Genomic DNA, 58726 nt, shown 5'->3' on the forward strand with positions numbered 1-58726 from the left:
CTTTCTTTTGAAAAATGAAGACAACCTTAACATACATTAAGATATGAACAAATTAAAATATGGTTTCAAAAGCTAGTAATTGGAACATTATTTCTTGTTCGTTTTTGTTTACAATATCAATTTTAGAAATAAATGACCTAAATGATAATTTAAAAAAGTACGTGATTACTCAAGATGAAACAAATTTGAAATCTCTCAACAATCTTCTCAAGTTAGGAAGTTAAGGCATAGTTAAATAGAGTAGAGTACAACAAAGGGAAAACAAGCAAACATAAACCCCCAAATTCAAAAAGGCTTGCTTGGGGGCTTAATTTTCATTGAAAAGGAATCAAGAGGGTTTGCTAAAAAGGATGAAGTGTGTTCTCAGATGCTAAGGGTCTGGGAATTATATTTAGGAAGTGTGAACTTTTTTATTATGGTGCGTAGTGAGAAGAAATTGAGAAAAAATAGTTAAATTGAGAAATTAAACTATGAAAATATCACGAATAAATTTATTTTTCTTTTCGTTTGCTCAAAAGAAATAAATAGTGAGAGAGATGAGAAGAAGAAATTGTGAACAAATGGCAAACAATGGTGGAGGGGAACAAGGTCCTTGACGGTGGACAATAGACAAAAGGTTATGCAAAGGAGGGGTAGGGAAGAGGTATAGAGGAGGTAGCGGAATGGAAGGGAAGAGGTGGACGGGTAAAGGGGGTCGACATGGTTTTAGGAATTTGGGACTTTAAGGAAAGGTGGATGTGGTGAAGAGATGGTGGGAAGAGGTATGTGTAGTTAAGAGTGGACGGGGTAGCTCAACCTGGTAGTGAAGTGGGGGATTAAACGTTTGGCGATAAAGAATTGTTACACATTGTAGATTGTTGTAAAACCTTTACCAAAACAAGTAGCCCAAAATACTATGTAATTCATAGGATATTCGAATTTCTCTCCTATTCATAAGGTAATTGTAAAGAGACAAACGGTTGCTAAACTGTTGAAGAATGATGTACCACCTGGGAACCAATTAATAATAAGGGGTTATTGGATGATTGGCAGGGGATAGGACCTGAAGGTGTGCAATTTGTAGTAGTAAAGGATTTCTGAAAATTTGGAGTTTTCCAGTTTGGACTTTTATAGTGTGGACAATTTTAAATTAAATTGCCATCGCAATAAACGTTGTCAGTTCATGGTGCATGTAAAGGCAAAGTTTTACATTGGGGAGGCTTTCCAACTTGGACAAGTAAACTCCTTTTCAATTTGGCAAAGATGAAAGAGTAGGCTTATGAAGTCAATATCGTACTTTCTCATAACAAAAAGGAAAGATTTCCATAAAGTCAAAAAAGCAAAAAGTAGTTTACATACGGTGCTTGAGCGGATTACGCTTTGCCCGCGCCACTCAACTGGCAAATAAACATTCCAATTAAAGGGCACCTGAGTAAATACCTAAAGGGAATGTAAGTTTTTATCACCTTTGCACTTGAAGCAGACCAGGCACCACCCATCGTGGAATGGTACCTGCCTGCCCCAAAAGTTTAGGCCATATGGAATGGAGGCATTTGCCACTCTATTTGGATTTGGTTTGAGAAAATGGCACAAGAAAGATGAAAGAAGTAATGGGTTCTGCTCCTGGAATTTTTTTTCTTCCAAAAACATCCAGCAACATTGCAAAAACCTATGCTGCTCTACCTGTTTGCTTTTTGGAATCTTGAGTTTGCTAGGTTGAAGGTGCAAACTGGTAGTTTAAGGTATAACACACAAAAAATAAATTTGGATTAAAGGAAATCTTTGTGTTTAGTTGATGTCTGCATGTTGTAAAAAAAATACTCAAACACGGAAAAATTTGCAGCCACACCCATTTAAAAAAATTGCCCTTTCTTTTGCCGAGGACAACTTTAACTCATTTCATCCGGAAAGGAAACATGCTAGGTTTTGAGGTGTTGGGGGTTGGACACCTTTATGCAATAGTAAATAATTATACTGGTTTTGTAACTATGTAGGTTTTTGAGGTGTTGCAAGTGTTTTGGCCTTTTTTCAAAGTAATAGTTTGTCATTAAACACTTTGCCATTATTTGACATCATGGTACTAGACAAGTGTATTTGGAAAAGTGTTTGTATTACTGCTGTATTTATTTTATTTATCCGATTAGGAAAACATTACAAAGAAAGTAGACCTTATCATTAAGTGGGTAGAGTTGATGCAATCAATGGTGGTAGCTTTACGAGTAAAAAGGGAAAAGCACTATAAATTGGGTTAGGTGGTAATGGTTTTGTATGGATCTTACACAATTATTTGTGGAAATAAACTATACTGCTTGCTTGTGAAGACAAAAGGAACACATTTAAAAAACATTGTCATGTCCTTTAAACATTGATCGAGCACAAAAACAATACATTGGGAGGAGTTGATCATAACAATCAAGGTTGTAATAACTATTGTCCTGTCTAAGAAATTACAATATATATCAGTATGCTGCAAATATTCAGCAGAGCTGCTTGCAGCAAATAAATAATAATATCCTGATATATACCTTAAGTCTTTCCTCAGGTTGGGACACAGTTAGTATGATAACTTGGCAATTAAACAAGTTGCAAGTAACTGGCCATCTATTTTTCAGTCCTTCTCAAATCATTGAGTAATGCCACACTATTAGATGAAGGAACAAAAGATAAGAGTAAAATTTAACTGTGTGACAATATAAAAAACAGCAAACCACACCTATTGGAGATGTTAGGAATGGAAATGTTTTATGCCACATGGAAAGTTAAAAAAAAGGTTGTTTTCTACTTAGAACATATAGTGGAATTTACACTTACCTGTTTATTAAACTTACATTTAAACACTATCTTATTTTATTATAAACATTTAAAACAAGCTCTAATATAGCAAATGTGATCAACATTTACTAACACATACTCATTATATATAAGTTATACAACAATGCATAGCATAATTATTTACATATTGACACTAAAGGTGTCACAACTCCCCAACACACTCAAAAACTCACTTTTTTACCCTTGAAATTACAAAGCAAGAATAGCAAGACCACTTATAAATCCTCGTTGACCGACCCCCAACCCTGACTGATTTAGCGTTAAAGCTAACAACTGACTGACGTTCAAAACACGTTTCTTTTCATGAGGTGCACTAAATCAATTTCGTCATACTATGATATAATGCGCATGCGGCAATTCGTTAATAGTAGGCGCCTTAGTACAAACTCCTTAAACAATCTAATTTTAAATAAAAAAAAAACTTTGTATCTTTAGAAGTAGTGTCCTGAAAGGTCAAGACCTCAATAACCCTGGTATTTATTTTCATTAATTCTGCTATCCTTGAGTACCTTGATACTGTTTTTCTCTCATAATATATGGTTGCAATGTCAAATTTATATTTAAGCGTCAGTCGTGGTACAGTAATTATATTCTATTTTCGTATCATTTTTTCTGGTAGGTAAGGGAACATGCTCTTCTTTGCTCTGGTAGGATAAATATGTACTTGAACTTTTCACATTTATAGATAATTTCAATGACATCATATATAGATGGAACATGCTAGATTTTGTGTTGTGGATTGTGGGTCCAAGTGAAGAGAGGGATTTAGCCGCAATGAGACATTAATCAATTGCTTTGTAATGGTACAGGAATTCTATTTTAGTTAGTTACCAGGGAATATTTTACCACTGTAACTTTTATAAGTTTTTGTGATGGTTTGTGTTATTTTTAACCAAAAGTTCAGCATCATATTGTTAATATTGTACAGATGCACATATGTATGCAGAAGTTGTATTGAAGACAATTTATTGGATGATGTAATAATTATCAATCCTGAATTTGCCACCAAGGAAGCTGAAAATAAACACATTTCCTATCAAGAGGTTTGTTAATCATGTTATAACATGATTACAAATCAGTTTATCACTTAACTTTTTACAGAAGGGTGACGTTTTTGTGTCGAAAATAGAAAGAATAAAGAAAAATGTTACCTAGTGGGAGGATATATATTTGGTGTACCACCTTCAAAAGACATCTTTGTGGCTTCTGTGCGGAGACACAATCAAAAACTCACTTATTTTCCCTTGAAACTATTTGCAAAGATAGTAGAAATACTTCCAATCTATCGTTGAGTGATTTCATTTGGCTGTTGTAACAATAGAAGGCAAACACTGCGAGATATACAAACCATGTTCTTTCCCTTAATGTGTTCACTAGATTGTATCAGGACAAAACTGTTGTACGATCGAAAGTCTGTTATTTTTATGCAAATGACAAATTTGCTGTTTATTTGAAAGTTGAAGGCTCAAGTTCTTTAACTCATTAACTTTAGGAGTAATGCTTCTTTTTAATTGTCTGTGGCCCCAAGTTTATAGGATCATTTCTCAAGACACATTCTGTTGTGTAGAACATATTGTTTCCTTTGATCTTTCATATTATATAATTTACACATACATTAGCTAATATTAGCCAACATCTTGAAACAATTTACTTGTAAGCTGTGAAAGCTTTTAAGTACAAGTAGACCTGACTTTTACTTAACTTCTCATTTTGATATAACGTTAAAAAGGAATAAAATTGCTATAAATTGAGTTTAATCCATTATATTCATATCATATCCTTGTAAGTTTGAAAACATCGTGAGAATATTGTTAGAATGATGATTGCATGACTTACACTGTAATAACAGCAATGTATGTATGGTTATGATCACGACTATTGTATTGATCTATATTAAAAATAATTGCCAAAAAATTACAATTCTATAGTCCTTGTATATTTTGCTATAGTGCTATTTTTATTGTCCTTCTATAAAGAAACAAACAGGACTTGACAACTGTTAGCAAAGATATGTTTTAGAGTTTCATGACTAAAGGATTAAAAAGATGGGCACATCTAAAATGAATCATGATTATAAAAGTCAGTACACTAAAGATGTTATAAAAATCAGCCAATAATATAAAAACCAAATACAATAGGTATTGTCAAAATAACAATGAACAAACAACTTAAATGTAAAATGGAGAGCAAAGGATAGAATTGTCCAAGTTGGAGATTTCAGGAACTAGTTAGAAGGACCCCAATTAATTGTTTGGTTCTTATAGAATTAGCTGACTTTTTGTAACATCTTGGTGTACTGACTTTTAACTTTTTAATAGAAGAAACTTATATAATACTTAATCCAAAAGAGCTGTAGAAAGCTGTTAGCTCTGTGGAAACTCTCCTGTTGTGTATAGCCCAGTGAATGATATCTATGTTCTTATTTATCTAAAAAAAAACTATGACTCTGTAAAATATAGCACACCTTGGGAAGTATTCATTATATCTTTCACAGAATAAGAGAGTAGACAAGAATCAGACAACTAAATCTATTTCATTAATCTATCTGGATCTCACATTTCATGAAATGTCCACAATGTTATAGCTGATATCACCACCTGTCAAAACAACAACATTAATTGTACCCTAACTAAAGCTGTACCAAATAGAGGTATATTTAATTAAGTACATGTAGACTCAAACTTCTGTTGCTTAAATTTCAGAATATAGTCAATATATCTGAAGCAAATAACTGCATGGAGTGATAGATAGAGTGATGCTCTGTATGAAGGAGAAAATGGAGAGATGTTGAAGAATGTCATTACACAAGATATGTTTAATACTACCTGGTTGCAATGTGTTTAGCCAATGGCCTGTTTATAACTAGAATGAATCAGATCTACGGGTATCTAATCTGTGCTTTATGGGGAGGAAGAGAGAGAGGCAGAACAAGTGAAAAGAGAGGTTGGTTACATTCAATATAGAGATTTTTTATCTAGCACACATTTAAGTAAACAAAATTTTGATCAGAGTTATTATTAAAAAACAGTAACAATGAGAGCTATATAGAAACAAAATTGATTAATATAAATAAAAAGTATAATAGAAAAGAAAGAGCTTCTACACTTTTGTTTGAGATCTTTGTATTGTACTAACATTAGCTATTCCTAAAATGAAATGACTATATTTTCTTGATTTCTGTGATCAGTACATCCATCATTCTTGTAGTTTTTGTATCATCAACTTCCCACACTAAACAATGATTCAGTGGAGGCAGAAGCGCATGAGCAATCGCTTCGCGACGCTCTTGCGCTCCTGGTGGAGGTAATGCTTTTATACTTAATATGTTCTATCTATTCATGAAAATGTTGATGGTGGAATTGCTTTCAGTACCAGCAATATCAAAATGACAGCCTTCACAATACAGAAGAAAGGCAAGAAAACATGAAGAATTGTAAAAGAAAATAATATTACTGATGATCTGTTATATTGTCTTGAACTTTGAAAATTGTGTACTTGTTCAAACAATTGCATCCGTCAAATGAATGAAATGACTACACCTCTCCAGAGTGATTTTTTAAGAAAATGTTAATGACAACAAATTATTTCAATTACTTTGCAGCTAAAAGACTGTACTTCCTTAGATCCCATGGTCACTTAAAGACTTCCTATCATATTTCTATATGATAGTTTGAAGTTGAGATGGTATGTGTCATTTTGAAGTAGCTTTGAACTAATAGACTATTTTATCATAGCAACTGTTGTAGGGTATTAAAGTTACTTAATCAATATATGGATAGATGGATGAATGGAGATGGATGAATAAATGGTTGGATAAATTGACAATTGTCTCACAGTGACACTTTGACAAAATTAGATATTAACAATAACTGTATTGAATAAAACAACAATGCATGTAATATATCAAATATGAATAGAATTTCAGTTACGAACAAAACTCAATTTCTAATGTGAAGGTTAGATAATATATTTAGTGTAAAGTCCTAGTGGAAGGAGGATAAGGGAATAACACAAAAACCTTATTACTGTTAACATATTTGTATACACTTAGGTTTCTTTAGAAAATGTACGAATATCATTCACCAATTTGACGATTGTAAACCAAGTTGGACCTTCTACTTCCTCTAATAACACCTCCCATGTGGCTTCATTTTGATTTCTCATCTAGCCATTTATTAACACACAGTTTGAAGGGTTTCATCTCTGGTAGTTATTAGTTTATCTTTAAGCTCTCTAATTCTCCAGTGTTGACTTCAAGTGAGTCCCCAATAAGGTACCAATTGGCTTTAATAGGCATTAATAAAGCTAAAAACATTCTTTTTTATTTTTTTTTTTTTTTTTTTTTTGTTTTTTTTGTTTTTTCTTTTTAGGAACTTTAGAAAGAATCTGGTCAATATCTACAATAGTATATACACAGCTTAAAATCAAGTTTTAACAGTATTATAGTAATAATGACAAACAACAAGCAAGCCATTACTTTTAATAGTCTTACTAATACCATTCTACTGATGTTCAATATGTGATGAATCAGTAGTGTCATTTTGATTTTTCTATATTACACTGAAGAAATGAGGAAGAATAATAGTACAATGATGAATAAATTACTTGAAGAATGAGTACTGAAGCTAGCAGTAGTTTCTCCTGTTTTTATCAGATGCTATCAGATAATATGTAATAAAGCAAATATCATTATACAAATTAAGGCACTAACCTTGAGGATGTCTTCTCATACAAGTGATTAGAGGCAAGTTTAATGTCATCATCAGTTAATGGAGGATCAGCAAGGTAGGCAAGATCCTGTACATGATGTACACAATAAGATGATGTTCAAAATTAAACTACCATGTAACATGTTACACGTAACTAAGAGTTAATATGTATAGTACATTTACTTTACCAAAGGATTAGTCCAGCAAAGAACACTGAAACGGCTACAGTGCTCCTTATAGACTCATAAGTAACATTCAACAGATAACAAAAAAGTGTCACCACCAGACATCTTGAATGTGTCGAAGATAATCATCTTGAACTGGTAACCTCAGCATTACTTGTATTGAACAGAGCTTTGTTACCAAAGGAGCAATGTGAAAAAAAAAGGATCTTCATTTCCACAATTTTTTGGAATCAATTGTAACATCATCTGTGCCTGTAACTTAGGCTTAGTAAGAACAGCGAGAGCAACACTTCCATTGAATAAAGTGTGCGTTTACAGACCTCAAGAGTACGAGCAGTAGATACCTGATCTTGTGCAATCATATATTCATCACTTGTACATGAAAACAAACTGCTCCTTAAGACTAGGATCTTTCTAAGACTGAGTTAAAAACGCGGCAACTTTCCTCCATTTCCTTGTTGATGTAAGTACTGTAACACAACGATTGTATTCAGATACTCCCCCCCACACAACAACTTCAAATTTGCTCTTAAAATATATACCATATCCATAATGTACAACGACGAGTTAACTTTTTGTACAGTAGGGCTAGTTTCATTAATTACACCAGGTTTTTCTTTTTGGAGGAGGCAGTAAATATAAGGCTAGGCAAAGAAGAAGAACGTGAAGAAAACGTGTGAAAGGAACTGTTGAAAGATTGGGATCAGGACACCACAACACCATCCTAACCCCTTCTCTATTTTGATATCAGTGGGAGTTAGCACTGATGAGTGCTGGCAAAAACTAATAGTTGTCATCTAATGCAGAGGTATTGATGCCGACATGTTAGTTCAAGAGCACCAAGTGTATCTGATTCATGACATGACAAAACTGCAGAATTTTAAGAACCAACAACATAACATATAGTTTGGATCAGGAATTGCTTTCTGAGAGATGATAAAGGTATATGCCAGTATTACTAGCCCATATCTTGATACCATGCTTAATTACTGCTGGGGCAAAGAGGACACCATTGATTTCTGAAAGTGAGAAGCTTTTTTATAACTATCCAACTTTGACCTTTTCCATTCTGAGGAATAAGATAAGACCCTTATCACTTAAAATAGTCAGAAATTTCAAGTAACCCCTACATTCAGATGGAAGAGAGGATCATTAACGCTCATTTAATAAAGTACAGAGCTCTTCTAAACTAATGGCTACTCTTTGAAACAAGCTGCAGGAAAAATATTGGACTGGCAATAAAAACTAATTTTGTCAATCGATCAAGAACAGCTTTACAGCTCTGTTAACAAAATAATGATGAACTCCGTGACTCCTTTCCCCTCAGGACGATGCATTCCATTGGTACAAACCCACGGAATTGTTGTGGTATAATAGCCTTCTTGGCAACCATCACACAACTAATTCAGGATATTGGATCCAGCTAGTAGTCAGCCTTATCTATCCGACTTCCAATGACAATAATTTGTGATCCCGTTTTGAACTCTTCATTCCTTTTGTTTGATGTTTTTCAATGAAGTTAAACCAGTAGCTATAACTCCTCTTCTCATAGTGTTTCTGTCATAATTATCTTTGGAAAGAACCAAAAACACAGCAGGTTAGTTAAGGCATTTAGAAAATTTCTAGGACAGCAGCATGACTACTGTAATATTCTTTATGACCAGCAGAGGTCATAGAGGACAACATTTCCCAATTTCATAATTTTTTCGTTGACTTGTAAAGGTATGTGCATTAATACCAGCTGTTTAGTGGTTCTGCTGTGACACATTCCAATGTATCAAACTTGTGATCCGTGGTTTCTTATGCTCGTTCCATGATGACACAGTAAGAGAACTTTTCCCTGCAGTAGTGTTGCCACACATAAACTTTACCATAGGATTCCACAGGGAAGTCAGCTTGACTTTGCTGAAAGGGCTCAAATATTTTTTAAATCTCAAATCGCTTCTTGTGATGTTCAGGAATGAGTTCCATAGGATACTTGTTCTCTGTTATTCTTGGACAGTTGGATTGACTCGCCCAGATGATAAGAGAAACTGTATGGCGTCAACTGAACCATTAGAACCAAGCATCATGAAGTGGTGGGTTTTTTTTTGGGTTTCCACTCTACGAGAGGAGGAAGAGTATACGTTAAAGTTCCAAATAATCAAAATTCCTTATATTTATATTGATAAATAGCAACAAATGAAACAATGTTGATACAGTTTCATTTGAAACATATGACCTAGTTGTATTATGTAGAAAATGTTAAACCATTTATATAAGTCATTTTTTAATATTATTAAATTGTTGACCAGTTAATAAATAATGAAAATGATCATCTTTTAAAGCAATTAAAGTACTGCAATTGTTTTAGACAACATTCTGAACATATGGCTTGATTCTGGTTTGTAAAGAATCAATATATAAAGATCAAGAATGACATCTCTAAGAGTTGCAAAACAGTGCATAATAAACAAGTACACACTAGCTTTAGATCTGAGCATGACTTTGGCTGCTATAGCATTTCTATATTGTGGTAATGGCTACCTAATAGAGTATATTAAATGTTTAAACGGTAAGTCCATTGCTATGTGGTATTTCCAATTATTAATAGAGAAGAAGGAAAAACTAATATTATAGCTTGTAAACATGGAAATTGACCAGAGTAACCTATATTTAAGAGGTATCTATACATAATTAATAGGTAACAAGTTGTGGCATAGTACTATATCATACTTTATTAAATTCCACTCATATCAATAATTAGGTGGTTGCCATTCCGTTTAATATCTACTACATCTCCATTGGGCAAGCCTTTAGAAAATTCTAAACCTTTTTTGTTATGAGAGTGCCATAATATTTTTCTCAACTAACATAATACTTTTGAATAAAGCAACGCCATGATTTAACAGCGAGAGTAGACATCATGGTTGTATTATAACACCTGACTTGAATAAGTTGATGGTGTGGATGTGCCTGCAAACATGCCAGCATTTCCTAGCATATTATCATATTTTACTATTCAATTGCAATTGTAGTGATGTGTAAGTTTAACTGTTTGAGAGGTTTCAACATAAGTAATAGTTACTTATATATTAAAAGTCATCAGTAGTTGTCATGTACATTAGCAGACTTACTATAAGTGAGGAGGTCATTTCATCACAAACACACTAGCTATTACAACCAATATGATGGAAGTGGACAATTTGTATATATTATATATATATATATATATATATGTGCACAGTATTGTATATATGTATATCATGTATAACTACATGGTCCAAAACTATCTTAGAACCCATGTGGACATCCTGCCTGCTCACATCAGAACACATCTTGTACAAAGGATGTTTTTTAACATTTAATCATTACTCACCAGTTCGTAACATCAATCTGAGCAGTATGATCCATAATTGCACTAATAAGGTCAACATTGTTTATTGTAGGCTGCACAGTGTAAAGCAGTATCATAATCCTAAAAATACAAAGACAGTGTAACAAGTCATTTCTATTATGTAGCAATAATGCTACTACAATAGATTAATAGACATCATTTTACATATTAGCAACATATAATATTTATATAGTGTAATTTAATATGCAGCTAAAGTGTATATGTCAACACAATATGGTGTTTAATTGATAGACTTTCAATATTTTAATAATTAAGTGATATATTGAAAAACAAACAACTATGTATAGATTCCCATTCAAGTAATACGTCTATCACCTATTGCGTTATATTATACAAAAGTGCTGGAGGTTAAATAAGCTAGCCTTCCTACATTAACAATTGATTGGGTAAGTAGGCTTCTTTCAAACTACTATGCCAAAGAGATGCATTGTCCGTGACATACATGTCCAGAGAACCATATCTTATACTGTAGCTGTCTTGGGACAACTTATGTCATGACAGTGCTAGGATTCATAATAAATATTACTCCATGATAAGTGGTCCTCTATAGTTTATTTTACATAGGTACGTCAATTGTCATATGAAAATTAATATCCAGAAGGTTTATGTTATAAGTCCAGTAAGACATGTACCCTTATTACCATTATATAGAGACTTATGAGAATTGTGGTGCTCTTCAATAAAAAGAAAACTAAGTATGGATTACAGTAGGTAGAATGTTCTTATATTAGCAAGCCTGAAGTAACATTCACATTAGAAGAACAACTACAATCTTTCTCCATTAATTATCTATAGAGATTCATGAAGCTCACTTTCCTATTGTCTACTGTAGTAAAGACAAGAAAATCATTGTCAATATCACTTATCAATTTTTCTTGGGACCAAAATGATATAAAAATAGTATTGGGCCCAATCACTCAATTCTAATTTTCATCAAGTCAATGTTATATCATACATGAGACCTGAATCTAGAGCTAGTATTACATAGAAATGATAAGAAACAGGACTTCGATTCTATCATCCTACATTTCTTGTACCAACCAGAGTTCATACAAAGATACAAGATATTATATTAATTTGACTATGGTAAGATTGGGAACAAGTCTACCTCTTACATTCCCCATAATCCAATATGCAAGTGGCCTAGTTTACTGTTATATCATCAACAGGCTGATACATCTAGTTTGTTTCTAGATTATCCTACATCTATTGCTTTATTGATAAGGATGATATTTGACAATCAGCTAAGAAGAAGCAGCTCACTTGACTATAGATAGTGTAAACATAGTAACTACTACTGCACGTGGTTTTATTATACCTAGTATTACAACTTATATTAACTCACATTATCCTTAACATCAACAGAACAGCCACATTCCATCAGTAGAAAGTGCAACTCTTTTAGGTTATTCTTAGCACCACATAGAGTGGAGTCGCTCATCCTAATAAATATCTGTATAGACTGTACTTGTTATTTATATACATCTATTTAGAAAATTTGTAATTGTTTGATTTTTAAGATCAAACCTAACAAGAATTGTGACAATATGGTTTTTGAATACACTCTCCCAAAGTTAAACCTATTAACTTTTGAATGGATGTATTCAATAGCATCTGAAACTACAATATTATTGTCAGTCTTTGACCAAAAAAATGATTTAGACATCATTTCCAGCTCTGTCGTCCCAATAAACTTAATGCAGGATTTACAAGACTTTAATTGACTGCAGTAGTCTGGGGGACAAGTCTACTCTCCTGTATTCCACATATTCAATGTACCAGTAGGCCTAGTTTGCTTATAGTCACCCTATGTCCATCTGTTTGTTGTAAGAGCTCTTTGTAGTTTGGACTTAATAATTATCTTGTAGATATAGAAACTAATACATTTTTATAATGATAGCTCTATATAGTTTGTCATATGCATTTAAATTAGGTAATGGTCAAGTGCTTATTTAAACATTTTAAGAATGCAGGCCTGTGACAAAAATTGTCAACAATCAATGGTACTTACTGTACAATTTGTCAGTGAACTAGAGAGCATAAGGTTTGTGTATCAATGACTCCAAAAGTATCTTACTATTGACTACTCATATCTATCAGTTAATTCATATGCCAGTAAATTGTGTCTAAGTTATCCCATACTCTCAGGATGTGTAGATGCAATTTCTACTAGAATATTAATACACTCTAGATATTAAAGGAAAGACAATACTGTCAGTATAGTCAGTATAAATTACATAATTTAGTTGCTATTGGATCCATTAAATTTTATATCAAAACTTAAGGTAGATGTGAATTATTTAGGCATCGGTTAATAATATAATGTTTGTCTTTACCCTCCAAGAGCTCTCAGTGTTTGTATATTATTAATAAATACTGGTTGCATATATGTTTTCTAGAACCTATTTAACAATATTACTTAGTTACTCTGTAAGTCAAATTGCACTGACTCTAGATGTCAATACAAGATATATTTTGTAATTTTTATTCAATCTAGGAACAATTATAATGAAAACATTTGGTAATATTGTAGTAGGAGGAACCAATTAACTTAAGGGCCAGAAGATGCCTGAATTGCAGCCTATACTTACATGACTAAGTGCAGTTAGCCATCAATGAAGACAAAGTGACTCAATATTGTGATTGTTGTCATGAGCATTAATCATAACAATGTCTGAGCTCCTTAGTTTTACAACTGTTTCAAAACAAGTGTAATATAAACAACAAAAATGACTAACTAAAATATACTACTAATGTGCTAACTATTGATTCTGTTGTCTTGCTGCATTTCTTTCTAAAGTCTAAAGTTGTCATGACAGTACCAATGTGTCCTTATAAAATTTGATACAGCAACTACTCTCTATTACTAGTTAATGAACTATGAACACTCTAAATTCAATTTTCATAATACAAACATGCACTGAACGTTAGTTGTAATTAATCAAAATCAAGTAAACTAATTACAAAAAACTAAAAGGAAACTAATATTATAGCATATTATATATGTGAAAATAACCAGAGGGGTATCTATATTGGAGAGGTGTCTATATTAGAAGTTATTGGGTAACAAGTTTGTATATATACATCAATTTATTAAATACTACTCATCAATAGTTAAAGTATTGTCATTCTGCTTACTATCTACTACATATTCAATGGCAACATTTTAGAAAAAATATTAAAAATGTCCTAACTGTGGAAAAGATTATTATATTTATGTCTTCAACTAAAAGTATACTTTTGACTAAGGATCTGCCATGATTAAATAGTGAGATTAAGTATCATGGGTGTACTAATAAGTACCTGACTGGAATAAATGGATGGTGTGGGTGTGCCAGCAAACATGCTAGCATTTCCTAACAGTTTTTTTTTTTACTATTCAATAGCAAGTGCTAGTGCTGTCTTAGTTAAACTGTTGAGAAGTTTCAAAATAAAGGAATGTCTAGTTTGAGTTAACACGTGCTTGTCATAAATGTTGTGATTGAAATAACTCTGGGGCATTTAGTTAAGGGAACTACAGTATACATATATATATATGCACTCTCAGAAGACTGGAAGTTGAGGAAGTTTTAGTGCTGCTTAAAGACAATTTTTAACTTCTCATCAGACGTTAAAAACAATATGATGGAAGTGGACACCACACACACACGTATATGTATAATATATATATATATATATATATGCATAATATAGTAGAGTAACTGCATGTATAACAAAAGGGCTAGTTTGCTTCTAGACCCTTGTACACCCATTGGCTTGTTGATAAGGAGGAGGTATTTGCATTGTTTGAGGAGAGGCAAGCTCATTAGACTACAAATATATAAACATATGGATTACTACTGTTGGTGGTCTATTATATTATATTATACAAGGTGCAGGAGATTAAATAAGCTAGCCTTCCTACATTGACAAATTGACTGACTAAAGTAGTTTTGTTTCCCAAATACATGCTAACAAGAGATGCATTACAGTAGCCCACACATGGTCCAGGGGAACCTATCTTATGCTGTTAATTGTCCTAGGGGATGAGTTATAGCATGACAACATCAGGGTCCATAGTTAATAATACTCTATTTGTAGGTGTCTCTAAGTTATTTTGGATAATGGTACCTTCATGTCATATGAATCAAAAACTATCCAGCAAATCTATGTTAAAAGTCAAGTAAGCATATTGCATTGTACCTTAGTGACACTGTTAGAGACATATCAAACATTGTGCTCTCTTCAATAAATAAGATACCTAAGTGTGCAATACAGTATACTGTAATCCACACTATACACATTTATACTACACACTACATACTACGTAGTATAGGATGTTTTTAATATTAGTAAGCCTGAAACTAACATACATATTAAGAAGAACAACAGTTATATTTCTCCATCGAGTATATAATATATCTATATTCATAAGTTAACTTTCTACTGACACTGTAGTACAGACAAGCAAATCATTATCAATATCAATCTCTTAAATAATTTTCTTGGGACAGGAAATGATAGTATGTATTCCAGTATTGGACCATTATCAGTACCAATTGCATAATGTGAATGTCCTTATCATCACATGACATCTGAAAATAGAGTTATTATTGCTAGACAGGACAAGAAACAGGATGTGAACATCATCATTCCTATATTTGCTGTCCCAAGAAAGTTAATACAAAGATACAAGAATTTAAGTGACTGCAGTAGTCTTGGGACAAGTATACTCTTCTGTATTCCATATATTTCATTATGTAAGCAAACCTAATTTTCGTTCTAGATTATCAGTGGGCCAGTAGCCTTCTAAAACCTCATATGCCCATCAGATTGTTAATATGGAGGAGATATATGCTCATAGGCTGAGGAGAGGCTAGCTTGCTATATTACAGATATGTAAACATATAAACTACTACCTGAAGTGATTTGTTAACTAGTACTACAACATATATCAACTCACGTTGTCCTTAGCATCAACTAAACAGCCACTCTCAATCAGAAGAAGTGCAATGTCTGTATGGTTATTCTCAGCAGCCACATGGAGTGCAGTCTGTCCAGACTAACAGAGATATAACATAAAGAGAATAAACAGATTTACATGTACACTGTACTTGTATTTATGTACATTTATTTAGAAATTTGACATTATTTTTTTTAAGATCAAATATTAACAAAAAGTTTCCAATACTCTACCCAAATTACTCCACTAAATACTAAAATGGATGAATTCAATATGACATCTGAAACTAGAGTTACTATTGGTAGATATGACAAGAAAAAGGACTTCGACATCATCATCATTCCTACATTTGTTGTCCTAAGAATGTTAAAGCAAAGAGACAAGACTTTAATTGACTAGGGACAAACTAATCTCTTAAATTCCATTATTTCAATTTCAAGTATGTCTAGTTTGTTTCTAGACCATTAAACTTGAGTATGCCTAGTTGCTTCTAGACCCTCCTACACACATAAGCTTTAAGATAAGGAGTAGATATTTACCCATTGGCTGAGCAGAGGCTAGCTCACCAGACTACAGATATGTAAACATATAAACTACTCTACAATAGACAGTTTTGTTAACTAGAACTACAATATATTAACTCACCTTGTCCTTAGAACCAACTAAACAGCCACTCTCAATCAGAAGAAGTACAATATTTTTATGGTTATTCTTAGCAGCTACATATAGTGCAGTCCTTCCAGCCTAATTAAAATATGATATAAAAAGAATAAAAGAGATCACATGCACACTGTACTGTATTTATGTACATGTATTTAGGAATTCGTAATTGTTTGTTTATTAAGATCTAAAGGTGTTTATTTACAAAAATGGTGTTAAGCAGATGTATCAAACCCTAACACAAGACAGGGTTAATCACTTCATATCTATCTTCTACATAGTAAGAAGTATGAAAATATCACCTTATATGATACTTGCTTTGGAAATGTACTGCAGACTAGTACACTTCATGTTAACTTTGACCATGTAAATGACTATATCATAATGTTAATACAAATATCCCATTTTATGATAATAGTTTTATTTAGGTAGCAGATAGATCAGGTAATTAATAATTGATAAGTAAGATTAGGACATAGTACTTGCTAGAGTACAGATATGTAACAAATAAACTACTACCTGAAGTGATTTTGTTAACTAGTAAGTACTACAACATATATGAACTCACATTGTCCTTAGTATCAACTAAACAGCCACTCTCAATCAGAAGAAGTGTGATATCTGTATGGTTATTCTCAGCAGCCACATGAAGTGCAATCTGTCCATACTAATAAGATATGATACAAAGAGAATAAACAATGTACATGTACACTATATTGTATCTATGTACATGTAATTAGAAATTTGAAATTATTTCTTTTCTAAGATTAAATCTTAACAATAATGTGTACAATAATGTTTTCAAATATACTTTACAAAAATTAAACAACTAATAATTGATAGATGCATTCAATTCTCCCTCTGAAACCAGGTTACCATTGCTAGACATGACAAGAAACAGAAACTTGGACTACATCATGTTACATCTATTGTGCTAACAAAGTTAATGTAAAGATATAACACTTTAATCAACTGAAGCAGTCAGGGTACAAGTCTACTTTCCTACATTCCATATATTCAAATATGCAGGTAGGCTTAGTTTTGCTTCTAGAGCCATCAACATGCCAAAAGGCTTGTTTGCCTCTAGACCCCCTATACTCATCAATTTTGTTGACTAAGAGGAGATATGTGCTCATTGGTTGAGGAGAGGCTGGCTCACTAGATATGTAAACATATAAACTATTACCATAACGTGGTTTGTTAACTAATACTACAACCTATATGAACTCACTTTATTCTTAATATCAATAAAACAGCCACACTCAATCAGAAGAAGTGCAATATCTGTATGGTTGTTCTCAGCAGCCACATAAAGTGCAGTCTTTCCATCCTAATAAAGATATGACATAATATAAATAGAATAAACACATGTACATGTACACTATATTGTGTCTTTGTACATGTAATTAGCAATTTTGAAATTGTTTATTTTTAAAGATCAAATCTTAACAATAATGTGTACAATATGGTTTTAGAATATGCTTTACCAAAATTAAACCACTAATGATTGAACGGATGCATTCAATCATTAGTACATAAAATATATATTTACAGGAAATGACATATTTAAAGACTCCTGATATTTACAGTATTGGTAGAGAGGCTACTGTGTTATTGTTAAAGAAATAACTACAGGTCCATATAAAACTATGATATAGTACATAAATAAAGACAAAAGGTCATTCACTTTGTATTTATCATTGAAATATACATGCAAATATGTTACCAAATAAAGGTACAACTATATTATATGCAGTTTGTCAGGAGAAGATAAAACCATTTAACAATCAGTTCATCAAAGTTGTTGTTGGTTACAGTGTTAATTTTGACTTTTTAGATTTATTAAAAAATTGGTTCTCCTGGTTTTAAAAATATTTTTGAAGATTTCTATGTTAAGCAAAGTATCAGAAACCTGCCAAAATATCATAACATAATGTAAGATTCACAATGTAATAAGAATCATTTTTATCGCATATTTTGCAATTTGAAAAAGTTTAATTTTTGCAAATGCCAAAAAACCTTATGTATGGATTTTCTGATTTTTAAGCTTTTATTGAACTCTCATAATGTTTTGATTTGTCTAATTTAATCGTTACACGTTTCTCTGGAAAAAGCATATGTAATTTTTAGAAGATCATCCTATTTTACAATCTGAAGTTTTGCACATGCGAATTATTCATTTAAAATGAAGTTATTTCTAAAAAACTATCTCACAGCAACAGCTTCACTAATCCGCCAATTTCTTTAGTTTTTGTGATGGGTACTCAATCATAAAAAGAGAGAGATCTCTGTTTCCATCCATGAACCTCAATATTTCCTTCATCATAATAATACAAAAGTACCATCATCGTGACTAAAATGATCAATTAAAGCATCATCAAGTTCTTTGTAAATGAATAATAACACTTTTAATGAGAAAACATATTGTCACTCCTGAAACCCCTTAATACAACTTGTCATTTAAAATTGTCTGTGCCATACATGTTCATTCTATTATAGCTATTTTGCTACTAGAAAACTTCTAGAAGGGTTACAATATATCAGCCAATACTACTGTAAATATTAATAAATGCAGTATCCTAATTTATAAAATGAATAATTGTTTTGATAAATATAATAAAATATCTATGTAAGATTGTCCATAATGTTGTTTCATAATAATACAACTAGTCATGGTAAATTTATCTAATTTTGAGCAAACACTAAGTCTTCTATAGGAGATGTGCATATAATATATATATATATATATATATATATTGATAACAACTGAAACATTTGTCAAAGGAAACAGCAAATAGCAAATTTAATACAAAGCTAGACTGATATACATTAATGTGTACAAACAAACAAACAATACAATAATACAATAAGTATACTTAATGTAAAAGTGACTTTTAAAACGTATATCAATTGTAAATTTTTTGAAGTTGTTAGATGTAATTTGGCATACTAGGCTGCTAGGTAACAATTCCATAATTAATAATGGGATAGGGGATTGAACTGTTATAATATGTTGGACATTTAGTGTCTTAAAGTATGTATGACCTTCTATCTGTCAGGGAAGATAAGTAGAACAAACTCAAGTTCATGAATATGTTTGGTATTGCATGATGGCCATACCTAGTATATTATAGGTACTTTAACTTAGTGTATACCTCATTAGCAATGTTAATATTGGCTTGTTTGGTGAGAGATTCTCTCACAACTTCCAAATCACCTTCTTTAGCAGATTTGAGTAGAAGAGTGTCCTGTAGAAGAGATCACAGTACATGATTTATGTCCAGATAACATAACATAGTACTGATACAATATATTCACTGAGCATTATATGTAACTGATTAATGAGTTATAATGAGCTATAATGTATACCTAACAATAGTGTTTGTTACTAATAGAATTTTTAATTCTCTGATTGATGATTTTGGATATTGTTAGCTTTGTCTACTATCTTTAAAGTTAGTATAATCAACAATTATTTTTGATTAAATATCACATTTTACTTACAACTTTCACTGTTTCCAAATTATTGGTAGCTTCTGATTCACTTAACAATTTGACAATGTCATCATTACTTTTCCAGTAGGCAGCATGTAGGGGAGTTCTGCCATACTAAATATTAAGCCATACAATGTATTAATCAAAACACAATTTAATGTTAAAAAAATATCAAGCCAGAATAGAAGTAATAACAAGTCATAGTAATCATGAAAAGGCACTTAAAAGTTACATTGATATAACATCATTGCAACAATAGCTGAAGCAATGAAAATACATAGAAATTATCTTGAATTACATTGTACGAACATCAATAATATTCAATACATGTACATGTGAATATTTATATAACTTAAGTTGAATACATAATATGTCGCTGACCTTGTCTGGAACATCCACTTGAACACCATGATCTAGAAATACTTGTACTACTTTATCATGACCATAGTAAAATGCTATGTATAATGATGTCTTGCCATCCTAAACAACATATAATATTATTGTCACATGTTAGTACAAATTATGTAGAAAAACATTACTAAGTGATAATACTAAAGATATTTCACTCTCTGTTAAAGGAAAGTTCTACATGAAGTCATCAACATGATAGATGTAATAAAGGGTGTAGAGTGTGTAGTTATGCACAATAATACACTACTATATACTCTATCAGTATAATATTATAGTACTTAGATTGATCTCTTTCTATGCTAAGAGACACTTAGGTAGAATTTAGTCCTTAGCATCCAACGTTTCTAATAAATGAATACTCTCAAATTATCATTGACAAATGAAAAGTAACCAAAACAATTTGAAACACTGAATAATGTAGTTATGATAACGATTAAAGGAAAGACACAAGACTGAAGATAACAATTATGTATACACAAATCCATAAAGAAGTCCCAACATAGATAGCTGACCAGTGTACATCCTCTTAATTTAGTGTTTAAGTAGAAACAAAAGAAATAAAATTATTGGAAATTCTTAGTTATGAACAATATAGATTGAAGGACCCAGCTATTTATGAAGAGAATTTTGTATGAATTTGTGTGTATATATTCATCCACAACTGTTTAGTTTCCTTCAATTTGGTATAATAATTAATATAAGCAGATAACAATATTTATCTGAAATGTGGACATAGGATGTAAGGTGGGATCTACTGTAAATGTGGATGGTCTCATAGCAATAATCTTTATCTTAGCTTTCTAGTCAAGGACAGACATAAAGTCAAAGCTATACAGATAATTAGAGACACTCCATATACATGTATGTAAGTGAGACAATAGGTTTTCTTAAAACACATTTAAAATTGAATCATTTATAACAATGTAGACTAATTTCTCAGAGATAGGTGACATATATAGAATGGTTTAAAAGGCATCAATAACTGTAAATTGTAAAGTAGAGTGAATTGAATTGAAAAATTGTAGTGCATTGTTGACATTTGCTTTTCCCGGCAGGTGGTAAATGTAGTACGACATGAAACAGCTTACCATGTTTGGCAGATCACTCCTAGCATTAGCCTTCAGTAGTTCTTTCACGATTTCACTGTAGCCTCCCTTTGATGCAGCATAGAGGGGAGTCTCGCCTTCCTATGTATATAAAGAGATAAATGTCCTGTGAGTAACATCACATTAAATAGTAAGTATAAATCATGTATATGGTACATTTAAACAGTAACAACATACACATGTAGTATGAAACAAAACTAAATTACAATAACAAAATACATGTGTGTGTGTTTAATATCAAAGAAAAACTGTAAATGTACATGTGCAGGTTGTAGTAAATATGTTGTTTATAGTAAAAGTAACATGTACTTCTTACATTTAAGTAGATAATGATCAAAACATGTACTACATGTAGACATGATAAAATGCTAGGTTTTTTAACTCTCAAAGCTATACATAACAAGAAGCATTGTTTTAAAGCAAATATCCTTCTGAAAGAGTAGCTCCGATTATTTCAGGTAAACCAAGAGATTTAATTTTCAAGGCTGGCTACCACAAGAAAATTGTCATTTTTGCTCAATACATTGAGTGTAATGTTACAGAGCACACCCAGTGTCCCAGTCATAGCATTTTCTTTCTGTCGGCCATTTAAGAATGATAATGCCTCTCTGAATTAAAAAGTGTTTATTTAAAAAAGTATTTAATTATAATAGATGTATTACACTCTAACAAAAACAGACTAATCATTGCATAGTTGTCTTTTATAGAGTAAAATATCTGAATCCTATTACATTCCTACAATGTAGTCATTATGAGACTTAATAATTACTGGCTGTTATGAATCACTAATTGTAAGAAATATTCTCAAGAGATTAAATTAAATGATATACATTGTCCTATCATAAACTTACATTATTAACAATATCAATATTAGCTCCAGCTTTAATTAGAAGATCAGCAGTGTTATGATCACCTCTTAAACATACGTTGTATAATGATGTGTTTACCTTTCTGTATATAATAAGAATAATAGAATAATAGAATGGTTTAGTTTTTGGGTTTAGTGGTCTTAGTTTTTAGGGTTTAGGCTTTAATGTTTAGGGTTTAGGATGCTTCTTGGTAATAACTCTACTATGATGTAACATAGACATAGTATAAGTCACGCTAAGAACCAACCAAATTTGCTGTTTTGTTTTTAAACACAACTTATTGTATCTAATAAAGCTGATGAATTCTCAATATTTTGTCAATTCATTTCTGTGCACTTTAGGAAGAAAACATGAAAAAATTCTATAATACCTACATAATGTCTAATAGCTATTTCTGTATAATAACTTTTCATTGAAGTAATATTTGTTTTATTAATCTGAGATGTGTAACAAAAGCAGTATTTATATACCAGACTATAGGTTCATCTATTTTTGTTATGTAAAAATATTAATAATATTTGGTACATGTACATGTTAATAATAATATAATTTAACATAAATAAATGATATGCCCACTAACTTTATCTGGAACATCCACTTCAATACCATGGCATTGAATACTTCTCTACTACTTTATCATAACCTTCGCGACGTGCTATGTGCAATGGAATCTTGCCATCCTAAACAACATACAAATTATTGTCACATGATACCATGAACCAAATTGCAAAAGTATTACTATATACTAGAGAACATTCATATTTTTTTTAGAATTATATCATCATAGGTTATGTCTACCTAATAGAACGTTACATGTAACTGTGTTTAATAATAAACAACACTTCTAAACCTTAAATGTCAAACACTAAGTGATAGATTTACTGCATATATAAATTATATTCAAAATACAACCACATCAACAGGTACATTATGGTATGGGACACAATGACTAGTCATTGTATGACACACTTCAACACATTCTAAAGCACTGCAATACAGAGCCTTCCTACTAGAAATAACATTTACTATAGCAAATTCAGTTTATCTCAAAAATCCTGGTCAAAACAAACTACTCCGTTTTTTTTTTTTTTTTTTTTCGAATCATGTTTTCACAGATGTGTCAACTTTGATAAATCCGTGATTAATAAAAGCCTTCAATATTATTAAAAGCTTTAAATTATGCTAAAGAAAATGAAAAATTGTTTTGCTATAAAGTGACTCTAACGGTAAAAATATTACAGAAAAATATAAGAGTTAATACTATTGTTATATGTAACAGGCCAAGGAAAGGGTTTTCCTAACACCTGATATTTATTACAACTTATAGTTTCAAGGTAAATGTTAATATAGTATTATTAGTAATAATAATAACAATAACTCTCTATAATAATGAACTTATTAATTAAAAATTTGTGTTGTATTAATTAACGTTAATACAATTCAAAGAAATCACTTTCAATTCTTATGTGACTAAAGTAACTTCATTAACTTCTGTTGTGTAAAATGAATAACATATGTACATACACATATAATACACAATCACTGACCTTGATTGGAACATCCATTTGAACACCATGGTCTAGTAATACTTGTACTACTTACCGCAATTATTGTCACACGCTATGTAGATTGGAGTCTTGCCATACTAAACAACATATAATATTATTGTCACGTACTAGTATAAATTACTATGAACACAGATTAAATATTAATAAGTGATACTAGAAAACATTCTTCCTATCTTATATGCTGCATACTATGGTGTGGTTTTATTTTATTGATCTATTCATGAACTATAATCTATTTATTATACTCTATATTACTATGGCATTCTTATATAGTCTTCAATAGAGACCAATGTTTTATAATTATAGTGATTATAACAAGGGATGTGGTTTTATTGTTATTAACTTGTAACAATATCTAGTATTATCTTTTTACACTCCCATTATTTTTATATCCCAAGTGGCAAAAGCAATTTAATCTCTTACAGTTTAAAAACAATTCTTAGTTATCACTAAAATCTATTCTTAAAATTATCATAATTATGTTGAAGTTTGTATGATGACTTTCCAAGTATACAGTAAATTATAGGTACATTAATATAGTGTATACCTCATCAGCAATTTAATATTGGCTTGTTTATTGAGTGATTCTCTCACACCTTCCCAATCACGTTTTATTACAGATTTGAGTAGAAGAGTGTCCTGTAGAAGATATCACAGTACATGGTTTATGTCCCCATAACATAACATAGTACTGATACAATATAATTCACTGAGCATTATATTACATCATACATTATATGTACTGATTAATGAGTTTATCATGTATACCTAAACAATAACCTTTACTAATAGAGAATTTAATATTACTCAGATTGACTTATGTTGATTTTGTTAGCTTTTTCTCCTATCTTTAAAGTTAGTTTATCCAACCTGTATTACAGATTAAGTATAATATTTTACTTACAACTTTCACTGCCTCCAAGTTACTGGCTCCAGATTGTGTTAATAGCTTCATAATTTCATCTTTATCTACCCAGTAAGCAGCATGTAGGGGTCTTCTGCCATACTAAGTGATAAGTAAAACACAGAAAAATTATGAAATATCAAGTTAGACTATATAATTTGTCACACACAATTGTTTTGTCATAATTATACTGTCTTGTTTGCTGAATAATTCAGAAAATACAAGTTGTATGAGCTGTTTTACCAGACATTGAATAAGTTAATTTTAATTGGTTTTATAATATATTTTGTCAAATCAAATAATAAAACTAATAACTTTTGTATCTCTATTCATAGGTGATTGATATGCTTGTTTTTAGAGAGCAAAGGTTTGTATTCTGATGAAATTCTGCTTTGTGAATATATGTTGTACTTTACAAAGAAAAGTGCATTGAAATAAAAGATCCTTTAATACCTTCATCATAAATGAGAGTTTTGTCTATATAAAATACATTTTTGTAATTATAACAATAAACAATGTTGATATACTATGATTACAACCATAGCTGACACAATACCATAAACAACAGATCAAGTCAATTTTCAAAGTAGTCAAAGTAACTTCCATTGCATAAACATCAATAATATTCAGTACATGTACATGTCAATATTTACATAACTAACAAGAATACATGATATGTCACTGACCTTGTCTGGAACATCCACTTGAACACCATGGTCAAGTAATACTTGTACTACTTTAACATGACCTTTGAAACATGCTATAACACATGGAGTCCTGCCATCCTAAAAACAGAAATATTACTGTCGCCATACTAGCCACAAATTATATATACAAGTGATACTAGAGACATTCATACTCTGTTAGAGTTAGATTACCATAGATTATGCTTTGCCTAATATTAATTATATGTAACTGTGGTTAATACTAATCATACCTCTAAACTATATATATTCAACACTAAGTTATAGCCTCATTGCATATATAAAGTATAAAATACTGTAGATTGGGGGCTTTCGGGTTACAAAAGTTTCATGTAAAAAATTAACATGTTAAAAATTTCAAACACACAGGTGTGTATACAAATTTATTAACCCCTAATATTTTGCCATGCGCAACATGTGAGCACTATGGAAGAGAATGGTATTGATTATTTTATTCAAGGCTGTCACATTTCTACTTATAGAAAAGAAAGATGAGACTACGTAACATCATGATGACTAAGGTATTGGCCAATTTTTAGGTATTATAGTAGAGGCATCAACAGCAACATTGATATTGCAGTATGTGTAGATTTTACTGAGAGAAATATAGAAACATATTCATTTTAACCATTGTAACATGCCATATATAATAGTCTTGCCATCCTAAACATAATATAATATTATTGTCATGTACTAGTACAAACTATAATTATGACAGTCATTTATAAGACACTTAACACATTCCAAAAATACAATAACACATTCATTTGTGACCAGTAGCTTCGTTAACTTCTGTGGTGTTACATAACCTATAGGAGATACATGATATGTTACTGACATTGTCTGGAACATCCACTTGAACACATGATCTAGTAATACTTGTACTACTTTATCATGACCATTGTAACATGCTATGTATATTGGAGTCTTGCCATCCTAAACAACATATAAATAATTTTCACACACTAGTACAACTTATATAGCAAAAGTATTAATAAGTGATACTAGAAAACAATCATACTCTGTTAGAGTTACATCATCATAGGTCATATCTAACTAATAGAACACTACATGTAACTGTAGTAATATTAAACCACACATTTAAACTTTAAATATCAAGCACTAAGTGATAGCATTAATGCAAATATTTTGATTTCCGAATACAATCATATCAAGGAGTGGTTGTAGCATGGACATTATTAGTAGCCTTTTATAAGATACTTAAAACATTTCATGAACACGTTAATACATTCATTTGCACCAATGTAGCTTCATTAGCTTTGTTGTGGCTACATAACTTAACATGAATACATGATATGGTTACTGACTTTGTCTGGAACATCCACTTGAAACACCATGATCTAGTAATACTTGTACTACTTTCATCATGACCTTTGTCACATGCTATGTATAATGGAGTCTTGCCATCCTAAACAACATAAATAATTATTGTCACATATTAGCACAAACTATCTAGAAAATATTACTAATTAAAACTACATTCATACTCTGTTAAAGTTACATCATCCTAGTAATGTCTAACTATTAGAAAATTACATATAATGGCTACTATCATGGTCGGTAGTGTGATTTGTTTAAATGAACTTTTCACGCAGAGTGGTCACTTTACAATAATCACTTATAATTATGACATTCTTCCATAGAAGACCTAGTACTCATAAATTACAGTAAACACAACAAGGGGTGTGGTTTATTGTCTTTGATTTGTAATCAATCTTAGTTAAGTGTATACATCCACTCTTGACATTACCATATGAAAATGTAACTTCGAGATTTATTTGAATTTTTACAGTAAAGTATAGGTACATGAAGCATAGTGTATACCTCATTAGCAATGTTAATATTGGCTTTGTTTAGTGAGTGATTCTCTCACACCTTCCAATCACCTTGTTCTGCAGAATCCCAATAGAAGAGTGTCCGGTGTTTAGAAGAGATCATAGTACATGATTTGTATCCCATAACATAACATAGTACTGATACAACATGCACTATATTACATCATATGGTAAACATAAATGATTAATGAGTTATAATGTATACTTAAACAACAGTATTAACATTTCCATGCTCTCTTCACATTAAGAATAATTGTAGTTTAGTGGAATTTCATTATGACAACATCATCAACCTAATTTGGGAATGTATTTGCAAATTTTTTAATAAGTTCTAATGAAGCTTTTTATTGCTCATTGTGGCTATTTCTTTTTTGTTAATCTTACTTTTACTATTAAAGGTATATTTAACAGTTTTTAAAGTTTTCTGCTTATGCTGGAGAATGCTTACATTAGGGTTTTCAAACAAAATATGCAAAGTATGCGTGACATTAGTCCTGGTGGAACTGAAAAGAATATCATTCACCTTGTATATCATTTGTAGATAGATAGCTCACTAGGTTGACTAAAATATGAACTTGCAAGGTGTTTGAATAGTACAAACAATCTCTAACTCTTTCATAGTCAAAGATATAGCACATGACTTAGTGTTCAAACTCTAGAGTGTAATAAAGGATTTAATATTGTTTTGATTGCCTTATGCTAATATTGTTAACTTTGTCCTTCTCTCTATACAATTAGTTACTTAACAATTCTCTTTCTGATTTATATCATATTATACTTACAACTTTCACTGCCTCCAAATTACTGGCTCCTGATTCTGTCAACAATTTGATGATGTTATCTTCATCAAACCAGTAGGCAGCATGTAGTGGTGTTCTCACCATACTAAATAATAGTAATACAAAAACAAGTTACAAAAATTGAGTGAGTCTTTACAACTGTTACACACTATTGTCTTGTATACATTATGTTGTCCTGTTTAGTTCAGAAATATATGCACAGTATTCATGTTTTTGTCAAGATTAGCGGATATTTCACTAAGATTGCTACTAAAATAATTTATATTATTTGATTATATAGGATACATATCAAAATCAAGCAATAAAATAATATCTCATGTATCTCTGGCCATGTAATATTTATACCAAATAATTTCTAAAAAACTGATTTTTTATGAGATAATTTAAACCACTAAATCCTAAATCCTAAAATTTAGCAATTCAAAGGGAAGAATTTGTTATTTGTTTAAATATTACAGTTTGCAATCAAACAACAAATTGCTGAATTCGTTTATATTCAATTTTGTGCGCTATAGAAAACAAAGTACATGAAATTAAAGATTCTTACATAATAACTAATAGCTGTATCTGTATGTGATAACTTCATAATAATTATGAAATGGTATAAGAACAATTAGCAGATTTTCAACTATTGTTGAGTAATGACAACACACAGAGACAGTTTTGTCAATTCCTAAGAGCCAAAGTTACTTCCATTAAATCAAACATCCATAACTTCCAGCACTTGTAGATGTTAGTACTTACATAACTTAACACAAATACATGTAATATGTCACTGACCTTGTCTGGAACATCCACTTGAACACCATGTCTTACATCTAGAAATACTTTTACTACGTGTTATTATGACCCACAGTAACATGCTATTACATGGAGTCTCACCTCCTAAACAACATATAATATCATTGGCATATATAAAAATATCCTAGAATGAATTATTATAAACACCTATATATACTAAATGACATACTATAAAATATTCATACTCTGTGGGATTACATCATCACATAGGTTATCTCTACCTAGTATACAATCACATATACCTGTCTAAGAAGTGTATATATAATACTCAACCATACCCCACACACTTTCAATGTAAACTAGTATATTCTGGCACTTATAAGGCATAAGTATGTACATTATGACCAATCATTACAAACTTAACAACAATGATGCTTCAAATACATCTTTTGTTAATAAGCACAGTGGCTATTATAAAAAAAATCTCAAGATGATAAGTCATAATTTGTTAGTGAAAAAATATTTGAAAGCCTAAGGGGATAAAGGGATCAAAAGAGCACCAGTTAACAATGTATTTGTGGCTGTACAAGTAAGGGTAAAGACAAAATGTTCCAAATGCCTGCATTTTTCACTTTTCAACCAGGTTAAAAATGGTTTAAAGTTACATGTTAATAATAATCAAGGTATTTATTTGTAATAGAAAATATAATCAATGGCTATCATAAATCAAAGGAGCAATACAGTTGTATATTGTAGCATTAGACTAAGGGTGTCCTATTTACTTCATTTGCTAGATGAATATTAGCATTAGCCTCAGTAATTCTTTCACAATTTCACTGTAGCCTTCCTTTGATGCAACATAGAGAGAAGTCCTCATATACTGTATATATGTAGAGATAAATGTGATGCAAGTAACATTAAGTTGTCAGGTATAATCATGTATAATTAGGTTACATCTACAACATATACATGTAGTATGTATCGTTATTAGCAGGTTGACAGAAACATATCGTCAAAGTCATTAAAAAACTAAATTCGAAACAATGCCACATAATACATGTGTATTTGTTTAATGTCAAAGGAAAACTATATATACTTAATGTACATTGTACAAAGTTTGTAGTAAATGCCACTGTGTATAGTAAAAGTACATGTATTTGTCACATTTAAGTCAGATAATGATCAAACTAGCTCGGTCTACTATATATAGATGTTTTATACTATTATAAAATATATCTAATGTCAGAAATCTTTTATTAAAGTAGGAATGTTGTATCAATGTTTTGACATGTCTCAAAGCTTAATGGTAATGAGAACGGTAAATGTTTAATATGAAGTAGAATCTATCTCCATTAGCTGAACTACAGGCCTAGGGGCAAAGGGACTGCGTGCAACAGTGCACCCTCTAGGGGAGTCTGGAGGCATGCTCCCAGAAAATTTTTGAATTTTAGACCCTCTGAGATTGCTTCTGGCACATTTTCAGACCATTTGTGGTTTTCAAATGACATGGAACAGAAAGAGTAGAATAGCTGTTTATGTTAAAAAACTGTACACATTTCTCCTTGTGGTTTAGCCTAAGATTATTTTATGCTGTATATTCCTTGTGTTAAGTTTCAGTTCTGTATTTCATTATAATCCAATTACCCCTTGAAAAAATGGCTAACCTAATTTCTTTGTAATGACAACATTTGTATATTATAGTATTTTAAAATAAAACTTAAATCATTTCATGTCTAAGTATTCATTTTAAAATTATCAATGTTGGTAATTTAATTTGACAACTGAACTATTTAAAGTTTTACATTAGGTACATTAAAAATTGTATACCTCATTAGCAAAGTTTATATTGGCTTGTTTTTGGTGAGCTGAGTTCTCTCTCTCACCTTCCAAATCACCACTGTTCTGCAGATTCCAATAGAGAGTATCCTGTAGAAGAGATCACAGTACATGATTTATGTCCACACAACATAACATAGTACTGATACAATACAATTCACTGAACATTACATTATACATTATATGTAATTGATTAATAAGTTATGACGTATATCTAAACAATAGTGTGATCATTACTAATGCTTTGTGTCCTATCTTTAAAGTTAGTATGATCAACTTTCTTTTTGATTAAATATCACATTTACTTACAACTTTCACTGCTTTCCAAGTTACCAGCATCTCCTGACTTACTCAATAATTTGACAATGTCGTCATTAAATCCCAGTAGGCAGCTTGTAGGGGAGTTCTGCCATACTAAATAATAAGAAAGACACAATTGTAATCAAAACATATATTAAATATTTAACAATATTCAGTGCAAAAACTACCTGATAGAAACAATAATAACAACAACTCTCCATAATTATGCAATATGGCATTTAAAAGCTGTACTGATGTATTATAATTGTAACCATAGCTGACAGTGGTATACAAGAAATCATCTTATGTCAATTTTCTAATTGGTGTCAAGTTAACTTCCATTGTATAAACATCAATAATATTCAGTACATGTACATGTCAGTATTTACATAACTTAACACTGTACAATACATGATATGTCACTGACCTTGTCTGGAACATCTACTTGAACACCATGATCTATATAATACTTGTACTATTTTAATAAAACCACAGTAACATGCTATGTGTTAATGGAGTTATGCCATCCTAAACAACATATAATATTATTGTCACATACTAGTACAAAATACTATGTATATAGGAAAGTATTACTAAGTGATATTACTACTACGACAATTCACTCTCTGTTAGAGGAAAGTTCTTATCTTCATGACATGTAGAAAATGATAAGGCAGATTGTCAGTGTAATAACTTCTTAATCTGTTATTTAACAAATTGACTGTGATAGTAAGTCATAACTATAACATTGATATTTGCCATTATCCATAGACATACTTAATTTTGATAAATCATGTATTAGTCTTATGTTATAAAGAAGTCAGTTTGACTCCGACCTTAGACTATCTATGACATTATTTGTGTACAAATTAACATGTTTCATTGTTATCTAGCTGTGAAATTATGTAATTGTTTGTCTGTTTGTCAGTATTTTTTTACAAAATCTATAAAACTACAGGGATTTCCTTATGATAAGTTGAAAATATGCATTTTACCAGGCAGATCAAGTTTTCATGAACTATCAAGGATGAGCTAATTAAAGAATTGCTCACAGAGGACCTGAACTCTCATAAAAATAAAAACAATAGCACAACATAACTCTTGAAGATGCAGGAGAAACAAATGAGATGCTAAGGGAGTCTTGGTTCGAAATGTAAGGAAATGCCCAGTGTTGTTTTTGCAAGAAATGGGACAAATACTGTTGTTTTTGTAAGAAATGGGCCACATATGCTAGATGTCCTCAAAGACCTATCTATAATGAAAAAGGTTAAAGCTAGACCTCTCCTGGTCCAATATGGTTAATGTGGCTGTTGTTCCTACTGTACCAGTAGATGTCCTTGATGTGAATGACTTTCAAGTTTACCAATATAGACAATACTACTAGTGGTATTAGCTCAGGCTCAAAAGCTGCAAATGGAAAGTGCTTGGATTAGACATCAGGAAGACACAAGTAGAAAAGGAGTGGAAGCTGACAGGACAATGACAGTTCTCTAGAGGATGCAAACTCCTGAAAATGAAATTATCTCAATTTATAATTCTATAGGTACTGATGCTTAACAGTAATCTGACATCTCATTAGGGAGAATCAGGATGCTGGCATCAAAGTCAAAATCATGCCAGCTGAACTCAGAGTAAATAGACGTCAATGGGGATAACATGTGCCAGTGGAAAAAGTCTTTCGACAATGGGCTGGCATGACCAGTTGATCACTGGAGAATAGATCTCTTTCTTTAATCTTCTTGGAATGCCACTGCTGATAAAGGAAGTTGTTAACAATTTCCTTTATCTATCTATATCTTCCTCATCACTGGTGATGCAAGAAGAGCAAAGAAAGAGATCTACATTCCTGTGATCAACTAGTCATGTCAACCCAATGTCCAAACATAATGTCCCCATTTGACTATTCTATGCAAGATAGAATCTTCAGTAGGTACTATTCCAAGACGAGACAAGTTATTGTCATAGCTGCCAAGTCTGCCAGAAATACCAAAAAAGAAGACTTAAAGCACATACACTTCTAATGCTTTTACTTAATACTCCCTTCCAGTGAATTGTCATAGCATTGAGGGTCATCTTCCTTATAGTAAAATGTAACAGTAACATCCACATCGTATGAGAAAAGGTAAAATGAATGAAGTAATGTAATGGTTAATGGAATTGATTATAATTCATTACAGTTTTATAGTCATAGTAATTAAGTAATAAATATCGATCAAATATTGCAACAACAATTATTTTAATTGTACTTGATTACATTAACTTAGCAATTGTACTTAACTACAGTTACATCAATTACATGGAAATCCCACCCTCAATTATCAATATAATATTATATATTAATACTCATGTTAATTGTTAAACTTTGTTTCCTAGAGTTAAGACCCTTTTATTTAGCATTATTCCAATGTCATTTATTACATCATTTACAATGTTCTATTTTATTAAAAAACCTTAACAACAATGACTTTCTTGAAACTTGACTCCATTATATGTAATTGTATATTTATTGCCATGTAATTATATGTACATTTCCTATACTCTGTCTGAGTTTGAGAAGAGCCGCTATTAAAAAAGGTGTTTCATGAATGGAATGTAAGATGAGGTATTTTCTCTCCTATTGCATGCAATTAAAGCACTGAAGTTCATTTTATTTTTAATCATTATTGTTCACATGCATGTCTTATGAACACTCAACGTTTTCAGTTGTGTTCATGAAGATGCCAAAGGGAAAGAGACTAATGTCACAAAGTAGGATGTTGCACAATGTCTATGACTATTTCGAGGAAAACTCAGTATCAGGTGTACATGGACTCAAGGATCTCTAAAACAAACGTCTGATGCCACAGTACTTTCATGTACCAGCATCAAGAGGCTACTTTTAGGCAATATTCAGTCTTGCTTCTTTGTAATTTTTTTTTCAGAACCTTTGAGGCTTTATAGCCGCCTTAAATCACAAAAGACAAGACCTGGTTACTATTTAATAATAATTAGTTGTTATAATAGAACATCTGTTTATATATCAGAATTGTTTTGAATTGCTCACATGACAGATGACTGACTTTCAAGGTGTGAAAATGTTATTCGTTAAATCCTTGAAGGTGAAACCTTTGAAGTATGTCAAAAGTATGCCATTGAAAATGTGTGGAGTTTCATAGTTTGCTACTATATCATAACACTAGAGAGCCAAATTTTACATATAAAATGCATGTATGCAAGCTGAATTGATTTGTGTCAAGTGCCATGTGAATAAGCAAACTTATTTATATGTCTGGGTGGCTCTTCTCAACTCGGACAGAGTTTAATAGTTAATTGATTACTCTTGAAGTAATCTAATGATAATGATAATAATAATATATAATGATCACTTTAATGAAACTTGAATACATTGAAACTATAATGGATACATCATTGATGTATAAAGGTAATATGACAGGATATGAGATAGTTCATAAATCAGTAGTATCACAAAGACATAATGATAACTTAGCTTTTCTCGACGTGAACAGTCTTCAACTAAATAGTATATAATTATTGTAAATTGTACATATTCTATTATATACAATGACAGTATAACCGTTTAATATTACAGTGATAATTACAATTGCAGCGATATTCTGATACTACAAACAATAGTTTTATTATGATAGTCATATGTAACAATATAAATATAACTGAATGTACTTATCATGTAATATAACTACATGTACCAGAATAATCTATAATATATAACATTATCTACAAATACTCACCTCATCCTGTATATTGGGGGTCTGCACCAACACTAAGTAAATAACTGATAACATTATTATGTCTATTAGAAGCAGCAAATGTAACATAGTTCGGCCATTCTAATTAAGGATAAAGATAACATAAATATAACCACATTGTATTAAACCTACACATGTCTCTTACATAATAAATATCATTTGTAGATATCAAGTTCGTATAATATAGTCACATCATTTACAATGTAGCATCATTTTGGATAATATGTTAACCCTGTACTACAAACCTGGTATTATTATTACTATGAATATTGTTTATAACTATCTACAGTGGAATCTCCAAATAGTGGATACCATAGGAAACAAGTCCTTGAATCCTGGCACATTAACAACAAATGCCCTTCCATCAACCGTGAAAAGGGCCTTCTCCCTGGTACGTACCTCACATTACGGTCCATATGCATGTAAAGCAGCCCACCCATGCTGTACATGCCGAGACGTAGAACATCAAAGCACTGCATACGTAGCAGCCCACCCATGCAACACGTGCAGGAATGCAGAGTGTTTTTGTATTTTTGAACTTTGTACCTTAGCGTGTAGTATAAATAGAACCTTTTTACTTTTACTTTCTCATTATTTAAGCCACTGACGAAGATAGTCGCTCTGACTATCGAAACATTTGGCGGTAATACATTTTTTGTTTGGTGAAATAAATGAATATTGAAAACAATAGTAACATAATAAAGTGGCCACTGTATAATGAATGGATAAAACTTGTAACAATAAACTTAGTCTTTTAGACTTTTAGTCATGAGATCTTGTTTTAGTTTTACCAATATAAAGTCCTACATTTTGTGGGTGTGGTCACATGGAGAGATATCATGTGAATTGGGCACTTATTAATTCATGTAAAGTTTGTTGTCTTATTAAACAATATCTATATGTCAGTAATTATTATATGAATGACATGTACTTACTTTATCTATAGCATTAACAAGAACGGAATAAACACTTAAGACATTCTTTATTACAAAAAGATCACCATTAAAAGCTGCATCACAAAGAGACTTTCTCATAATATAAAGAGAGAGAAGACACATTATACATCAAATAACTTATAGTAGTATATTTTTAGAACTATATTAGAGATATATATTACTAGACAACATTGATGATATGTAATCAATACCATGTATTCATGTATATAATGTACATGTACTTTACTCATAGTCTACTCCTGTTTATCTACTAATATTTAACTGATAATAACATGTACTAATATAATACAAGTTTACTTGAACATCATGTAACATTATGTAGACAGTGATAATAATTAAATAAAAACATTGTAAGGTTAATAACATTATTATTATATTAGTTTGATTAGTAAGGAAGCCTATATAATTAAGACTATTTCTATGTCATGATATTATTAATTCTTTGGGTGTCATTCAAAGTGTCTCTCACTTACAATACCTTAGACTACATATTAATTTCTATATATATTATTGCTCTATTATTCTATGTAACTATTAAAGGTATCTAATAGTATCATTCATTGTCTCTACACTAATAGACTCTAAATATCACAATGTATTAAACAACCACTAATAGTTTAATATATACACTACTTTTTATCATACACGTCAATCTGTGAACTCAATCATATTAACATTGAAGTATATACTATCATTATATAACAGTATATCTACTAAGTCAATGAAGTTAGTGACTGTATTACTAGATCACTCTATAGTCATATGTGACCTAATTTGCGAAAAGGGACCACTTCTGTCAAAAGTGAAATTCATTATGGACAAAAAAAGGGCTGATTTTAATATTATAACGAATTCGATTAAACTAAAAGACGAAAAGAATAGCTATAGTACGTAACAGTCATTTTGAAGCAACTATAAAGCTCTTTTTAGCTTAGCGTGCGGAGATGCTTGCATTCTTAGGATAAGTTGAATACGACAAATCACGGAGTATGATACTATTAACACAATAGATATACATGTGTGTGTATAGTGCAGTCACTTACCAAATTAGTAGATAGTCCAGCCATTATCCTGTACTACTAATGTCACTTGCTCTCTCATAACAACTCCAAATATGTTAATTAATTACAGTAACAGGAAATTCTTTATGAAATGGTATGTGTCAAAATTACTTCATCATAAAAGTCAATTTATTAATTATTATAATATGTCCATTATTGTTCTAATAGTTAGTACAGTAGATCAGGAAACTTTCCTGTTACAAAAGTTTCATGTAAAAAATTTAAGTGTTTAAAAAAATTTCAAACATAAGAGGAGTGTACGAAATTTATTAACCCTATTATTTCAATGTGTAATATGTTTCGTGTAATTTATTTTTCGTACATTGTCCAATGTTCAATTTTTTTTTAACAATGAAACATTCCTGATCTACGGTATGTTCATTATCTTCTCAATATCAAGTCATCATATCATTTGATGTCTGAGATCATATAATGTCAATATCTACAAATAAAAACATTTACATTATAAATAATAAAGTATATAATTACTAGTAATATAATACTAGACTAGTTTATCATATTAATATAATAGAGAGGAACTGACAATGATATAGTTAGTGTTTTCTATTAATACATTATAATGGACATAGATATTACTACCTTATGTCTCATATTAATATGATAAGTATAATTTTAATAATATCTTGTTAATAACTTATATGATATATTGATTTATATTATGTCACTTACTTTTCCTTTAACTTGTCCATAATATAATATATTGAGTTATAATGTAATCTCTAGTCTAAGGAGAGAGAGATCAGTACTATACATGTACTAAGTACATATATCTAAAGTACATTTATCTATATAACATGTATATGTACTCTGTTTATATAAAGTACTTTATAAGTATCTGTTTATATGTTAGTGGTTTATGGTGCGTTTTAAATAAGTGATTTATCATAACTCTATCTACACATTAAATAAATTCGTCATATTAGGAAGTCACTGTGACTCATGTTCTAGATCATTTCAAGCTCTTGTTTTAACAAGTTCTAATCTCTATTATGGACATTTAAAGGATCTCATTTGATCTTTAAGAACTTAAAAGTATTAGGGCCAATATCCTCTTATTCAGTTATATATTATGGGTAAATTAGTCATGTGGAGGTCAATAATGTAAATTTATTCTGTTTAATGAGAGCATTTACTATTACTCATATCGTATATTTTTCTTATAACTTGTCATGATATAGTATTGAGCTATAATGTACTCATTAGTGTGAGGACTCAATACTATACCCAAAAATGAAGACAAAGTATATGTATAATATGTGATACTAGTAATAATATATGTAACACACTTAATATCTCAGGTTTATATGGTCATACTATAAACTAATCACTGTATTTAATTAGTTCAGAAGACATACCAAGTTCAATGTTATATAACACTACAAAGACATTGATATTAGAAGTACTAGTTTCCTCCTAACACTATAGAATTAGGACATTATTAGAAGATGTAAAAAATATGATATATGGATTCAAGTATACAGTATATTACAAGTATAACTACAAACTCATAATATAGAGATACTTACATGATGCCACTGTTATAATGACCTCTATTATAAAGTAAACTCATTACAGTGACACTATGTACTATCATATAGTGAGTAATTTTTGGTAGGACAAAATAGTGACAAGTAAATATGAAATAGACTTTGACAATCTATCTACAACTACTAGGATATTACAAGAGGTTTGTCTATAGTCTATACACATTTCTATTGGTTCCTTTAACAATGCAAATATATTTCATTCCAAGTTGTCCCTTATTCAAAGTTACCTTAGTCTGACATTGCCACCCCTTTGCTTAGAAAAGGAAGGGTATGGGGACAAGCGCACATAGGACACAGACAGCAAAATTGTAAGGATAACTTAAAATAAAATTCACTTTTTTGTTCTTGCTACTCAGTAGTATAGTATTATATTACAAATTCATAATGATAATAATATAAGAGGTTTGTCTATACTCTATACACATTTAGTAAGAGAGTGTAGTTTGTATGGTATCTTAATGTAAGAACAATAAAAAATGTGTCAAAATTTAGTGGATGAGACAACTTAGAGTCCTTCTTTAAGTGTGCTTGTACTAGCAAGTTACAATAGACTGGACTGTATTATTTTGATTACTGTCAGTAAACAGAGTTATAGCAAAGTAGATATGTTATACACATTCACTTTGATAACATCATGCAACATTAACTTTCTAATAATCCCTATAGTTAGAATCAGTGATTCTATAACTACAGTACAAATGTGTACTAACTTATCCTTCAACAACACACAACAGTGTGTTTCTATTGGTCCCTTTAACAATGCAAATATATTTCATTCCAAGTTGTCCCTTGTTCAAAGTTACCTTAGTCTGACATTGCCACCCCTTTGCTTAGAAAGGAAGGGTATGGGGACAAGCATATATAGGAGACAGACAACGAGAATGTGATATGAGTAGAGCATTCTTAGACCGTAATATGGTGTTAAGTGAAAGGAAAAGCTCTTAAGTACACAAGGCATTTCTGTAAGATTTATGTAAGCAGTAGGAGTCCTATATGAACTTTTATCCGGACCCTTCTTCTCTAACCAAAGGAGAGGCAATGCCAGACTAAAGTTATTCCACGTATTACCTAGATGTTATCATGCTACAGTCATAATGTACATATAAAGTACATATGAATGTATATATATATATATATATATATATTATATATATGTATATATAATATATATTATGTATAATATATATATAGTATTCATCATATACTTATTATAAAGTACTTTATAAAGGTATCTGTTTACATGTTAGTGGTCAAATAGGTGGTGTGATATAATGTTTGTGGTTACGGAGTATTTACTATATGATCTGAATACTTACAATTGACAGTATTGAATTACGAAGTCAGATCAGTTACTATCTTAGCTATCATTGTATAGAATTTATCTTAAGTACTAGGAAATAATATAAAATAATGATCAGTACATTTCACCTTAATATTTTAAACCAGTCAACTAATTAAATCATATAATTATACTTACCATTCACTTTGAAGATCATTTTATAAGAATGTACAATATTGACCACCTGTATTTCTGTATTGGAAACAACTAGTTCAATATGACTCTTAACATCTAATTATACAATAACAAAGAAATAATTTTTCTTCTTATATAAAAAAACTTACATTGATTCAGAGCTTGGAGCTCAAGGCAAGGGGTTTAACATCAGCTAGATTTATGTAAAAGATCTTTGATATAAAAAGTACTAAATTTTACTAATAATATACAGAAATCTACGGACTATTTCTTATTGAGATTTCTGATTTCAACAGTTTGAGCATATGACATTTGCACCTCATATTAGACTCCTCACTTAGACATTATGAGACTTCATTAGTTTTCAGCTTAAGAAATCATTTTAAAGGCATATTAGGTAGGTACTAAAAGTATTATGGATGAATTGAGTTACATTTATCAAGTATGTTGATCAGTTGTATAAACATTTGGAAATGATTCTACATTATTAATAAAGATATTGTTTGAAGTTGTTTTGTCCATCATTGTTGTTTATTTTACAATTTACACCGTCTTAATTTATGTAATTATATTATCTATAATGGATAATATATTTATTGAATCATTACTAAAGGAGCAGTGCCTTTTTATTTCATTTATTAGAGTATAGAATTGAGCCATGAAGACTATAATAGTTATTATCCTCTACGTACAATATGCTTTATACAAAAATGGTAAGACTTTTCATTGGAGAGTCCAGCTAAAGCAAGATCACTCTTTTGTAAAGGCATATCGTTCTTGTACCAAACTGTCATAATATGTAATATTGTTTATAGAAATGTGTTGATGATATAGATGTCTATACAATAAATAATTAATCGGGATATAACAGGGTTAGTCTAAGAGACTAGATTTAATAATTATGTGATTTTGATCTATAGTCTGATCATAATAAGAAGACTATAATTGAAAAATCATCTAATGATTGTTTTAGAAGATACTGATTAAATTGAAACAATGACTAGAACTATAAACATTACATAACTAGCAGTAATATCAGTGAAATACCAATAGAAATATAGAAGACCAAGCTTTGAGCATTGTCCATTCACACAAACTAATAATTCTCAGTTAGAGGATTAATGAAATTCATCAGTTACTACAAGCAGTGAATACACTTTCATTTCATTCATCACTCTTGAAACTCTTACACAACAATGTTAAAACAATGAAAACCTACAAACATAACCAATTACATGTATAACATATGGACCACATGATAATAGGACTGCACATGCATGCAGAAAAGAAATTAGTACTTATAGCATAATTTCTAAATACCAACACATAGTAAATCAATTTCCTTGTTCATTTGTGTGTGGGGGTGTGTACAGATATGTGTCATGATTCATAGGTCTACATATTTTGTTTACATGAACTTGAGAATGTATTGCCCAAGGGCCATAGACACGAAGGCAACCTCCTTTACAAATGCCATATTGACAGGTTTATATAACATATATTGACCAATGAACCATGATAATTATAATAATATGATATAATTTATCATGAGATTTATACTAACCTACTATTAATATAGCTCAGTAAAATAGCTGCTTGTTTCTTGTGGTCTCTTCTACAGAAAAGTTGTGTAGCTTAGAGATGATTTACCTTGTCAGGAAACTTTAATGGTTTCAGAATCATATGAGAATCCAAGTCACCATATTTGAACCTTTAACTCTTCATGGCCTAATATTCAATATTATGGTTTAGAGTTTAAGAAACTGAGTGAGTTATGTTCTTAATCTACAGTGAACACAATAATAACAGATGATGATAATAATTGATATAATGATATAGTAAGAATGTAATTATTGCATATAATGATATAGATAATGTTGAATAGAAAGTAGTACATTGAGTGTTTACTATTGAGAAGATTGTATAGTAAACAAGGACACAGACACAAACAACCTAAACATCTACTCTGTTATTGAAACAATATAGCTCTAACAAGTATTCATTAATTATTGTAACACAATTAGATCATACACATAGTTTGACATATATAATGATATACTCTGTTAGCTATATAGACAAGATACTCTTACAGTCTATGATATCATAATGGACAACTTTACATTCTATGATCAAAGATACAACAGAGAGAGATATATCAAAGACTTAGCAATCTTCAGAAGAACCTGATGAGATGACATTTCATGAAAATATGACAAACTTCAAAAAGCTTTGGGAGAGTAAAGAACACAAATTTATTGAATACTTTTAAGCTAATTATGTAGGATGTACTGGTTAGTTGAGTTGTCCAATACATGATTGATATAAAGTTTACTACAAATTATTGATTTATGATCAATGTACTTTAAACTATACTAACATGAAGAGACTGATAGCAATATGTACGTTGAAAGAATAACACTAACATAAATATATTTGATTAACTAATAAAAAACTTCATACAAACTTAAATTACCTTATCAATTTTGGTACCTATCACATGACTTCAAAATACGTTACAAAGATTATGAACAAAACATTTCTTTGTCAATAATTTTTACAGCATATTTTGGTAGTCACACCTCCAAAATTTAATTTTTAGTAAAATGTTATTAACGTGTTGGAACTTGGAGGACTGTTATGATGTCATGATCTCACGTATCTCTTCTAAGGGTATCTCTTCATACTAATATCATCTATCAAAGAACTCTTTAATATGTTATGTTTATTAGACATGGTCCATTAAAGATGAAGCTCAAACGACAAGTCCGAAATGGTCAACTACAACTAAAGACATTGTCTTACAAACTATGATTGTAAAACCTTGGAAACGAAATTCTGGTCAACTGAAATGTTGTAAAGTTCATTTGAGTACTAGTAAAGTGATGAAGTATATGTATAATATATATATAATGTTTAAAATACTGAATTGATAGACAAATAGATGGACAGATGGATGAATGTATGGACAAATGCATTAATAGCTGGAGGAATGATGAATAGTTTGATGAATAGATGAAGGAATAGATGAATAAATAGACTAACTTTAAGACATGAATAACTTAAATGACAGACTGGTATAGAATGGATAAATTAATTAATAAATACTACAAAGTGTTCTTATAAGAATCTTTTCAGTGAAGATGAATACACTGACTGCTTTGGAATCTGAGAATATGATGTGTGTGACTAATCTCTATGGCAACCACCTTGTCGCTTTCACATGTGTATTCCTGTCATAGTGAGTTCACTTGGAATCATATTTGTATAGATCAGCTATAATTGCTTTAGAGTAAGTGTCAATTCATTTTTATCCTCCCTTTTATTCATCCATACTCTTATCTATTCATTCATTTATTCATCCATCATTTTTATCTATTAATCCATATCTATCCATTTACTCTCTTCAGTTGATAAAATGTCTGAATTTCCTTCTTGAGAGGAACAGAAGACCATAAAGATTTTGTCATCTCTTAATCAATTTCCGTACCTCAAGAATTATGTGAAGCAGTATCAAGACATAGAGTATGTAATACTTTGTATTATAAGGTAATGTTTATCACATTATAGAGAGTTATCTAAATTAATTCTGAAGATGAGTTTTTTAATAATAGAACAATCAATGAATACTTGTCTATGAGCTCATCTAACATGACGATGAGACCATTACAATGTCCCTAATACAGAGAACGTTCTCTTGACATCTCTCTTTGATCATAACTCATGTCCCTCAGATATTGTAACTAAATATATATATCCTAGTATCTGTGTACTATCTCTAAGATGGTGCTAAACATTGCATATTCAATTTTGTCCATTAGCCCATCCATACCTCATAAAGCAAAAAGTCCTGAAAAATCTTTTAATCATTTGTATTTTCTTCATTTGTTATTTTTTCATCTCAGTTTAAAAATTCACAATGGTTGGATGCTTTTCCTCCATATCAATGATCGTTCAAACTGTTAGACTCTATATTTCATGATATCATTATTGTGGACATGAGTCTCCTGGAGATGTTAGATGTTAGTAGATGTAAGTTAGAATATAATTTTATATATTGAGATATATATAATTTGTTTAGGACTATTTGATCTTTGATAAACTATTAATTCACTCTCTCATATTATATCAATTTACTAAATATTATTGAAGGTATGATGAATGATAGTTAGAATGATCCAAGAAAAAGATGGAAGAATAGATGAATCGATTACATAATTTTTATTAATATTCTATTGTTTTGCAATGTACATGTAACATGTATAGGGACTGATACTTCTGGTATTGTCTCAAGATATTGGAATTAATTGAGTTCTTTTATCACATTAACCATATCTAGATACATATGATGATACCTTGCTGTCCGTGAAGTAGTGGGAGAAGCTCATGTTCTGGCTAATGGGGGTGGCATTGGTAAATTCATTTATTCTGTACAAGACCACAGTTGCAAAATAGAAAGTATACAATAAGAATGAAATGTATGTAGGACCATCCCTGATCCATGATAGGTTGTGTTGTTGAATATATTAGAATTACAAAAGATAAGTCGGCATTCACAACTACCTCTCCATATGCTGAAAATAATTGTGTTCAAAGTGCAATTTTCAATTATTACCTCTGATTCATCATTACTTACATAGCTCTGCAGTAATGCCATAACCTGCTCCAAATGTGCAGTAATAGTTATGAGTGCTACATTTCATGCTTTGCCATAGGTCCTAATACTATACTCATTATTTAAAGAATAGTGACCAGTATTGGCAGGAATAAAACGAAGTTTTGCCCCGATATTGCCACTGTTATTGTAGAACTCAACAGAGTCAATCTTAAACTATTGTGTATGAGTGTATATGCTTTTAAGGATATACTCAACCATAAAAAATTGAAATTTGATCTATTTTTTATTCCTATTACAACCTTGAAGATTTAATCCAAATGTAAAATTTGATTGCATAATATCAACGCTGTATATTGTTTCATTTAGTGGATTTAGTCATTGTACTGTATATACACATTGCCACCAAAACAATCAGAACATGTCTCAAGAGGTTGATTTTTTGCAAATAAACAATTTGCATTTTTAGCAATCAAAAGCATTTTCAGATGGAGGGCCAAAACTAAACATTTTTGGACTGATACCCATTCCAACGTGAATATTATATATGTTTAACAAGAGTAAGCTAACATTAGTTTGTCAATAACTGGCCATTGTAAAATGCTCCCCAGTTTTGCTGTTGTTAACGATCTCAATGCAACATCACTACTACTAGTAATTTGTACACCGCCTCTGTCGTAATCACTATACACCTTAATTATTACTGAGGTAGATTGCATAACTGTCTCATGGAAGCCTTGTTCTATACGACCCAGTCCTGGTAGATTTACATTACTTACATCACCTGATCTCCAATGATCTTGTAGAGTATGAGTTCCCTCTAGGAAGAAGAATATTGTATCATCATGAAGTAGATGGATGTCATCATATATAGGAAGGTTGTGAGAATGTAGGTGAGTGGACGACAAAGTTCTCCATTAAGAAGCTGCAGAGACATAATACCTCAGCACAGTAACATATCACTACTGTATATATACTGTATTACTGATGTTTAATATAGATATGAACACCAACTCATGCTGGCAATATTTAGTGATTGCTTAATATCCAACTTGCCTAAAAAAGTAAACATGTTGGAAATAGTCATAATATCAATGATTACATTACTTAATTGTTAAAAGAGGTACACTAGCAGCACAATACCAGTGAAACAAATGGTTATAATCATAGATTATGCCAGCTACAAGTTTCATGTGATAGTTATGATAGTAACATCATGTGTTGTAGTAGTCCCATTTAGTGTGTAATCATTACACCCACTTGCTATAGTTTTGAAACAACATGTGTGGATGTATCAAAATAAAGACAGCTTTTTAGATCATGTCAGAATGAAACTGTCAGATATACATGGTTTGTTTTGTGTTAGTAAAAGGGCAATCTTTCTCTATTAAGGCCATTTAGACCATAGCAGCAACAAGGAAAGCTGATCCATATATCTCATTAAATCACTGTAAGACTACGGGATATATATATATGCTGTATTTGTATCGTTTATGATAAACAGTCATGTGGTGAGTAGGTAAGAAGTGACTTGTACCATTTTAAAGTTAATATGATGTCACTTTAATTATATTACTATTAAGTTGTTTTGATGCACATTCATGTATATCATTTGGTTTAAATACATCCATTAATAGTATGAATTAAAACATTATTAGTTGTAATCATTAGTTACATAAACAGGTAATCCCACAATGCATTAATATAAATGCAATATCCTGTTTTACTTTTCACATCAAAATAACTTTGCTACATACAGTAAATTTAATAAACCATATATTTGCTTAAATCATTCAATCAATTGTTTACAATGATATACTAATTGTTTGTTATCAAAATTTCCTCTCTTACTGTTATCATTGTAACGCATACCTTTGACAATGAATTAGTTCATTATAATCAAACTCATAATAATAAAACAGCTTTATTGACAAAATACAAATAGTAATTATTATTTGGCAAAAAAAATTAATAATCATTCAATGTTAGTATATCCTCAGTAAAGTACCTGTATAAATATCATATTTATCAAAATCATGCTCTATTTAATGAGTTATTATGATACTAACTTATGTCAGGTTAATATCAAATTATACTAGTAATGAGAGTCTATTGTAGTGTCTAAAGAGCTTCTATTCAAAAATACAAGCATGTGAGTCTGTGTACATATACATTAGTCAATATTGTTACTATTGAAATAAGCATTAATTTTAATACACTAGACTTAATTAAGCAATAGGTGTGGCTTTATAATCCATCATGGATAAAGTTTGTAATCATAAGCTTTTGTATATCCTTACTACTAGAGGTAGTCATGATCTGTGAAATGATCATAAGTGCTGTACTTTTAGAGCCTTCGCATTAAGTTGTATGATAAATATTGTATGTGCTACTCAACTATGGTTAACATTTCAGAGGTTGCTTTTTTATCCATACTGCTTGCTACAAGACAACATGTTACTATTGGCCTCCTCTCTTCTTGTTGTTGTCATGTTCATAGTATTCACAAAGTGATTAAATATTCTTTTGATAGCCATTAATATTTATTATTATGTGTATAATCTCTTATTAGAAATCACATGTTGTGGCCAGTGGCGTATCTGGTCCCGTCCTACCCGGGCCTGGGCCGGGCATCAACGTCATTGATAATTATATTCATTATTAAATTAATTTAAATTTTTTGATATAGTTAATAATTATTAATTATATTCATAACTAATATTTATACTGTAATAACCATTTACCACGTTTTGATAACCACGCCTACGTCCGGTGCCCTACCATCAATTTTTTTCAGGTACGCCCCCCTGGTTGTGGCCCTCATTAAGTCTTCTTTGTCATCAATTTAGCTGTAAATATACTTCATACGAATTTTATTATATATTCATAAGCTTTGACTGCTGCAATACTTTGCTTGGTAACACAGAGATTATAAATTGTATACAATGTTCATATCATTATAGCTATGGAATCTTATAGAGTTGTTTATTATATATACTGTAGGTGTGTGTGTTGTGAGATGTATGATAGATTAGCTCACACTCAAAGAAGTGGGTCACACCCTATTTGATTTCTCTTTTCTCCTTTATTAATTGAGATGTTATTCACAACCTGGACACTGACATATTTCTTTTATTTTTGTACCACTGAATTTGTGCTAGAAACTAGTGTATTTTAAAATGTTATTTCCCCCTTCAATACTTGATTCACATCTAATACTATAAAATCCGGAGACAAGATTATTATTATTTTATTAGTTTTTCAGGTGTTCAGAGACCTCTTGATCAATTTAGTAGTAGTCAGTAAACTTGCAGTATAATTTACTTCATTGAGAACGTATTAAATAGCTTTGACATGTAAATAACGTAAAGAATTTATAATACTCTCATACAGCCTACTCAATTAAACTTGAGACCATGGATACGTGAATCTAATTTTATAAATGGAGTGGATCCCGCCGTCTCTCTCGTTGTGTTCTTTCAGTTTCTTTCATTTACTGAATGTAGAGTTAATTATAATTACGATACTCCTCCTGAACGTGTTTCTCAAAGCTGACAAAGACGGTAGAGTGAGAGGTATACAATATCGTGAAGGTAAAGACATCATTTTGGTGGGTTGTTTGCAGTACGAAGTAGTTTCAGCTGCTGGACAATGCAGTTCAAATACTATATTTTACGGACTGAAAGAATATAGAGCTATGTTATATGCCATAGATCTCATCAATAGTGACCCTTATCTACTCCCTAACATAACAAATTGGGTATGATATCAGAGACAACTTGTATGAGTGAGAATGTAGGTCTTGATGAGAGCATTGAGTTTGTCTTTTCAGACAATTTATGTCGCGATACTTGTTTATCTAATACTAACACTTTAAATACTAAATAACTGCTGTTACTTGGAGCAGCAGTAAGTTTTGTCTCTATTCCCACTGCTAGTTTGTTTCGGCTATTTAACTTACCTCAATGAGCTATAGCTCTCATCACCACTTTTAAGCAATCGTGATCGCTATAAATACTTCTTTCGTACAATACCTTCAGATGATCACAAGCTCAAGCCATGATTGATTTAATAGTATATTTTGGTTGGGACCACGTCTCAACTATATATTCAAAAAAACATTGTAGGGACAACCTGGTATTGACGAGTTTCATCGCCTAGCTCAAAAAGTAAGATATGTATTGATGTTAATGAAGGTATTCATGATAAGTTTTGTAACATCAAATTACACAGAGCTTATTAATAACTGATTAATTCTTCTGCTAATGTTGTTGTCTTTGTTGCATCTGGACATCACGTTGTAGACTTTTTAACAGAAATTTAAAATAGAATTTTACACAGAAATTTCTGTGGATTGCTAGTGATTCCTGGGCTTATCTAGTAAAGCTGCTGACTTTAGCTCTATACTTAGTGTATATGTGGATGTGTGCAATCACTAACTACAAAATACAATATGTTTGAAGATTATTACTCAAATCTACACGGGAACTAATGTGCGTAATCCCTGTTTTTTCACAGAGTACTATCAGGTTTTTATAACTGTAGAGTTGGAGTTAATTGCACAAATGACAGTATTACAGAACATCCAATGTATCACAGGATTCCAAGTGCACTTGTTGTTGATGCTGTTTACAGTGTAGCTCATGCTTTACTAACTTCTCAAAGAAAAACTGTGAGCAACCTTTAGTGTGGTATCAAATAACCAAAACATGTGTTTGGTTGGACTGATGAGTAGACAAGACTAACGGAAAAGTATTGTTAAAAATATCTCAGCATGGTACCTTTACAAGTCCTACTGGAAAATCAAGTTATGTTTGATGAGTTTGGTAATATAGAAGGGAACTACCGATTCTATAATTATCAAAGGAAGACCTCTGGTACTAATTGTAGCTCAATGAATGAGTTTGTACAGGTAGCTTACTTGAAATGAAGTTTTAACACATCACAGATGTATAGATTTAATACAAATATCAGATTACAGTTTGGTCTAAAGCCTCTGACCATATCTCCTATAAACTCAGGCTCTCAATGTCAAGTTTGTAATAGTGATTTTCCAACGTGAAGTGGTGTCATCTTGTTGTATACCTGTGACCCTTGTCCTGGGACAAAAATACACTAATACTACATCTTCAAAGGAATGTCAAAAAGTGTCTCGCAATACATGTGGGTAATAACCCTCTTAATTGTAGTAAGGCTGTGTAGATATCAAAGAGTCATATCTTAACCGTCTGATGGATGGTCTAGTGTACTAATACTGTTAAGACTATAATTGGATTATTAGCTGTAGTATTTGTAAGGTGGAGTCTTATATTATTTCTGGAACACACCAATTGTAAAGTCATCAGGACGAGAGCAAATGGTATTATATTATTTGGATTAACACTTTGTTTCCTAATAACAGTTGTATTCATTTCAAAAACAACCCTCTGTGACTGTCTGTACTCTTCAAAGGATAGGAGCATGGTTTTTTTTTTCGTTAATTGTCTGTGCTGGTATTCATTAAACTAGTACGATTGCTCGAATATTTTTGAAGACAACATCTTCTAGACCAAATGTATTGTCACACCCATGTACCATATTTTGTTTTACATTTCTATTGTAGGAATTCAATGTTTCTGGAACTAATATCACTGTTTTGTTGTCAAGTCAGGTGTGTAAAAAACATGGGTTGTTCAATATAAGGTCATACTAAGGATTTTCCACAGTTCTGTCCAATGTATTTCACCTCATAATGCATTATTGCCTATGCAAACGTTGTACTTAAGTAAGTCTAATGATGCAAGTAAATGCATTAGCAATCCTGACAATTCGATGTCCTCAGAATTTCAATGAATCCAAGTATGTAGCATTCTCTACATTTTCTTGTGGTCTGATATGGCTAGCAGTTTGTGATTACATATTTTACTACTGATATCCCAAGTTGCAACCAGCTGGTACTTATCAATTGCTTGCCATCCAACTAAGTGCCACTTGCTGTCCTAATATGTTTGTTTTGTCCACTGTTTTTTATAATAATAGAGTTTGGCCCAGTCAAAATGTGAATACTACAATACAGCAGCTAAAATGTTTCGTTTTCATGCAAAAAGAACAATGGCAGATACTGAACTGCCAACACCGCCTGATTGATATTGTTCATTGTTTCTTGTTTGCCAAAATAACAGTAACTGAGTAAACTTAGTGTTTATCTAATTTGCTACAGAATGATATAATCTTAGTCTAATTTGTTTGTTTAAAATATGGAATTGTGTATTCATAAAGCTGATGAATTTCTTTGTTTTTATTTGAAAAAAAAAAAAAAAAATTTAGATATGACTAATCGTTAACAGAGTTTGCTCTATGTACTTATAGTCATGGTACTATATAACTAGCTCATCCACTGGACTATATATATATACATGCACATATGTACTTATTGTGATCATAATGGCATTATGAGCATTAGCTGATGAACATGCTTTACAATACACATGTACAGAAATATTAAGATGTAAGTCTATCTTCATTACAGTTAAAACCTTAAATACATACACACGAAAAAGACAAAAATTATATGATACAGGTTATGTTCCTCTCTAATAGAAGCTCTCCATCAGGAACAATTCATGATTAAATAAAAATAGTAGGAGAAGTTTTATAAAACTTATATTATCTATAATAACATAGATGAGATAAGACTAAGCAAAAAGAGTGTGTATATACGTGTGTAATGTGGAGAATGAAAGCTAATAATAGTAATGTTTGTTTTGAGCTTGACATTCTATAAAACTTCTAGGGTTTACTTTTGTAATTTTGGATTGCATATGAAAGAAACTAAGTTTAATTTTGAAATGTATATTTTAAGTGGTAATCCCCTTTATGAATGTTTTTATGAATGTTTTTATTAGAAGGTGTTTTTGTGTATTGTTTGGGGGAGAGGGGGGGGGGGGGGGGGTGTGAACAGTTTATTATATCTAGTACTGTTGTGGGGGCATTTACCACCTTACATTAATTATATCTAGTACTGTGTTCATTCTTATAAGTTGTGTGTTCTGTCAACAAGAGAACAAGGTGTGAGATGTCAGTAATTACTTTCTACAAAAATAGAATGTAAACAATCTAACATATATACACATCAGAAAAAGTTGTATTGATAACATGATTCTGTATTGGCTATATGTACCAATAATGTATAGTTTCCATCAAGAAATATTTCATGATAAACACAAACTAGTGAGAGTAGTGGTTATTTGTGATACTCTATGAGAGTTTGATGTCGTCTTTATATTAACTGTAATAACATAACATCAGACATGATGAAATGAGAAAATAAAGATAAAGATAAAAATATATATAGTAATGTTGTTTCGAAACAGTTCTTCACATCTAAGTACTGTTGACCTTACAACACAGACCAAACAGTCAATGGCTATATAATAATTTAAATACACTTGATACATATATAAATTATGTTTTTAGAACATCAACCACTTAAAAATGATATAATGAAATTGATTATTACTGATTATTAGACCCAACCCCACATTTACAAATGCAAGAAGAGTAGATAAAGAAAAAAGTAGATGTCAGTAACTCAATTGGCTTGAAAGCAAATAAATAAAATATTGATAATATAAACCACATAAATAATATTACTAGTTAGGAACTGACAGATGTGGATGATAATAATTTCAAACCTCTAAACATCCTGTTAGTCTAATGATAGATGTCTTCATAGTTTGAAAGGATGAATGGATAGCTGAGGAGTTAGAGATCCAAACCAGCAAATATTCTTTGTTTGACCACCTTCAAAGTAGTTATCTTATCTTTGATTTGCCATTATTATATTATTCAGCGAAATTCATTGTAACAGTAAATTAAACCAATCTATTGTCTTTTTGACATCATGGTAAACACATGATCATATGATACTTGATTTGTTTCATGAAATTGAGTAGACATTTATTTAACCAAAGACCTTCCTGTTATTATTAGATTATTAACATTTTGAGTGTTTGTTGCTTGTTTATAATCTGTATAAAGTGAATTGTAAGTTTAATATATTGAGACTTTATTATGTTGTGTTATGTCTGCATTGTAATTAATTTTAATAATTTGTGACGTCATTGAGACATTTCTGTATATATATATATATATATTGGTTATCTGCCATTGTTGTTCAGATTAAAGATATTCAATTCAGCAAATACTCAAGGTAGTCGTGCTAGACGGAGTTACTACAAACTGGTGACAAGGGGGGATTCCTAATGAATTGTCTCATACAAGACCAAGAGGACAAGGTAGTAATTTACATTGATAGTCAGTATTGATCCATTTAACTGAAGTAAATCCACTCGTTTTAATTGTAATTGTTGGAGAACAGTGATTATAAGTATGAATGTGTTAACCACTTATGTAAACATAGTTATGTAATACTTCCTGTAAATGATGCTATACAAAATGAATGATTTTTGTATTGTTAGATATATGTCTATTGATCAATCTCTCTCTTATTGACATGCTATTTCTGATTATATTTATTGTTGTTATATTATACTCAACTCATAATCAATTATACTCTCCTCATAATCCGATTCGTTGATTTTTTTATTATGAGCCCAGATCAACGCTGTTATGATTGAAACAACAATTGGACAAAACAAAAAAATGTTCTATTGACAAAACTAGATGCAAACAAATTGGTTCGTTTGGAAATTCCAGATGAAACATCTCCTGCTGGCTAATGGTCTGTGGGGCCTAGTAGATGAAACAGAGGTACTCAGGCATGGAGAGACAGCTCAAGACGAAGCTGAATACAACATAAGGCGCAGAAAGCATTCTCAACAATTGTACTCGCCATCAGCCTGTCTCAACTTTACCTTATTACTTCATATGATAGACCGAAGTCAGCATGGGATGCTTTGTGTAACCATTTGAAAGAGATATACTGGCTAACAAACTCCTACTGAGAAACAATATTTCGTTTTAGAGATGAAAGACAGGTACCTCCATCGAAAGCTCACATGAAAAGGATGAAAGAATTGGCCTGATAAGCTCTCTGCCCTCGGAGCACCTATTGCAGAGGAAAACAGTGGTAACGCTCCTTGGTAGTTTGCCTGCAAGTTTTCAAACGTTAGTTACAGCTCTAGAGGCTCGGAGACCAGTCATTTTTTGAGCCATGCTCAGCAAATCTTGATCCACGAAGAAAAGAAGCTGAATGGAGAAATATGGTAGGAAAGGCCAGGTGACTCTGGGTACAGCACTCTACCTTCGTGAGAGAGGTAGTAACAGGCAATGTCGCCAATGGAAACCGAAGTGCTTTATGTGTGGACAAACAGGACATATTTGATGGGACTGTCCCAAGAAACCACAAGAGCACAATCCTAACTGACTGGTAGACACAATGCAAACCTGCTAAAGAGATGGTCACAGGAGCGAGGTAGTATTTACACCTTGGCTGATTCGTGCCAGTGTACCGAAGAGTGGATAATAGACTTCGGTGGCCACTAGTCACATGACTATTCCAAGGAACTGTTGTATCAGTATTGCAAGTTTGAAGTTCCAGAGAAAGTGAGCCTTGTGAGGGACATCACGTAGAAGCTCTTGGTACAGGAGATATTCAAGTTAATATGACATTAAGGTTAGCAAACGAAAAATTGTGTCATGAGACGTGTTGTTGATGTCCCTAACTTACATGTAATTTGTTTTCAGTGAGAGCAGCAGTACTCGAAGGGCAATAATGTTAGATTCACAGACCTAAATTGTTTTTATTAAGAATAGAAAGGGAAGTTAATTGGCATGGGGTCGTTGGTTGACAATAAGTTATACAAGCTAAACTGTAAAACCCTTGTGGCAGGTACAACAGTGTGCCTCATCAACATTTGAAAAAGGTAACTCGGGGCGATTTTATGGCATAGAAGACTTGGTCATTTAGGGAAACATCAAATGAGAGAAGTAGCTTCTAAAGAGCTGGTGAAGAATGACCATTTCGAAGAATGATGAGCTATCATTTCGTGAATCATGCATTGAAGGCAAACTACAGAGAAAACCATTTGCGCGTGTTGGAGGGATCGCTCCACCCGAAAGTTACAATGTGTTCACAGTGACATGTGTGGACCATGCCCACTGAGTCCTTTAGGCCAGAAGAGATATTTTGTCTCGTTCATTGATGACTATTCGAGATGTTGTCAAGTCTATTTTTATGAGACACAAATCCGAAAGTTTTACATAACTAGCAATCTGCTAGGTTAAGCACATTTCATGTGCCAAAAAGATAAGTAAGCGAATGAGAAATGCTTTAATAGAATGTGAAAAATCAATATAGGAGTGCCATAAGGAAAAGATATAAAGTAAGGATGAATACACAACTACCTATCACATATGTAACCAGGGTTTATGCTATAGAAGCAAAGAGATCCTGTTATATTAGCTACACCTTCAAATTCAATAACTATTGATCATATCATTTAGTGGTATATACCCAGTATTGACTAACAACACATATGTAACACTGACAATCATAATTATATAAATTTGTCAGATTGATGTGTACATTCCTACTTGTTTCTTTTTGGTTTGACATTTTTCATCACTATACATATTATTATAATACATATTTTACTTGTACAATATATTATTAAGTAATGATTAATATTTTATCAATTCATATTGCTTTGGTCTTAATCAGCACTACTTGTCATGTAACCCTTTACTGTTTACTATGTCACACCACCAATTGGTAACTAGTATTGTTCCTACTGATCCGGCATTAGTGTCATACTCTCTCTCACGTTATTATATCAACAACTGGCTTTTCTATAGAAAGTGATTTAACAATACATAAAATTAAATATTATATTTTTCACTTTCAATGGATGGTGAATTAGTTAGTAGAGTTGTTGTGTTTACATTATCATTAGTCAAATCATTACTGTCATTATACATTAAAACCATGATCATGTCCAAACTCTCTGAACCAGAAAATCTTCAGTGCTTGTGACCCATTGCTCTTGCTACGAATGAAAGTGGATTGAGCATCGGTACACTTCGTACAGACAATGGAGGGGATTGTGTTTCTAAAGAACTGAAGAATTTCTAAAAGTCTTAAAGGTATCAGACATGATCTCACCGCCCATATTACCCTGCACATAATGGAGTAGCAGAAAGACTAAATCGCAACTTTGATGGAGTCAGCAAGAACCATGATTAGATTTGCAAGTTTCCCCTGATAGGCTGTTGGGGTAAAGCTGTTACCTACAGCAGCTTACATTAGAAACAGAGTTCCCACCAGTGCATTTAAAGAAGGTATCACCTTATGAAAAAATGGTACCAAGGAGACCAGACCTAAGTACATCTGAGTGTGTTTGGTTGTGTGGCTTATGCCCACATTCCAACTGTCAAAAAACACATGTAGACAAAAAGCTGAGAAGTTTAGATTTGTTTTGTTATAGCCTCACCTCCAAATGTTATAGGTTGAAATGAGAAACCACCAAATTTGTGATAAGCAGAGATGTGGTTTTTTAATGAAAATGATTTTCGGGTAAATAAAACTGAAGCAGACATCCCCACTGTGGTGAAGTTTCAATAGACTCTGATTAGAATGACACTCAACCTATAGCCAGTGGGAGAGACATGTCAGTCGATTAGGCAAGACATCCTCCAAGTTAGGTTTTGGGAACGGATGAATATGTCGAAGCTGCGATAATGATCAATAACGTGGTAACACCTGACAGTATAGAAGAAGCATTTGCCACTGAAAATTTGGCTGCAGCAGCTACTTCAGAGTATGAATCCCTAATGGAGAATGATACTTGGAACTGTTCAATCTACCAGGTGTCAAAGACAATAGAATGTAATGGATTATATTAAAGTTAAGAGAGGATGTGATTGGGACATAAAGACATACAAAAGCTCGTTTGGTGCAAAGAGATTTACTCAAAAGTATGGAATTTGATTATGAAAAACCTTTTGCACCAGTGGTACGTTATTCTTGATATCGCACCCTGTTGGCATATGCTATACAGAATGATATTTTATTATCACCGATGGTGTTGTTCTCAATGGAACCTTGCAAATAAAATATATACATGCAACAACCAGCAGGATATGTCCCACAAGGAAAGAAAAGATGGTTTGCAAGTTAAAGAAATCGTTGTATGGGGCTACAACAATCTCCAGATGCTGGAACAAGGATTCCCAAAACATATGAAATCAGCTAACTTTAGCAGAGTCTGCAGATTCGTGCATCTTTACTAAGACAAAATATCTGGAGAGATTATAATAGTTGCTGTAATATGTAGATGATTTGATAATTGGTGCCAAGACGAAAATGAGAAAATGAATGAAGTAAAAAGAAATCTAACATCAAGATTCAAAATGAAAGACTTATTAAATTGCATCACTGTCTTGGGATAACATTTAGTATGATGAGAGAGGAGGTGCTTGTGGTTACATCAGAATGTCATATATCTCAGCAATGTTAGAAAAGTTTAAGATTGTCACAAGCTAAGCGGTATCAACACCTCCTAATCTTGATAAGAGTTTTATTGACATCTTCACAAGCTTTGACTTCTACAAAATTAATATTACACTTAAGTCTTTGCTTGAGAAACACTATCTAAGAAACTTGTAAATTGTATACAAACATAATATTAGGAGACTTGTGTAACAAACTATTGTTCGAACACATCACAATTTAACTACATCCATTATCTCTGGGAATTTTATAAAGTCAGGACACGTTGCGCAGAGATTCATACTATTTTATTTAGTTCTCCTACCTAGCACTCACCATTCCATCAAAGAATGGACTTCTTTACCAACATTGGAAATCATTAATTGTGAAGATCTTATTTATAATTTAGAATCTTCATTTATAATTTAAATCTCCCTGTTCATAATTAGGATCCTCCTAATTACCATTTTTGATACTCCTATTTATCAAATTTTGAATCTATTAACAATTCAGATTCTCTTATTTAATAATATGGACTTCTATTTATAAATCAGACCTCCGTTTTTATAATTGAGATCTTCTATTTATATTTTGACCTTCATACTTGCAACTTGGATGTCCTGTTTATAATTTTTGGAACTCCCCTTTGCAATCAAATCCCTATAATAATATACCTGTTAGTTCCAAAACTGTGAATTTCTGATAATACGATCTTCTCATATTTATAGGTATTTTTAAATTTTGATCTCCAATTTGTTTTCCAAATCTCTAGTCTACAATATCCTTTGAATATTCATTTATGCTTTTTGTACCTTCATACAAATTTGATTTTTGTTATAGTGTTAATTTTCCAACATTTTTTAAAACCAAAATATATGCCTGAGAAGAAGAACAAACTGTTGGCTGCCCAAGATCCAGAGGCAAAACAACCTAAAAAAAACAGACAGTATACATCTAACAATTGGTGCAATAATGACTAAATTAGCTATTGTAGGCCAAGCATATAATACTTAAGGTCTAATAGCAACAATAGGCCTGAACCGCAGTAAGTCCAAAACTGACTAAATGTAACTCAATGGATCAGTCATTGGCTAATATATACACGTAGCAGCACTAGTATGATGGATAATTACCATTTACATTTTAAAATTGTTAGTTTAGTTGAATTTATTATGTTTTACGTTTTACCAGACATTATAAGAAGTAGATGGGATTTTCAAAAATAATTTGAATGACTCCATGGTCCACAATTTTTTCGCTCTAGTTATCAAAAATTGAGTTGGTCTATGGCCCTTAGAGCTCTTTTTTGCACTTGTACGTGGGGATCATCAGAAAACCCTGATATAAACATCCAGAATCTTAATGCAGTCCATGCATGTATAGCCTTAAAATGTTTTTAACCTCCATCTTAGGCAGTGCTTAAGAATTCACTGCTTACATTATTCCGCTCCTTTAATTTTATTTATAATCTTCTGGGCTTATTGATCTAATTTTCCATTTTTTTTATTTTCTATGCTAACTGGTTTCTTATTAAATTGCCCCTAAACATTCTTTGTAGCTGTTC

At 31.3% G+C, this 58726-nt stretch overlaps 1 protein-coding gene across 1 annotated transcript; it reads right to left on the minus strand.

Moving 5' to 3' along the window:
• Positions 1 to 7522: 7522 nt before the first annotated feature.
• Positions 7523 to 29226, minus strand: LOC121391725 (ankyrin repeat domain-containing protein 6-like; the record flags this gene model as incomplete). The annotated part of the gene is made up of 10 exons (XM_041523254.1): positions 29198 to 29226; positions 28400 to 28502; positions 21699 to 21797; positions 20581 to 20679; positions 19860 to 19952; positions 17936 to 18034; positions 17273 to 17371; positions 16690 to 16788; positions 16045 to 16143; positions 7523 to 7608 (listed from the first exon to the last, which is right to left on the minus strand). Coding segments are annotated over exons 1-10 (905 nt in total), but the record flags the coding sequence as incomplete, so codon positions are not given.
• Positions 29227 to 58726: the final 29500 nt, after the last annotated feature.

This window comes from Gigantopelta aegis, unplaced genomic scaffold (assembly GCF_016097555.1).
Source record: "Gigantopelta aegis isolate Gae_Host unplaced genomic scaffold, Gae_host_genome ctg2894_pilon_pilon, whole genome shotgun sequence".
Classification (NCBI taxonomy): Eukaryota; Metazoa; Mollusca; class Gastropoda; order Neomphalida; family Peltospiridae; genus Gigantopelta; species Gigantopelta aegis.